Source organism: Pan troglodytes, chromosome 9 (assembly GCF_028858775.2).
Source record: "Pan troglodytes isolate AG18354 chromosome 9, NHGRI_mPanTro3-v2.0_pri, whole genome shotgun sequence".
Taxonomy (NCBI): domain Eukaryota; kingdom Metazoa; phylum Chordata; class Mammalia; order Primates; family Hominidae; genus Pan; species Pan troglodytes.
The window spans coordinates 58539522-58611610 of record NC_072407.2 but is presented as its reverse complement, the minus strand read 5'-3'; the positions used below and the strand labels follow the sequence as shown (position 1 = coordinate 58611610).

The window sequence follows — 72089 nt, the reverse complement described above, 5'->3', positions numbered from 1 at the left end:
TAAAAAAATGGACAAAAGAGGAAACACCACTTAGAAAAAAATAACATTGCATGGCATTTATTCTCATTAAAATATTTTAAAATTATAATTTATGTATGCAAAATATTTACCCAACAATACATTATTAGAATGTGGAATAACCATATACATTTATTTGAGAAATAAAAATTACCAGTACTTTATTTTATAATCATAAAATATTTATTACAGCATATGTTTTAGGTGGCAGTTTAAATAACTTAAACTGTCAACAACCAAAGTTCATCAATCAAGGAATGGCTAAGTACAACGTGATTTGTCTATTTTCCAGAGTTGTATGCTGATATTAAAAATTTTTTAAAAAGAATTTTTATTGGTCAAGAAAAATTCTGCTGATGAATTCTAAAGTAAAAAAAAAATTGAAGGGAACATAATATAGCATGATTTTTAAAAAGCCCTTCTTGTGTGGATGGTATTACAGAATGCTATTAATATTATTTAATTTTAGTTGTGGATTATAGAAAGGGACAGAAATTGTAGAATTTGGGAAGGGAAAATATACAAAACCAAAGAGTTATATTTGTGCATTATAATATAAAATTCTACTATGAGGCCGGGCACAGTTGTTCACACCTGTAATCTCAACACTTTGGGAGGCCAAGGTGGGTGGATTGCCTGAGCTAAGGAGTTCACAACCAGCCTGGGCAACACGGTGAAACTTGGTCTCTACTAAAATACAAAAAATTAGCTGGGCGTGGCGGTGTGCACCTGTAGTCCCAGCTACTCGGGAGGATGAGGCAGGAGAATAGCTTGAACCCGGGAGGCGGAGGTTGCAGTGAGCTGAGATCGCACCACTGCACTCCAGCCTGCGCTACAGAGCGAGACTTAGTCTCAAAAAATAAAAATGTTACAGTGGAAATGTAAAATTGATTCCTAAAAATCAATATGCTTATGAGCAGGATCAGATGTTATCAAAATCAGAAGTAAACAAATTTGATATGATTGGGTAATGCAATTTTGTATTACTGTTATTATGTTCAGTTTATGTTTAGATGAAGTAAAATACATCGTAAGTGAAAGTAGAGGAAAAAATGAAAGAAATGGATCTGGATAAAGACACTTTGGTTCATTTTCTGATTCAATTCCTCACAATTTTTACTTTGAACACTAGATTAAATTGAAACAGACACAATTAGAGAAGTGTATATATTTTTAAAATCGAAAAAAATAGAGGCCCATCGAAACAATGGAAGAATACCAAGATGTAAGGAATTTATTTGCTGAGTGAGAGTACACAATGTAGATGCAGCATTATGGTAGAATACATTCCATGCCACTGTGTAGACAGGCTCATGAAGGAGACAAAGAAGACAGGAATGAAGATGAAACTAACGCTCGAGTGTGTAAGTTTTTTTAATCTGTGTTATTATCTCCATACATTTTTCAAAATTCTATATTGCTACCATTACAGTAGATGACGAGATAACTTATTTATCTTCAGGTTGCCAATTCTAAATCAGCTTATCAGGAAGTTCTCATAAACCAGTGTTTGCAATAGTGCTAGAATCTGTCGAGGAGGATCTAGAATAATCCAATATTTTTCTCATCATTCCTAATCAAAAACCTACTTTATCCCTAAGATATACAATACTAACTTCATCTGATTGAAAAACCTCATTCTGAGATAGCATACTTTATTGTGTTCTTAGCTTTAATGTTTACACAGCCTTTTCTTTCTTTTCTTTTCTTTTTTTTTTTTTTTTTTGAGATGGAGTCAGGCTGTGTCGCCCAGGCTGGAGAGTGCAGTGACGTGATCTCAGCTCACTGCAACCTCCGCCTCCCGGGTTCAAGCAATTCTCCTGTCTCAGTCTCCCGAGTAGCTGGGACTATAGGTGAATGCTACTGTGCCCGGCTAATTTTTGTATTTTCAGTAGAGACGGGGTTTCACCAAGTTGGTCAGGCTAAACAGCCTTTTCATGTTGTGTTATAATCACATATTTACTTACTTTCTTGCTTCCTATCTAGCCTACATGTTCTCCATGGTTCAATCTTATTTACATTTAATACCTAGTGCCTGCTGGGAAATATCTATTACTAATTTTCCGGTTATTTTTACTCTGTTCGAACTATATAAGCTTTTCATTTTAACTCTACAACTCTAAGTTTGACATAATTTGCCTTATTTATAAATAGTAGGGTTCCAGTATGATCTCGAAAATTGCTTAGGACATATATTACCTGAATATAGTATTTATTTATTCCATTGAGGTGGCAAAGAGTACAGGTTGCTCTAAGAGGACATGTTTTGTCCAGAAAAAGAGGAAAATCTAAGCAGATAGAGTATTTCTACTTTTTTATGTTATAATTGGTTTGATAGAGTACTAAACAGATTATTGTACCCAACTATGCAACTGAGTATTAAGATATTAAGTGGGAATTTTGAATCGATTGGTTAAAGTTCTCTTTAGAGCATCTTTTACTTCTTTGTTCCTTAGGCTGTAGATCAACGGATTCAGCATAGGAATCAACAGGGTATAAAACACTGAAGCCATTTTATCAATAGCCAAAGTATGACTGGACTTGGGTTGCAAGTAAATAAATAACAATGTCCCATAGAACACGATCACCACTGTCAGATGAGAGCTACAGGTGGAGAAGGCTTTGTACCTCCCTTCTTTTGAGTTCATTCTGAGAATGGCCACTAGAATAAACATGTAGGATATGAGAACAATTGAGAAGGAGAAGAGCAAATTACAGCCTGAGAAGATCAAAATTATTAATTCTAATTCATTTGTGTCAGAACAGAGTATGGACATCAGAAGGATACAGTCACAGTAAAAATAGCTGATTATGTTTGAGCCACAGAAGGACAGTTTAAATAACTTAATTGTGAGAAATAGTGACACAAACGTGCTATAGAGATAGGGAACAATTACCAGCACCCAAAGTACTTTCTCTGCCATGATGATCACGTACAGAAGAGGTTTACAGATGGCTACGTAGCGATCATAGGCCATTGCTGATAGAATAAAGAGCTCAGAGATTATGAAAATCTCAAAGAATGCTAGCTGAGTGGCACACCAATTGTAAGAAATTGTGTTTTTGTGCACTATGAAGTTTACTAACATCTTCGGGGCAATGACAGTGGAGTAACCAAGATCAGTGATTGACAAATGTCTAAGGAAAAAGTACATGGGGGTGTGTAGCTTGGAGTCCAAGTAGGTCAAGATAACCATGCCCAGATTGCCTATCACTGTGACCAAATATATGATGAGGAAGAGTCCAAACAGTGGAGCCTGCAGCCCAGGGTTGTCTGTAATCCCCATGAGAATAAATTCAGTCACCTTGGTCACTGCCGTGTGATTGTGTTTCACCATATGATTCGTCTTGGTAACTGTGCAAACTAGAAAATCAATATTTATTATATTTGAAACATTATCTTCTAAGAAAATTAACAATTTGATGTATGAGCAATAGAGGTATTTCGTTTATTTCAAATTCTAAATAGAGTCTCCTCTTCCCATCAGGTCAAAACCACACAAAGCTACAGTCACATTCATTAAAACTGTGGTAAAGTGTGAATTAAAAGGGGCAAGATATTTTGAAGTTGTTGTTTTGATGTAGCTACTATGACCTACTTTTTGGACCCAGAGTCATTTTAATTATGTAAAAATAGCTACCACTTTTGTTTCTGCTTACCACAATTTTCAGGTAATTTGTAAAACAAACATCTATACATTAAACTTTACATTTTTGCTGATCATTGAAAGAAGCAAGACAAGATTTTCAAAACTATTGATGGAGTAATGAATAGGGCAGTAGGAAATCTCTGACCATTATATACATGTCAATACTTCTGTCTATAAATTCAACTTGTTTACCAAAAACAAAATTTTATGCCATAATTTGAGAATTTTGTTAATAATATCTTAATCTGCATTTGAACTTTTTGCCTATTGAATTGCTGCTTCTAGTGAGCAATTGGGGGATGTATAATACCCCAATTATACATCCTTCTGCAGGAAAAAAAAAAACCTGGCTGTTCTTACAATTCATGAACATTTAAGAGAGAATCATAAAAAAGGGCTCAGTGGATAGAGAAATACAAATGAATATCAAGAACCTAAAGAAATCCATTGCATGCTAGGCAATTTTGCAAGTGCCTTACACATATTAACTCATATGATCTACACAATAACTTTAGGAAGTAGGCAGTAATATCATCCCCATTTAAAAGAAAAAGAAACTGAGGCACAAAGAGTTGGATAATTTAACAAAGATCTTTCACATTATAAGTTGTAGTGTAAGGATTCAAGTAAAGCCATTCTGCCTTCCGAATATGTTCTCATAAACACTCTTAACACACCACTTCTCCATTAGGGATACCCTTCATTGTTAGGAAGTGAGAATGAGACAGGAAAGACACAAGGTAAATAATGATAAAGATCTTTGTTAAAATAGATGACTGAAGCATGAAGTAATTTGAAAGCTAAGGTAGCATAAATAATGACCAGCCCCGAGTATTGGAGACTGTATAACAGGTCTGTCTGCACATCTGTCCTATTGATGACAGAACAGTATATTGCAAGGGAGGCAACAGTTTTGCAGAGAATGGGACCCTTCAAGATTTTTGGTGACAACCTACTTTAAGGATGTACCCTTAGAAATTTTCTAAGACCAATGTTTCCGCTTACCTCAATGGAGAATCTGCTTTGCTTTCTACTGCTTTAGGCCTCATAGGTGGGTACAGAATGGATTTAAATTTTTTCTCCTCCCTTGAGACTCATTGTGTTGAAATGTTAACCTGACTCAAGGTTAAACAAATTCTACGTAATTACCTGAGGGAAAGTGCCTTGAATATCTGTTGATTATTCTCCGAATGTTCCATTAAGAATAAGTCGTAAATACTTATGCCTTTGTCTAACTGAAAAAATAAATTATGCAATATCACTAAAGACTGGAAATCACAAATGCCATTTTCAGCATTGCATGCAAATATTACATATATAATTCCCAACAAGTCACAAGTAAGTGAAATAATGACTTTCTTGAAAAAAATTATATAATATTTGATAATACATCCATTGACCACATATATTTTGTTGAATATATGATTATAAACTGACATAAAACAATTTCTTATAAACTATATTAAGCTAAGATAATATTTTATTAATTGTATTGTTTATGTCAAGAAATAAGTGGCAAATAATTTCTTCATTTCTTTATGATGTATCATTTATCTCTGGCTGTTTTTAAGAATTTTTCTTTGTTATTGGTTTTCAGAAATTTGACTATAATGCATTTTAGCATAATTTCCTTTCAATTTACCCTACTTGGAATTATTTTAGCTTTTTGTATGTCTAGGATTTTGGTTTTTTTAAAATACATTTAGAAAAAAATTCTGGCCAATATTTTTTACTGTGTATTTTCTGCACTATATAATCTCTTCTATACACTTAGACTTAAAATTAAACATGACTTAAATAATTTGTTATTGTTCTACAAATCACTAAGACTATTTTCATGGTTTTCATTCAGTATATTTTTACTCTGGCTTCATTTTCAGTAGTCTTCATTGTTGACTGTTTAAGTCATCTTTTGTTCAGTTCATAATCTGCCATTGTTCTCACTCAATATATATTTTTCATATCCAATACTGTATATTTATGTCTAGAAGCCCCATATATGTTGTTTCATAAATCTTCACTTTTTTCTCACTATGTTAATGTTTTTGTTAAATCATTTAGTTTACTAAACATATTTATAACAGTTGTCTTAAAGCCCTTGCTTGCTAATTCTATCATTATACCATTTCAATATCTACTTGAATTATCTCCAAGATAGGGCCACATATTCCTGCTTTCTCAAATGTCTAGTATTTGTGATTGGATGCTGAATATTGTGAATTTTGTGTTAATCAGTGCTGTATATTTTTGCATTGTTTTTTGAAAGAATATTAAATGTTTTAAACAAAGATTAGTCAGCAGTATTCGACACTTGTTTTCAAGCCCTCAGAAGCATTTGGAGTAACATTTGTCTCTTGAATCTCTAGTGGGTGCCCAGTTGTTGATCAAGGATGATACGTTCCAGCTTTTTTGTAACTAGAATGTCTTCCTTCTCAGTGTGATACCTATGAATTGTTCAGCTTAAAATTCTTAGGTCATTCTTTGAAAAGCCTTATGGACATTTGATATAGCCATGCATAATTTAGAGTTCAAACACAAACTCAAAGAGAACTTGAAATGGAGGAAAGGATGAAAAATAATAACAAAAATATTACATCTAAGAAAAAAATGGCAATAAGTAGAAAGTATGTCTTCCAACATCTGTAATTACTTTTTTTTTTTAACTTTCAACTTTTATTTTAGATACAGAGATACATGTGCAGGATTGATACATGGGTATATTGCATGATGCTGGGGTTTGGGGTATGGGTCCCTTCACTCACATAAGCAAGCATAGTACTCAATAAGTAGTTTTTCAACAGACACCCTTGTCCCCCTTCTTGTAGTCCACAGTGCCTATCTTTCCTATGTTTATGTTTAAGCTCCCACTTAAAAGTGAGAACACGCAGTATTTTGTTTTCTGATTCTGTTTTAATTATGGCCTCTAGCTGCATCATGTTGTGGCAAAGAACATGATTTTGTTCTTTTTTATGGCTGCATAGTACTCCAGGGTGTATATGTACCTTATTTTCTTTATCCAATCCACCATTGATGGGAACGTATGTTGATTTCATGCCTTTGCTATTGTGAATAGTGTGATGATGAACATACTTGTGCACGTGTCTTTTTGGTGGAATGATTCATTTTCCTTTTGAATGTATAGCTGGTAATGGAATTGCTGGGTCAAATGGTAGCTCTGTTTTAAGTTTTTGGGAAATCTCCAAACTGCTTTCCACAGTGGCTGAACTAATTTACATTCTCATCAGCAGTGTATAAGCATTTTCTTTTCTTGGCAGACTTGCCAGCCTCTGTTTTTTTGTTTTGTTTTGTTTTGTTTTGTTTTTTAGTAATGGCCATTCTTACTGGTGTCAGATGGTATCTTGTTGTGATTTTGATTGGCATTTCTGATGATTAGTAATGATTAGCATTTTTTATCTGTTTGTTGGACACTTGTATGTCTTCTTTTGAAAAGTGCCTGTTCATGTCCTTGGCCCATTTTTTAATGGGGTTGTTTTTTGACTGATGGTTGGTTTAAGTTTTTATAGAGTCTGTATATTAAACCTTCATCAGATGCAGTTTATGAATATTTTCTCCAATTCTGAAGATTGTCTGTTTATACTGTTGATAGTTTATTTTGCTGTGCACAAGCAATTTAGTTTAATTAGGTCTCACTTGTCAAATTTTTGTTTTTGTTGCAATTGCTTTTGCAGACTTATCCAAAAATTAATTTCCAAGGCTGAGGTCAAAAGGTTATTTCCCAGGTTATCTTCCAGGATTTTTATAGTATGAAATTTTACATTTAAATCTTTCATCCCTCTTGAGTTAATTTTTGCGTATGGTGAAAAGGAGTGAGTACAGTTTCAATATTCTGTATATGGTTAGCCAGTTATCCCAGAACTATTTATTGAATAGTGAGTCCTTTCCTCATCTTTTTTTTTTTTTTTTTTTTTTGGTCAGCCTTGTCAAAGATCACATGGTTGTAGTTGTATGGCTTTATTTCTGAGTTTTCTCTTTTGTTCCAGTGATCTGTGTGTGTGACAGTATCATGCTTTTTTAGATTACTGTAGCCTTACATTATAGTTTGAAGTTCAGTTGAGTGATCTTTGTTCTTTTTGCTTAGGATTGCTTTGTGTATTTTGGCTCTTTTTTGACTTCATATGAATTTTAGATTTTTTTTTGAATATTTTGTTCTAATTCTATGAAGAATGATGTTAGTATTTTGATATGAGTAGCATTGAATCCATAAATTACTTTGACAATATGTTCACTTTAACAATATTGATTCTTCCTGTCCATGAGCTTGCAATGTATTTCCATTTCTTTGTGTCGTCTCTGATTCATTTCATGAGTGTTTTGTAGTTATTTTTGTAGAGTTCTTTTACCTCCTTCATTAGCTGATTCCTTGGTATTTCATTTTCTTTTTGGATACTGTAAATGGGATTGTGTTCTTGATTTGACTCTTAGCTTGGACATTTAGGAGGCTTTTGGTGGAAGCTTTAGGGTTTTCTACATACAGAATCATATAATCAGTGAAAAGAGATAGTTTGACTTTTTCTATTTCTACTTTTATGCCTTTTTTTTGTTGGTGTTCTTGCCTGGTTACTCCGGCTAGAACTTCTAGTGCTATGTTAAATTGGTGTGGTTAGAGTGGGCATCCCTGTTTTATTCCAGTTCTCAGGGGAAATGGTTCCAGCTTTTGCTTTTTCAGAATGATGTGGCTGTGGGTTTATCACAGATGGCTTTTATTATTTTCGGGTACATTCCTTCAATGCCTAGTCTGTTGAGGGTTTTTATCCTGAAGGGATATTGGATTTTATAAAAGGCATTTTCTACATATATTGAGATGATTGTATGCTTTTGTTTTTAATTCTGGTTGTGTGTTGAATCATATATATTGATTTGCATGTGTTGAAATAGCCTTGCATCCCAGGAGTAACGCCTACTTGATTATGAGGTTTTAACTTTTTGATATGCTGCTAGATTCAATTTGCTAATATTTTTTGAGGATTTTTGCATCTATACTAATCAAGAATATTGGACTGAAGTTTTCTTTTTTTGCTGTGTCTCTGCCAGGTTTTGGCATCAGGAAGATCCTGCATTCATAGAATGAGTTAAGGAGGAGTCTCTCCTCCTCAATTTTTTGTATTATTTTCAGTTGAATTGGTACCAGATCTTTGTACACCTGGTAGGATTAGGCTGTGAATTCATCTAATCCAGGGCTTTTTTTTTTTTTTTTTTTGGTTGGTAGGTTTTTTTTTTTTATTACTGATTCAGTTTTAGAACTAAAAATTTGTCTAGTCAGGGTTTTAATATAGTCCTAATTCAACCTTGGGATATTGTGTGTTTCCAGGAATTTATTCATTTCATCTAGATTTTCTAATTTGTGTGCATTGAGTTCATAGTTTTCTCTGAGGATGTTTTGTATTTTATGGGAACAATGTAATATCAAATTTTTATCTCTGATCTAGCTAATGGTCTATCAATCTTTTTTAATTTTTCAAAGAATCAACACTTGGTTTAATTGATCTTTTGTGTAAATTTTTGTGTCTCAACTTTGTTCAGTTCTACTCTACATTTTCTCCTGCTAGCTTTGGAGTTGATTTGTTCTGTTTTTTGTTTGTTTGTTTGTTTTTCCCTAGTACTTGTAGGTGCAAAATTAGACTTTTAGTTTGAGATCTTTTAACTTCTTATTGAAGGTATTTAGCACTATAAACTTTCCTCTTAATACTGCTTTAGCTATATCCCAGATATTTTGGTAAGTTGTCTCCCTATTTTCATTACTTGAAAAGCATTTTTAAAATTTATGCCTTAATTTTAATTTTGATGTTAACCTAAGAGTTATTCAGAACAAAATTGTTTAATCGTCATTTTTTTTATTTTGAGGGATGTCCTTGATATTAATTTCTATTTTTATTGCATTGTGGTGTGAAAGTGTGCTTGGTATGATTTTGATTTTTTGAATTTGTAGAGACTTGCTTTATTACTGAACATATGGTCAATGAGAAGAATGTCTATTCTGTGGTTGTTGGGCAGAGTGTTCTGTAGATGTCTATTAGATTTAGTTGGTCAAGTGTCAAGTTTAAGCCCAGAGTTTCTTTGTTAGGTTTCTACCTCAAAGATCTGTCTAATGCCATCAGTGGGAAGTTGAAGTCTCCCACTATTATCTTGTGGCTAAATATTTTCATAGGTCAAGTACAACTTGTTCTATGAATCTCAGTTCTCCAAAGTTGACTGCATATTTGTTTAGGATAGTTAAGTCTTCTTATTGGATTGTATACTTTATCATTATGTAATATCTGTCTCTGTCCTTGTTATTGTTTTAGTCTATTTTATCTGATACAAGAATAGTGACTCCTTCTCTTTTTTTTTTTTTTTTCATTTGCATGGTAGCTCTTTGTCCCTTTACTTTGAGCCTGTGGGTGTTAATACATGTGAGGTAGGTCTCTTAAAAGTAGGAGATGGTTGAGTCTGTCTTTTTATTCAGCTTGCCCATTTACATTTAGTATTAGTATTGAAATGTGAGATTTTAATCTGTCATTGTGCTTTTAGCTGGTAGTTATGTAGACTTGATTGTGTAGTTGTTTTATAGTGTCTGTGGGTTGTATGCTTAAGTGCATTTTTGCTTAAGTGCAATAAGTGTCCTTATTTTGATTCCATGTTTAGGACCTCCTTGAAGACTTTTTGTAAGCCTGGTCTAGTTGAAACAAATTCCCTTGTCTGAGAAAGATTTTATCACTCAATGACTTCTGAAGTTAGTTTGGTGAAATATGAAATCTTGGTTGGAATTTCTTTTTTTGGAGACTGCTGAAAATAGGCGCCAATTTCTTCTGGCCTTTAAGATTTCTGCTGAGAGGTCCGTTGGTAGGCGGATAAGGTTCTCTTTGCATGTTATCTGACCCTTTTCTCCGGCTGCCTTTAAGATTTATTTCCTTTTGCATTGACCTTGGTGAATCTTATGGCTATGAGCCTTTGGGATGGTTTTCTTGTACAGTATCTATCTGGTGCTCTCTGTATTTCTTGAATTTGCATATCAATCTCTCTACTGAGTTTAGGGTAATTTTTGTGGACTATGTCCTCTTATGTATTTTCCAAGTTGCTTATTCCTTCTCCTTCTTTCTCAGGAAAGCTAATAAGTTGTAGATTTGGTTTCTTTATATAATCCTATATTTCTTAGAGGTTTTGTTTATTTTTAAAATTATTTTTCTTTTCTGGGCCGGGTGCAGTGGCTCATGCCTGTAATCCCAGCACTTTGGGAGGCCGAGGCGAGTGGATCACGAGGTCAGGAGATCGAGACCATCCTGGCTAACACAATGAAACCCCGTCTCTACTAAAAATACAAAAAATTAGCCTGGCATGGTGGCAAGCGCCTGTAGTCACAGGTACTCAGGAGGCTGAGGCAGGAGAATGGCATGAACCCGGGAGGCGGAGCTTGCAGTGAGCTGAGATTGTGCCACTGCACTCCAGCCTGGGCGACAGAGCAAGACTCCGTCTCAAAAAAAAATTTATTTTTCTTTTCTTTTCAGACTGAGTTGATTGGAAGAACTGGTTTTTGAGCTCTAAGATGCTTTCCTCAGCTCGATCTATTCTGCTGCTAATACTTCACATTGGTTCTTTCTTAAAATGTCTGTATCACCTCTTGAACCATTTTAATGAATTTCTTGGATTCCTTAGATTGGGTTTTAAATTTCTTCTGAATCCTGATCATCTTTATTGCTACCCAGATTCTGAATTCTATGCATGTCATTTCATTCATTTCTGACTGGTTAAGAAACATTCCTGGAAATCTAGTGGGCTCACTTTAAGGTAAGGGTACACTTTGGCTTTTTGAATTCCTAGAGTTCTTGTGCTAATTCTTTCTCATCTGGGAAGACTGTTGTTCCTTTAATTGTGATGTAAATTGAGTATAGTCGGTTGGCTTTGTTTCTAGATGTTTTCAGAGGGCCAAGGCTCTGTACAGAGTCTTTATTTGTGGCTATATGCTTGCCCTTTGTTTCACAGGAGGGTATAATAGCAAAATATTTTTGGTGTTGTAGTTTGAGCTGCTATCCAGGAGATGATGCTTAGGAGTAATGGCCAGTAGATAAGCTCTGACTCAGCTGCATGGCTTCTTTTGTATTTTCTTGTGTGTGCCTGCTGTGTGGAGGGGAGAGAAGTGACCCCTCTCACCAGCTTCACTCCTGGACCTTAGAGGAGCCCCTTCTGATTATTGGAACCACACCTGCATTTCTTTTGTTAAGTGTTCCAGGCCACAGGACTTCCTTGGGCAGAAGCTTTATTAGGGAGGTAGTCCACCTCCTTTCAAGACCAGCTCTGCAGAAGACACCATGCCAGATTATGAACTTGTGCATCTCAACCCTCTCAGTCCTCTGAGAATGTAGGGTCCTCTCCCAGACAAGTACAAGCCACAGATCTTGGATTGGTGCTCCCAACCTGCATGCCATAGCCCTGGGGCACCAGAACTGGTTCACAGCTTAATTCTCTGTACCTTAGGGATTGGGTTCTGAGTGTGCTAGAGAATCCAAAATGCTCCCACCCCACCAGTTACATACTGAAGTAGAGCAAAACATTCAGGCTGGGCAACAGAGTTTGCACTGTGCATACACTTCTGTGGGGTAGCCAGGCAGGGGCCATGGGAGGGGCTAGAAGGCAGGAAATTTCTGCAGAACAGATAGGCCCCAGTTCCAAGGGGAAGTTGGCTCTGCTTTCTCCGAGCCTAGCAGTCAGCTGGGGATAGAGCTTCCCAAAGGGAGATTTAGAGCCCTAGGGGATGGACACATATGGCCATGTTCCACTGGAGCTCTTCCATGCACAAAGGCCCCCAGCTCCGCTCCAATGAAGCCTTGTCTCTGTCTACTGTCTGGATAGATTCTACTGCCAGCTCAAATGTTCATCATGAGATGGGGTTGCCTGTAGCTAGGATTTCAGAGGTTCACAGTGAGAGTGAGCCATTCCACAGTCCTTTCTCTCATCCATTCCCCAGGAGCTATTTGGTGACTTGGAGCTAGCTCTAGCATTCAAGTATTCCACTCAGGGTTTCCAGCTTCTTTTATCTTCAACCTCAGAGCCTGCATTACTTCTCCATTCACTCTTGGTGTTTTCTCTCTGAAGATCTGTTCATATTATGTTGGTTTACTCATAATTCAGTTTCTCCCAACGGGAGCAGAACTTCTTGGCTTGTCTGATCAATCATTTTGCCCCTCTCCTGACTAATCAGTATCTGTAGTTACTTTAAGTGTAAATGAATTATATTATCCATTTAAGAGGCAGAAATTGTCAGAATTAATTTAATAAAAATCACCCAAATATATGCTTCCTGCAGATTATTCTCATAATTTAAATTGTTGCTTTAGTTTTTGAAAATAATATTGAGAAGATACCTTTTCTAAAAAAAAATTAAAGAAATGAACACATATTTTATTGATGTAGAGTTTAATAAGTGTTTATATGGCAAGGAATATGAGGTTCTATACAATAACTAAAGAAAACATTGAATCAGAAGCAAGAGATGTTGATAAGAACTTCACATTTAATTGAGATATAAAACTTGAAGACTGGTTTGCCTAAAGAAAAGGAAAAACCTATTTGTGTGTGTTATACCCAGTTTTTGCTGTGGAGCCCAAAATAATGTATTTATATGTACTAGAAATATTCATTAGTGACATTTGCCTCTATCATAGCTTCCTAGAACAATATTCCATATTGACCATTAAATTACAAAGTTTTCACTGCTTCATAAAAAAACTATAGAAGGCATTTTTTTTACTCCCTTTGTTCTTTACACTACAGACCAAATGGTAAAGCATGGTAATCACTAAAGAGGAAAACATGGAGGTCATTTTATTATTATCAAAAAAAAAGGAACTGAATTTGAGCTGCAAGTACATAAAGTATAGAAACCCACAGAACACAACCACCACTATCAGACAAGAAACATACGTGAAGAAAGTTTTTTACTGCTCTCTGCAGAATGCATTCAACAAATAGTTAATAGAATCAGCATGGAGGACATTAGGACTACCAGAAGAAATAATATCAAATTAAGTACTGAAAATAGTGTGATCAACATTTCTATTCCTCATGCATTTGAGTCCACCATGGCTAACAAAGAAACATCTTAACAGTAGAAATAACTTATGACATTGGAGCCATAGAAGGTCAATATAATAATCTTTATAGTGACCATCAGAGCTTGAAAGGTACTATAAAGGTATGGAATACCCACCAGCACATGACAAAGTTCCTGAGACATAACATTTTATAGCAGAAGGCTATGGATGTCCACATAGTGGTCATAGGCCATGGCTGATGAGACGAAAAGTTCACTGATAATGAACATAATGAAGAAAGCCATCTGCATGGTACATGCATAACAGGGAATGGCATTTTGAGCCACAACAAAGTTTACCAGTATCTTGGGATAAATGACCATAGAATTACCAAGATGAATAAAATTCAGGTACCTGATTTAAAAAATACACAAGTGTTGTGTAGACCCAAGTCCACATTGTTCAAAATGATTATGCACTCTTTGCTCATCACTGTGAATGTGTAGATGATGAGGAAGACCCAAAAAAGGGGGAGCTGCAGCTCAAGCCGCCTTGTGATTTCCATCAGAATGAATTCAGTAAGCACTGTTAGATTCTTTTGGCCCATTTAGTCCAGTTATCTCTTCCAGGAAGAAACAGAGCAGTTGTTAAAAGATTTTATGTAATGTCATCTAAACAAATTATAACATTTGTAGACAAAAGGTGTTATTCATGATAGGTAATAAACATTATTTCTACATCTGATCCTAAAACTAAAAAAAAAAAACAAGAAAACTTCTATCAAAAGAAGGGACCCATATTAAATACACATATAATTATGAAGTAAGTTAAACTGTAAATATCAATAATGTTTGGAACACATCAATTGAAAAAATTATATAGTTATTAATATGGAAATGTTAGACTTTATTTCACCTACACAGTGGCGTCACAGTTTTTTTTTCTAGTATACTTCCATATTTTCCAAAGAACTCTCATGGAATTGTGATATTATTAAAAAGTGAGATAGAGATAGCATGAAGCTACTGTAGTTTAAATTTTAGTTTCCCTCACTTGCACGTTCTCGGTAGGGATTTAACAATAAACTCACAAGTAATATGTCTTTGTGAAAATTCCCAAAGCAAAGATATATTAACCATGACCAACTAAGACCACTTTCCCTTAATATTCTGACTTCCACTTCATCACACTTTATCTGACAAAACAGTGCATTAGCATATCTGCAGGCATTTTTAGGACCCAGCTAACAAAGGATTGAGTTACTGATACATTGATGTTTAATGGGTATATTTATATGGCTCAAAATCAATGACATTATTAAATAATGCTATCTCTTTTGGTGTAGGAATGATCATTAAGAACACCCTTACCACCAAATGTGCAGAGATTTGTCTGGAATTTCATTAATAAAATAATATTTATAGATTTTATGATTTTTTGACCTTTGGTTTATGACAAAATTTGTATTATTTTTTCTTTTAAATATTTACATACATTTCAACTTAAATGTGTAATTTTATTTTTTAAGAAAAAAGAAAAACTCCCAAACTAATATAAGCTTAATGATTACCAACATGTGCATCTATTCCTACTAAAATATTTGTTTTATGTCAATATAGAGGGATTATGAATATTTAATTTTATAAGTTTTATTTCCTTTAAGATATCACTGTGAAAATAACAGAGTTTAGAGGGCATTGAAAAGCATTGAGCATTTATTACATCACATATAAATTACTGTTTATTCCTAATGTTGCCCCATAGAATACAGATCATTACACTGTGATTTTCAAACATTTCAGTGATAAGTACTGGTCCTCTATTTAATCTAATTAATGTGGGACATGAGCAAAAAAAAGTGGAACAGGTCTGATTAAAGTTAGTAAAATCTGCTTTAGCCTAATCTCTTTGTCTCTCCTCTTCTACCATTCAGTTTCTCTTCAGTGAAAACATGGAACTCTGCAAGCATGAATTTCAATTCGAGCAGTAGTTGCATTTTAAAATATTCAGTCAAATAAAACACAGAATTTAGTTATAACTTCATGGAATGTCAGGTTTAACCCACACAACTATCAAGTAGAACCTTCTGGGAGCCCACCCTAAGGTCCAAACCTATAGCTTAGAGGAGTTAGAGCACTCTCACCTTGTGGAAGTTAGCAGCAACTGATTAGTTTTATGTGTAGATCTTGCTGTTCTGACTCAGGAAGTAAGGACAGGGGAGGAGAGCAAGACTGGAGATTGGTAAGCTGTCTGAAACCATTCTTCCCAGATGAAACTGTTTGTTCTTTCTTCACTGAATTCCATTCTGTCTTTCTGGCTCTTTCCTCCCTTACAAGTAAGAACCGTAAGTCCAGCATTTTTGAAAACATTCTTTTGAACTTACCAGATGTCAGGGTATGCCTTCAAAGGGTTTTATTGTAGAATAGTAGATGCAGTGGACTGAACAAAGGAATTCAGTATTGCAGCCACAGTGTCACTGCTTTGAAATGTTTAAATTTTACCAATAGTCCTTTGTTCGGAGAAAAGCTGAATGTTGAGAGAGAAGCTGAGGCAGGGCTTGCGTGTCTGCTAGACTTGCTGGCTCCTTGCTTCTAGAACTCTTGTTATCTCAAGCAGCCAAATGTTTCTCATTCACTTCATACACTGTTTCCTTTCAATCCCCACATCCTCATCAACTGTTTGTTTGAGCACCAATAAGTAGCATGGCCTCCCAGAGCTTGAAGACTTCGCAGCCTCCACACTTGTGATGGCCCCCTGGTCCCAATTTCTCTCTCAAACTGTCTTTTTCTCATTCCTTTGACTCCGCCGGACTTCATTGCCCCCAAGACCTGATGTTGGGTCTGAGCACCCCAACATTCCTGGTGCCCAATGTGGGGCAACCCTGGTGAAGGAACGCTAGAGCGTGTGAAAGCAGAGGACGCCTCATCAAAGGACACCCGAGGTCGTCTAAAAGAAGTTCGGCGGGAAAGCTGAGCGCTGGGAAGGACCAGGGTAACAATGGGACAAAGTGAATGCAGACATTCTGCTTATTTAAATTTTTTAAAGCATTTATTATGAAGTGGGGGAGTAAAAGTTGGTACTGTTTGTTATCACTTTTTAGTACAGTAAAGCTGTTTTGCCCATGGTTCCCGGAACAGGGGACTATGGAGTTGGATGAATGGGAGAGAATTGGAAGAGATTTTTTCAAAAAGGTGTATAAAGACGGAGCAGTGACAGGTACGGCGGAGGGTGCTGGGTGCTGCTGAGGCGACAATGGCAGAGGGGCCCGAGGAAGCCCAAGGCCGCTCTCCTGGGCACGACGAGGGTGGAGGGGGCCACGAGTCCCTCCCTACCCTGAGAGGCCCTCCTGCCGCCACCGTCCCATGCCCCCATGACGACCCCCAGGCCAAACCCCAAGCCCCTGGCCAGCCCACAGCCCGGGCCTCACGGCTGTGCCTGACAAATCAAGAGCCGCCCCCGTGAGCTCAGGAAGCGCGGGGAGGCTGCTTCCGGCTCCGTGCTGGGCTGCCGAAGTGCCCAAGCCACAGCCCCGCGGGAGAGACCGAGTGCTCCCGGCAAGTGCGCGAGTGGCTGTATCAGTCCTGCTGTGGCTACCTCACCTGGCACCGCTGGCCAGGCCGCCTTCCCGGCTTGCTGCAGCCCCCAGCAGTCCCCGCAGAGCTTCCCTTCGGACAGCGCTGCTGTCCCAGTGGCTGGGCTATTACAACCCCTTCTACTTCCTGAGTCCTGGGCCGCCGGCCCTGACCCGGGTACAGCTGCTGGCATCAGCACCCAGGCTCCAGTAGCTGGCCTGAGACCCCGGGCTTCTCATGTGCAGGCATCAGTCTGGGCCACTCCAGTGACGAAGGTAGGATCAGCAGCCCCTTCGTGAAGCCTGAGTGAGACCGGGCAACAGGCAGGCGGAGAATATGTTATTCCATCCTTGGCCCAGGATGGTGAGTTTCTTTATTCTCTTCTTTGTAAAAGCAACCATTGTCTTAAGCATTATGCACCTCAGTGGGATAAAGGATATCTCTAAGTTTGCTATGCATTATGTAATGGAAAAAATAGATAAAGACACATCAGTGGAAGACTTGCAGAAAATGATGCAGATTATTAATTTGTTTCTATGAGATAATTTGCATCTGGGGAGCAGGTGGAGCTACCCCAGGGAAGTTCCTGGTGGGGCTTCGAGTTGTGACATGTGATACATTAGTGCTTATTGCACTAAGTCGGGTTTTAGTGATTCTTTCCTCAAATGTTAGCATTACAATGTCCACTACATGAGCTTTGATCAAGAATTTTTCAATTGCTTCTTTTTTCCCTGCTTGCATCACACTGCTGTTTCTTCAGCATAATCGATCAGCCTATGATATTGTGGCAGGAACCACTGTGGTAAAAAGAAATGGGGTCAGATGATGCCCCCAAAGCCCTGATTTCCACACGCTATAATGACAAGACTAAATTATGTATCAAGGCCATCAGTATCCCTGGGCTACACTAATTGATGATTTAGAAATTAAAGCAGTCACTCCAGTGTGATGCAGATGACTACTCTGAAAGTATTGATTTTACTTAAATGCCAAAGAACTTGTCCAGAAGAAAAACCTGTTAAATTCAGGTATTAAAATTTTTAGATAAAAAAGGCAAATGATTTATAAACAATGGACAATGTATTCTTAAGATCTAAGGCATTTTCTTAAGATCTAAGAATTTGCTGAAAGCATCTTCAGCTTTGAAATCTCCAAATGAAACTTTAAAATTTATTTTAGTTTATCCCAAAATAATGGAAAATGTCCAGTTGTGTATTGTAAATATCTATGTAACTCATCTTTTAGTTCACACTTCCTGGGGAGCCACCAAAGAAGGTACCCACAGGAGTTAGGGGACCCTTACCCTGAGGAACAGTTGGCCTATTACTTGGAAGGTCTAGTCTAAATTTAAAAGGTGCTACTGTACATATGGGAATAATTGACTCTGATTATACTGGAGAGATTCAATTAGTTATTAGTTCCTCTCCGTGTTCTGCCTCCCCAAGAGAAAGAATTGCTCAGTTGTTGCTGTTACCTTATATAAAACTAGGAAGCAGCACAGTGAAAAGAACAGGAGGCTTTGGTAATAATAATCCAGCAGGAAAGGCTGTGTATTGGGTTAATCAAGTGTCTGACAAAAGACCTATTTGCACAGTAACTGTTAAGGGAAAAGATTTTGAAGGACTAGTAGATACTGGAGCTGATGTTTCTATTATTGCTATAAATCAATGGCCCCAGCACTGGCCTAAGCAAAAGGCATCCACTGGTATTGTTGGAGTAGGAGCTGCCTCAGAAGTTTTTCAAAGTTCCTTGATTTTACCATGTCAAAGGACGAATGGTCAGGAAGGGACAATCCAACCTATCATTACACCTATTCCTATCAATTTATGGGGTAGAGACTTATTGCAACAATGGGATGCTGAAATACCTATTCCTACGGATCAGTATAGTAATCATAGTAGACAAATGATGAAAAACATGGGATATCACCTGGGAAAAGGACTAGGAAAATATAAAAATGGCCAATCAGAACCTTTAGAATCAAAAGGGCAAACAGATCAGACCGAATTGGGGTGTCATTTTTAGGAGCGACCATTGTTGAGCCTCCAGCTCCCAATCCTCTTGTTTGGCTATCAAACCGGTTTGGGTGGAGCAATGGCCACTGAAACAGGAAAAACTGGAGGCTTTAAAAGAACTGGTGCAGGAACAATTGCAAAAGGGACATAGACAGCCTACTTTCTCCCCTTGGAATTCTATTGTATTTTTCATTAAGAAAAAATCAGGGAAATGGAGAATGTTAACAGATTTAAGGGCTGCTAATGCTGTGATTCAACCCATGGGTGTTCTACAACCAGGGCTGCCCTCCCCAGCAATGATACCAAAATAGTGACCTCTCATAGTGATAGATCTAAAGGATTGCTTTTTTAACCATTCCTTTAGCTGCCCAAAATTATGAAAAATTTGCTTTTATTGTTCCCACCATAAATAATGAAGAACCAGTGGACAGCTACCATTGGAAAGTATTACCACAAGGCATGCTAAATAGCCTGACTATTTGTCAAACTTATGTGGGAAAGCTATTAAGCCAGTTAGAAGACAGTTTAAAAAATGTTATATCATCCATTACATGGATGATATTCTGTGTACAGCTGAGACTAGGGAAGAACTGATGTTGTGCTACAAACAGTTATAAAAGACTGTAAATGCGGCAGGGTTAATTATAGCCCCCAATAAAATCAAAACTTCTACTCCCTTTCATTATCTTGGAATGAAGGTAAAGCAAAGTGCTATTAAGCTTCAAAAGGTTCAAATTCAAAAAGATAATTTAGAAACCTTAAATGATTTCAAAAAGTTATTAGGAGACATTAATTGGATTTGTCCAACTTTAGGCATTCCTGCCTATGCTATGTCTCACCTCTTTTTTTACTTTACAAGGTGATTCTAACCTTAACAGTAAACGCTTCATGTCCAAAAAAGCATGGGAGGAACATCAATTAATTGAGGAAAAAATTCAGCAAGATCAACCCACGTCTGCAGCTGAACAACACTTGACAGGACAAAAGGAAAATAAAAAGGCTGGACAAGATGTATGGTAGAGGGATGCACATACAAAGAGCTGGGAAAAAGGAAAGATAATTTTATGGTAAGAGGATTTGCTTGTGTCTCTCCACGTGACAATCAGGTGCCTGTGTGGGTGCCCACCAAACATCTGAAGATCTATCATGAACCACAGCATCTAGTGGACCCACCTGTACAGTGCAAATTGAAGGCTTAAGGATTACTTTTTTGCTATACTGTTGCACAAGAAGGATAAGCCTCGATTTGCTTTTTCTATGCTTTCTGTTAATCAGAAAAAGCCTGCTTCTCATTATCAATGGCAAGTTTTACCCCCATGATAATTAACCAAAGGGCAGAAGCTGAGTTACAAATGCTTCAGCAATGGCATGCCTCCCAGCTACAGCCACAAATGCTTTTGGTTGTGTTTCAGTACATTTACTAACGTGGGGGTGAGGATATGCTTGTGTTTTTGCAGGAGATCAACAAACCATGTAGATGCCCTCAAGATGTGTATGACCATGGAACAGGAGAATAGAAGGACCCATGGATCCCAACCATGGCCTGGGTTCCCCCAGTACGAGCCATGCTGAGAAACTGCTGGAGCACCAGGGTTTTACCTATAGATGCTTAATGGACCAATGCTTTCTGACTGAACTCCTCTCTACCCTGAATACAAGAGACCCTAATAGGTAGGCAGGAGTATGATCACCCCTATTCAGCATGAAGAAGTTACAGAAGACAGACCTTCATCCTTCTGCAACCCCCAGGATTAAGGGTCCTCTTGTAAAAGGGAAAGGGGAGATATGTAGGAAGCATTCAAATCAGAGCAACTCCATTTTGAATAAGGGCTAAGAAAAATGAAGCTGGATCACCAAGTGGCAATTAAGGGCTGCACAGCCTGCAATTGCCTTGCTCAATTTAAAGATGCCACCTTATGCTAATAATGATAGCTGGGGCAGTTTTTACAAAAAAGAAGTGGGGCATGTTGGGAGAAAAGCTGAGTATTGGGAGAGAAGCTGAGGCAGGGCTTGCACTTCTGCTAGACTTGCTGGCTCCTTGCTTCTAGCACTCCCATTATCTCAAGCAGCCATGTGTTTCTCATTCACTTGATACACTGTTTCCTTTCAACCCCCACATCCTCACTACGTGTTTGAGCACCAATATATAGCATGGGCTCCCAGAGCTTGGGGCTTTCGCAGCCTCCACACTCAACAATGGGCCCCTGGTCCCATTTTCTCTCTCAAACTGTCTTTTTCTCATTCCTTTGACTCCACTGGACTTTGTCACCCCCACGACCTGGTGTTGGGTCTGATCACCCCAACGATTCTTCCTGTGTTTAAGTCTGTCTTCATATCCAGTGTCGGTTATCTCCTTTTGAAGAGGTGTGAACTCTTTCACTTTGTACATGATTCTTGCATGGAAAAGAATATCTCTGGTTTCCTTTTAATATTTTAATGTTTATATTTTAAATGTAACAATGTAGGGCTAAACATTAGGACAGAAATAATACAAAAAGTATGCAAATGACTGAGTTTTCTATCTTCAGCACAGTAATATCAGTTAGAAATTTTTTGAGGTTCAGGGTTTTCTCAGTAACTTCATAAGTCTTAAAAGCCATTCTATTTATTTCAGTCTACTAAATGATTCTAATGCCCATTGTTAAAAAAACAAAAACAAAACAAAACCTCTCAAAAACAGAAGAAGCCCAGGAGGAAAAAGAAAGGACTAAAAATATTTTAAGTTTTTGCATTTGGTTTCCTTAAATTAAAATTATTCTTAGTTTGTAAACTATTGCCATAGAAATAGTTATAAAATATTCTTTTAAAAATATCAAATTATATATTAATATAATATTTGTTATTTTTCAAACCTGGATATCATCACCTGTATTTTCCCTAAAAATTCTAACCTTGATGCAGTCTAACAGATGAGCTTACTTATAAATTTTTTAGGTGATTTTAACTTCCTCTTTACTTGAAATATCTAAACATCACGTTCAACTCTCACAAAACAAATAGGTATAGGTCATCTGTTCAATTCATAGGATTTAATGCTCTCTAACACCATATTAGTCCAGAGAACTCCAATTAGCAGAGATGATATGCCAAGGCTTGGAGTTTGCACCCTCTGAAGCCATGGTCTGAGCTGTACCTTGGGCCCTTTTAGCCATGACTAGAATGGCTGGGACATAAGGCACCAAGTCCCTAGGCTTTACACAGCAAGGAGGCCTGGGCCCAACCCAGGAAACCACTTTTTTCTCCTAACGCTCTGGTCCTGTGAAGAGAGGGTCTCCCACAAAGGTCTCTGATACTCTGGAAATATTTTCCCCATTGTCTTGGTGATTAACATTTGACCCCTCATTAATTATGCAAATTTCTTCAGCCTTCTTGAATTTCTCCTCAGAAAGTGGGTTTTTCTTTTCTATCCCATTGTCAGGGTGAAAATTTTCTGAGCTTTTATGCTGTTTCCCTTTTAAAACTGAATGCTTTTAACAGCACCCAAGTCACCTCTTGAATGCTTTACTGCTCAGAAATTTCTTCTGAAGGTACCCTAAATCATTTCCCTCAAGTTCAAAGTTCCACAAATCTCTAAAGCAGGGGCAAAATGCTGCCAGTCTCTTTGCTAAAACATAGCAAGGGTCACCTTTACTCCAGTTCCCAACAAGTACCTCATCTCCATCTGAGACCACCTCAGCCTGGATTTCGTTGTCTATATCATTATCAGCATCTTGATCAAAGCCATTCAACAAATCTCCAGGAAGTTCCAAACCTTCCCACATTTTCCTGTCTTATTCTAAGCCATCCAAACTGTTCCAGCCTCTGCCTGTTATCCAGTTCCAAAGTTGCTCCCACATTTTTGGGTATCTTTGCAGCAGTGCCCCACTCTACTGGAACCAATTTACTGTATTAGTTCCTTTTCATACTGCTGATAAAGACACACTCAAGACTGGGTAATTTATAAAGAAAAAGAGGTTTAATGGGCTTACAGTCCCATGTGGCTGGGGAGGCCTCACAATTATGGTGGAAGACAAAAGGTACATTTTACATAGCAGAAGACAAGAGGGAATACGAACTAAGCAAAAGTGGTTTCCCTTATAAAACCATGAGATCTCAAGAGACTTATTCACTACCATGAGAACAATGTGGGAAACCACCCCCATTATTCAATTGTCTCCCACCAGGTCCCTCCCACAACGTGGGAATTATGAGAGCTACAATTCAAGACGATATTTGGGTTGGGACACAGCCAAACATATCAAGAAATGCTTAGTTAAGATAAAAGAGCCACTAAATGTATGGGAGGTAAACAGAAACATGTTCTGATTTATAGCAATCAGGTTCAGTACTATCTGTGGTTTCAGGCATTTACTGGGAGTCTAGGAAGTTATCTTCTATGGATTAAGTGGACTACTGTACTTGTATTTTTTGAAAGAGTTTTAGAATGATGTGTAATGATTCTGTAAATGTTTGGTAGAATTCAACCATGAAGACATCTGACCCACAGCTTTCCTTGTTGGGAGGTTTTTAATTACCATTTGTATTAGTTTGTTTTCATACTGCTCTAAAGAACCTTACCTGAGATTGGATAATTTATAAAGGAAAGAGGTTAATTGACTCACTGTTCTGCCTGGCTGAGGAGGCCTCAGGAAAACTTACAATTGTGGTAGAAGGCAAAGGAGAAGAAAGGACCTTCTTTACAAGGCAGCAGTGGTTGGGGAGAACTCATTCACTATGAAGAGAACAGCATGGGGGAAACCTTCCCCATGATCCAATCACCTCCTACCAGGTTCCTCCCATGACACATAAGGATTGCAATTCAAGATGAGATTACAGTAGGGACACAGAGCCAAAAGATATCATTCTGCCCTTATCCCTCCCAAAGCTCATGTCCTTTTTAGATTTTAAAACCAATCATGCCTTCCCAACAGTCCCCCGAAGTCTTAACTCATTTCAGCATTAACTGAAAAGTCAACAGTCCAGGGTCTCATCTGAGGCAAAAATCCCTTCTCTCTATGAGCCTGGAAAATCAAAAACAAATTAGTTACTTCCAAGATACAATGAGAGTACAGGAATTGGGTAAATGTCCTCATTCCAAATGGGAAAAATTGGCCAACACAAAGGGGCTACAGGCTCTGTACAAGAATGAAATCCAGTGGGGAAGTCATTAAATCTTAAAGCTCCAAAATAATATACTTTGACTCAATGTCTCATATCCTGGGAATGGCTCCCAAGGCCCTGTGGCTCTGCAGGGTAGGGCCCCTGCAGCTGCTTTCATGGACTGGCATTGAGTGCCTGCAGCTTTTCCAGGTTCTAGGCCCAACACCAGGTGGAAGCCATCAAGGCCTGGGATTTGCCCCCTCAGAAGCAATGGCCTGAGCTGCACCTTGGCACCTTTTAGCCATGGCTGAAGCTGTAGCCACTGGGATTCAGGGCGCCAAGTCCCAAGGATGCACAGAGCAGTGATGGGGCCCTGGGCCTGGCCCAGGAAATGATTTTACCCTCCTAGGCCTCTGGGCCTGTAATGGGAGGGACTGCCATGAAGATCTATAAAATACCCTGGAGACACTTTCCCCATTGTCTGTGCTATTCACATTTGGCTCCTAGTCACTTATGCAAATTTCTGCAGCAGGCTTAACTTTCTCCTCAGAAAATGGGTTTTTCTTTTCTACAGCATGGTCAGGCTGCAAGTTTTCCGAACTCAGGCTCTGCTACCCTTTTAAACATAATTTTTAATTTTAGATCATTTCTTTCTTCATACATATAAACGTACACTTTTACAAAATGTCTGGTCACGTCTTGAACACATTGGTGCTTAGAAATGTCTTCCATCAGATAGACTAAATTATCTCTCTCAAGTTCAAAGTTCTACAGATCTCCAGGGCAGGGGTAAAATGCCACTTGTCTCTTTGCTAAAGCTTAGCAAGAGTGACGTTTGCTCCATTTTCCAATAAGTTTCTCATCTCCATCTGAGACCATCTCAACCTGGACCTCATTGTCCATATCTCCATCAGCATTTTGGTCAAAACCATTCAACAAGTCTCTAGGAAGTTCCAGATTTTCCCACGTCGTCTCATCTTCTTCTGAGCCCTCCAATCCATTCCAACCTCTGCCCATTACTTAGTTCCAAAGTTGCTTCCACTTTTTCAGGTATCCTTATAGCAATCCTCCACTTCTCTCACTACCAATCTTCTGTATTAATCTGTTTTCAAACTACTTTAAAGAATTACCTGAGACTGAGTAATTTAAAAGTAAAGAAGTTAATCGACTCACAGTTTCACATGACTGAGGAAGCCTCAGAAAACTTACAATCATGGTGTTATGTGCATCTGTGTGAAGAGACCACCAAACAGGCTTTGTATGAGCAATAAAGCTTTTTAATCACCTTGGTGCAGGCAGACTGAGTCTGAAAAAGGAGTCAGCAAAGGGTGATAGGGGTAGGGAAGTTTTATAGGATTTGGGTAGGTAGTGGAAAATTACAGTTAAAGGTGGCTGTTCTCTTGTGGGCAGGGGTGGGGGTCACAAGGTGCTCGGTGGGGAGCTCCAGAGACTTATTGTCCAGGAGAAGGAATGTCGCAAGGTTAATTGATTAGTCAGGGTGGGGCAGAAACAAATCACAATGGTGGAATGTCATCAATTAAGTCAGGAACTGGCTATTTTTACTTGTTTTGTGGTTTTTCAGTTGCTTTAGGCCATCTGGATTTATACCTGCAGGTGACAGGGGATATGATGGCTTAGCATGGTCTCAGAGGCCTAACACATGGTAGAAAGCAAAGGAGAAGCAAGCACCTTTTTTTATAAGGCAGCAGAAGAGAGACATTGGGGGCAAGGGAAAGTGCCCCACTTTTATTTAAACCATTATACCTCCTGAGAACTCACTCACTATCATAAAAACAGGATGAAAAAACCACCCCCGTGACCCAATCGCCTCCCACCAGGTTCCTCCCTTGACATGTAGGGATTACAATTCAAGATGAGATTTGGGTGGGGAAACAGAGCCAAACCATATCACTACTTCAATCTCTATATTTGTTGGGTTTTTTCAGGCTCTTTATTTATGTCTGATTTAATATTGGTAGATTGTATTTTGCTAGGAATTTATTCATTTCCTCAATTATTCAATTCATTGGCATATGATTGTTCGTAATAGTCCCTCATCCATTTTATTTCTGAGATATCAGTTGTAATGGCTCCACTTTCACTTATAATTTTATTTTACTCTTCCCTCTTAGTTAGCCAAGCTGAAAGTTTGCCAATTTTATTTTTTCAAAATGCCAACTCTTCTTTTTGTTATTTTTTCTATATTTTTCTATTCTTTACTGTATTTATTTCTGTTCTGATCTTTTTTGTTTCCTTCTGATAATTTTGGGATTGATTTTTTTTTTTATTTTAAATGTTGTTTTCTGGGGCAGAATGTTAGGCAATTTGTTTGAGATCTAAATCTGACCCCCACAGGCCACAAGTACCTGTTATTATTATTTCATATATTATATCATGTGTGCTAGTGTTTTAGCTGGGACTTAAAGAGTATACAAATAGTTTCATCCTCATCAGGGAACTTATAAAGGTAAGATTAACTAAACATGATGTCAACCTATGCTCAAATATGACATACTGGAAAATGGGGAAAACACCATATGCCACTGTGAACGATGTGGTCCTCATTGTTCCAAGATGCATCAATCACATATACTGGAAATTAGAATATAGTTCCTCCTGTTTCATGATGTCTGAAACTTCTCTACCTTGTGGCATGCCTGTTCAGCTCAATAGTGATTTACTCTGTGTCCAGGGAGTCTGAGGATTTGCCAAATTGTCATCGTCCTTCCTCATCTTTTCCTAGGAGGGTCCCTTCCCCTATTAAGAAAACAACCTCAATCTTTCTTTCTCAAAGATGGTTGAACTTATTAGGATAGAAATAAAGAAAATCTGCCTGATTATTTATTTGTCTTCAGCATATTACTGACTACTTAATGCTAATTTCTGCTATCCTCATCCTCTGCAATTTATTACAACTCTACTCAAACTCTACTTTTTGATGGCTTTCTACTTGAGCATAGACACTCTTTCAAAATGTCAAAATGGACTGATAAGTTTACATTTCTGAGTCAATTTTCTTTTTGATTATGTATTTTGTAAATTAATTTTATGTGTCACATAGTTCACTGCTTTCATTTATTTTCTTATTTGAAAATATTTCATTGACAAAAATATATTTTCAAGGTGCACAGTGTGATAATTTTATATATGACTATGTTGTTTAATGATTACTAAAATAACATTAATTAGCACATCTGTTACCACCTATAGTTCACCCTGCATATGTTTGTGCATGTGTTTATATGTGTATGTGTGTGTATGTGTGGTGAAGACATTTGGAATCTGTTCTTCCATCAAATTTCAAGTAAAAAGTTCAGTATTATAAACTACAATCACCATGTGGTACAATGGATCCCCAGCATGTATTCTTCCTGTAATTGACCCCTCTGCTCTTTTTCTCTTCTAATACCAAATCTGCCAAAGTGAGGTTTTGCTCTGTCACATCTCAGGGTAACATCAGTGAAGCATACAAATGACATTAAGAGACAAAATAGGGCTGGGCGCAGTGGCTCATGCCCTTAATCCCGGCACTTTGGGAGGCTGAGGCAGGCCGATCACTTGAGGCTAGGGAGTTCAAGCCCAGGCTGGCTAATGTGGCAAAACCCCGCCTCTTCTAAAAATACAAAATTATCTGGGCATGGTGGCACATGCCTGTAGTCTCAGATACTTGGGAGGCTGAGGCGCAAGAATTGCTTGAACCCAGGAGGCGGAGGTTTCAGTGAGCTGAAATCACGCCACTGCACTCCAGCCTGGGCAACAGAGCCAGACCCTGTCTTAAAAAAATGAGAGAGAGAGAGACAGACAGACAGACAGAGACAGAGACAGAGAAAGAAAGAGAAAGAGAAAGAGAATATAGAGCCAGGCATTGTGGCTCATGCCTGTAAGTCCCAGCACTTTGGGAGGCTGAGGTTGGTGGATCACTTGGAGCTCAGGAGTTTGATACCAGCCTGGGCAACATGGCAAAACCCTGTCTCCATGAAAAATACAAAAATAGGCCGGGCATTGGTGGCTCATGGCTGTAGTCCCAGCTATTTAGGAGGCTGAGGTGAGAGGATTCCTCGAGCTCAGGAATTTGAGGCTGCAATGAGCTATGGTTATGCCACTGCACTCCAACCTGGCCAACAAAGGGAGATTCTATCTCTTAAAACGAACGAACAAAAATACAACAAAACCTGGTTCTAATACTCATTACCTTGGTGATCTCTGACAACTTACTTACTGTATCTAGGCTCTACTTTATCATCCTAAAAATGGAACTTTTAATAGAACCTACCTCAAAGAGCTGTTGTGATGGCTAAATTAATTGAGACATGTAGAATCTCTATAATATAATAGTAAGTGTGAGATATTATTACTACCTGGTAATTTCTATGACCATCTTAAAGATTCATTTTCAGTACAGCAACAATATGGTAATATTTATCCTCACATGACAATGTGCTATGCAATGTTTAATTTATTCCAATGAGATATATTCATTAGTGTTTCTTTGGCTGCACATGGGATTTTATTTTATGATGGTGAACCAAGAAAATATTGTAGACTCTGATACTTTCAATAAATTCTTAGGATTATTAAAAAGAATAAAGGAAATCAAAATACATAAGAAAACATATGGAGTTAAGGAAAGCAACCATGTTTAAAAGGCAAGATAACGATATCATTGCATACAGATCAGACCTCACTTGCATGGTGAAGGTCTGTAACTGTCAAAGGACATCTGTAATAGCCAGCAGATAGATACAGTATGGTGTAGTGCGTTTTATTACTTTTATTTGCTTTGTACAAGTAGAAAAATCAACTGATGCAATCAAACAGTGAAGTAAATGAAAATATAGTGCATTCGATATAGTGCATATTGATAAAAATTATGGATTGTCAACTCAGTGAGAGACTACAAAGTTAATTCATCATAGAATGGTCCCCCTCCTCAAAGATGTAAAAACAACTGGAACACAAATTTTAACCACAGTTTATTACTTTTTTTTAGATAAATAATGGGAAAATCTGTGAAAAAGGCAGTTATTAAGCAAGAACAACTAGAGAGAAAGAATAAACCTGAGAATTTCTATGGATGTCTTCTAAACTTAAGCATAATTGATATATCTACTCATGTAAACAGAATGGGCTAACTGAAACAAAATCAGGTGCTAATCAGAATTTACCGATTATTAAGCTACAAAGTATGTTCAGTTAACAGACTTCTATGTGGAAATAAAAACATTGATAAGGAAATAGTAGGATCCTAATATTCGGAATAGTAATTATTCAAGCACATCTGTAAGACTTAAAATCATCACATATCATCTAAACAACCAGTATTAAATGCAATGTCAAAATATACAAGCAAAAAGTATGAAGGCTAAAACAGAAGGAAAATGCTTATATACACAAAAACACACAAACAGAAACATACAGAAGCACACACACTGTAAATTTTATTCCAGTAGCAGATAAAAAACACTGGAATCCTCGTAACTCCCTTCTGTAATGACCACTGTTTCCTACTGCCACCCAGCATACTAGCTTTCCTTGTCTCCCTTTTTCCTTTGTCTATATCCATCGTGCACATTCTACTGTTATATAAAATGGACTTATTGTGAATACAATTCATCTATCCATCAAGGAAGGCAAAGATTTCTACTGTTTTGTTTATTAATCTATGTATAGCAATTAGAAGAGCCTATCATGTATGAGACATATGTAAATATATGTTGAATCAATTATGCTTGTTATGTCTTCTGGAAGTATGCAGAGCAAAAATTCATGCCCATAACCTAATTTATAGGAATCATATTGTACAAAATTTAAACAAAAATATTACACAAGTTATTCCATGTCCTTCGTAGGGCATATTTTACATCTTTGTTTCGTAAACTATAGATCAAGGGATTCAACATGGGGATAACCAGGGTGTAAAATATGGAAGCCACTTTATCAGTGTCAAAGGAATGACTGGACTTGGGCTGCACGTACATGAAAAGCAAAGTCCCATAGAACACTATGACCACTGTCAGGTGGGCTCCACAGGTAGAAAAAGCCTTTTGTCTGCCAGCAGAATTCATCCTGAGAATGGCTACAAGGATGAGCAGGTAAGATAAAAGAACTATCAGAAGAGATGAAATCAAATCAATAGCTGCAAAGATCAGAATTATCAATTCAATTTCATGTGTATTTGAACAAAGCAAAGGTAACAAAGGGAGACTGTCACAGTAGAAATGACTAATGACATTGTAGCCACAGAAGGATAAAGTAAAAATCTTTATGGTGACTAGAAGAGAAATGAATGTACAATAGAGGTAAGGGATTGCTACCAGCACCTGACATACCCTTCGTGACATGATTACTGTGTATAGCAGAGGGTTACAGATGGCCACATAGCGGTCGTAGGACATGGCTGAGAGAATAAAAAGTTCACTACCAATGAACACAAGAAAGAAAGCTAGCTGTGTTGCACAAAAATAATAAGAAATTATATTCTTATCCACAACAAAATTTACTAACATTTTGGGTCCCACAGTTGTTGAATAACCAAGATCCATGAAAGCCAGATGTCTGAGAAAAAAGTACATAGGGGTTTGCAACCTGGAGTCCAACTTGGTGAGGACAATCATGCCCAAATTGCCCATCACTGAGATCACATAGATCATGAGGAACAATGCAAATAATGGTGCCTGCAGCTCAGCGATATCTGTGATTCCCGTAAGAATGAATTCATTCACCGTTGTTAGATTGTGTTGTTCCATCCAGGTTCATCAGAAAACCTATTCTGATAGAGACATCGGCATTGTCAATAGCTTTCCTCTATCATCACCTGAGAAATTTTTTAGTATGCAAAGCTAACAGAAGATATACCTAAATTTCACAATTTGCGACATTTGAAAACATACCTCTCACAAATAAAAACATGTTTAAATAATTCAAGAAAGAGATAAGGCAGATCAGCAGTTTTCAGTTGCTTTTGATTTTACTCACCCAAAAACATTTTCTAATGTCTAGAGACATTTTATTTATCACAATTTGGAGGTGGGCCACTGTTGCATCTAAAGGTTAGAAGCCAGTAAGCTGCTAAACATTCCACTATAATCAATACTCAGCCCATCGCAATATCCAGCCCCAAATATCAATAGTGCTAAGGTTGAGAAACTCTGATGAGATACATGAATAGACAGATGATAGATAGATAGTTAATGGGTAGATAGATAGATTATGGATGAACAGATAGAATCATATGAGAGAGAGAGAAAGAGATACAGACAGATATTCATGTCTGTATAGATATATAAAGAAAAATTTTAAAGTTAAAAACATTGTTAATACCGTGGATATCTGATATATGAACAATTATTGTACTATGTTTTTAGAGCTTGGTCATATTTATAGATTACTATTGTGACATAATACAATTTTAGTTATATAAAAAATTTCTGTCACAGATTCCAAAAATGCATAAAACCACCTGCTTCAAAACATCATCCTGTGAATACCCTTATCTCTTCGGGTGGTACAGCTGAGACTTTAACAGAGTTGACAGATATTAGGCATATGAGTAAGAGCACCATAACAGATGACAGTGGCAATTATTTGTATTTACAAAGCAAAAAATATCAGGAAATATATGGATATAGATATATTCTACACGATATCTTAATTTATGTCATATTTGAAAGGTTATTTTAGGCAAATAGTGTAAGTTATCTAAAACTGTTTGTTCTGATATCCAGAATCAACATGTCATTGCAGAATTGTTGGGAAGGATGACTGAAGATTAAGTGATTCAATGTGTCTTTGCTGCCTAGAAGTAGTTCTAAAACATCAAGTACATTGTGAGTTTTCTTCTTCTTGTTATTTGTTTTAATTGTGACAATGCCTTACTTGAAAGAGGTTTTTTTTACATGTGTACACATACATTATTCTGACTGTGAATTAACTTCTTTGTTAGGACCATAATGATGCCTAGGGGAGTCACAGGTCAAGTAGGATGTAATACTTGCAACTTAGGGCAGTTCTTCTCCCCTCCCCCAATTCATGACTAAACTTGGGTAATTGGTATGCTATTGTTTTGGATTACTTATCTATTTTTCACAACGAATTTAATAACATTTTAAATAAATTGTTTTTATATAAACTTTATTAAAACTTTAATCTTCCCATAGTTTTATTCTCAATATAATTGAGAAATGCTAACTTGAATGTGAACGTTAAGTTTGTTTTATCATACAAAATCTTAGGGGAGTTTGAGGAAATCTGAACAAATTGGGAGAAAATGTGGTCCTTCATATTGGTTTTGTATAATGAAAATTAGTAAAAGCTACTTTTTGGGTAAAAGGATACTGTAGATTAAAGAAATGATTAAAAGTCACCTTGTTACACAATAACATAGAGACAAAATAAATACACTAAACATGAGATATACGTGGATTTCTGGCTGTGATTTAAAACTTTTCTGAACATGCAAGCCACAGAAACTAGGAAATATGGTATAGCACATAATACAAATTAACATATGTATAATCGAATAAATATATATCTAAATATCCCCCAATAACCCACAGATTTAAAATATAGTAGAGCAGGAGATGGAGGGCATGATAACCTAAGATAATCATTATTAGTTAAAAAAATCGTAAGCCCCAATGTTTTTTGAAAAAAGAAAAGAAAGAAAATAGTGTTTACAATGAAAATTATAGTGACGGCAATCTCAGAGTGAGCTATGAAAAAATAAAGACAAGCAATTGTGTTACATTAAATATAAAGATGATTACATATTATTTGAACTTAATTTTTTAAATAAAATTATGACCTCCTCCTATCCTACCCTGACTCAATGAACACACCTTTCTCATATTAGATATATGGTAATGTGTGGCAGTAGATGGAAAAGTTAGATAAATATCTTTAGTAAATAAGATGATGAGCAGCATAAATCCTGTATTTTGTTTGCTTGTTTTGTACAGTTTGGCAATTTAGAAAGGCAAATAATATCATGGATAAGTACCTGTTTTCTTGTTAGGTAAGGAAATATAAATGAGGTTCCTTTCACCATCTTTGGAGTTCTGTGGAAAGAACCAGATTGCTTTTTTCATATTTTGCTGTCTTTGTTGAATATCAATTGCATTTTTTAAAGCTACAATCTTTGAGAAAATAATATCTGCTTTTGTCAACTCTTAGTGGAAATTGAAGTACTTTCTGAAAATTGTATTGTTCCCTAAAACTGGGTACTTAACAGTCTCCTAATTTTATTTTCTTATATTTAAAATTTTTTTTTCTGGGCCTATAATTACCCAAAAAGCCTCATAATTTTTAATAATGCTTTTCACATTCGAATGTAAGGTAGAAACCCCCTTTTGACTCACCAAGAAGTGAGAAAACAATCATATCTACACATTTATTTGAACAATCATTGAGTGTTAAATTATTGTTAAGGGGTCTGAGAGCCTAGAGCATCTAAATAACAAGTATTTGGAAGGACATGAACATCACTGACCAAATAGTTGCAGTTTCTCCATTCTTTCATTAAAAATATATTTATCTCCTTGTCGTTGTGCTTTATTTTCTCCAAGTTTTGGCCTCAATTAGAGAAAAATATTTTATGTAAAATGAATACTTTAGAAACAATATCATGATAATGTTTCAAAGATGCTTATAGCATTCAGTCTGTGAAACCATGTAAAATACTTAAAAAGTATATGAAAAATGGAGCACTGTTATTTCTGCTTAGGCATTATTGAGTAACAGAAATCCCAGAGAAATGAATCAGAAATTGTCACACTTTACTATGGTTATGTCATCAAATTAAAGTGGCACTTTTCCAATGTCATTGAAGCATTGTAGATATCTGTAACATATGACACCACAAGAAACATTCTTACTTTTTTTTTTTACCTGTAAGGAAGCCTCTGTCTTGACTCCTCCATGTGTCTCTCACATGGCACAGTGAGAACAATTTATGCATTTTTTAATCTTTTGAGACTCTCCCTGAGGAGATGGCAGACAATTTATTGATAATTCCTAAAGCATTTGAGAGCATAACAAAATGTTTGAGGCTGTCCATTAGTTGTAGAAGACAGTTTGTATTCACTAGTGTATCAGAGTTCTCCAGAAAAACAGTACTAAGAAGAGATAGTTAGACGAGAGATGATAGATAGATAGATGATAGATAGATAGATAGATAGATAGATAGATAGATAATAGAGATTTATTATGAATTGTTTTATGCAATTATGTAGGCTGAGGATTCCTGTGATTTGCTGTCTGCAAACTTCAAGAAAGCTGATGGTATAGATTCAGTTCAAACTTGAAATATTGGGAGCCAGGGGAGCCAAGGGTGTACATCATAGTCTGAATTCGAAGGCTCTGGAATCTGGGATGTCAATGTCTGATGGCAGGAAGCGAAGGATGTCCTAGCTTAAGCAGGGAGTGAACTCACCCTTCCTCTGTCTTTTTGTTTTATTCAAGGCCTCAATTGATTACACTGATACCCACTTATATTGGTGAGGATGATAGTTACTGTGTCTAACAATCGTAGTCTCTTCCAGGAGCATCCTCACAGGCACACCCAGAAATAATGTTTGCCAGCTATCTGGGCATCATATAGCCTAGTTAAGTCAACACTTTAATCATCATTACTCCACCCCTTGTCAGCTTGGCAAACATAAGCGTGTACTTAAACCATACTTAGTCTCTCTAAACATAGACAATTACAAGGTCATAGTTTTGCTGTACATGACACAACTATCCTGCATATAAATAAAAACTCACTAATCCTTTATTCTGAACAGGACATATATTCTTTGAGTGATACAGACTCTTCTCCTGATTTTCTCAGAGTAAAATTCTACAGTGTAAAACTAACAATATTTAAATATTGGTGTAAAGTCCATATATCTTATTTATATAATAAGGTAATAAAAATGGAATAAAGCATCTTAATAAATACACAGACATATTTATAATAAAATTAGGATGGAATTCTCATTACAATTACAGTCCTCATTTCTGAACTGGCCGCATGATTATAGCCAGAATTTATAACTGTCTTCTTCTTCTTTCCATACTGTATTCCTTTTGTCTTTAGCAAGCAACGTAGTTGGCCATGGTTCTTTTTTCCTTGTGAAGTGGCCCAAACCTTTATTCCTGAAGAATGTGGGCCAGTAGTAGTTCTGGCTAGTTTGGGCTATTACAGTTTTCCATATATTATTATTACAGTTTTTCTTATTAATAAGAGATGTCCTAAGGAATGTCCCATATTCCAGGCTTATTCTTCCTTGTATTGTGAAGTAATAGCCCAATTTCCCCTGGAAAGTCAGGATCAAGTATGATAACTTCCTGTTTTGTCTATTGATTCAGTTGCATGAGGAGCTCAAAATGGCTGGGTAAGAGTCTTAACTTCCAATTCAATAGAATTATTGCTATTTTTCTAGGTGGAAGCATTCATTCCTCTGTGACTAAGACCTGTAGTTCAGTAAAGCTTAAAGTCAATGGAGCAGGAAGCAGAAATTTTGACAGTGGGTCACTAGGGTTAATAGTGAGTGGTGTCTTGAATGTTAAATGATGAGTTAATGGGTGCAACACACCAACATGGCACATGTATACCTATGTAACTAACCTGCACGTTGTGCACATGTACCCTAAAACTTAAAGTATAATAACAAAAATTAAAAAATTAAGAAAAATAGTGAGTGGTGTCACTCACACTTCCATCTCTTCATTCCTAGGCTCCTAGATCCAGTCTATGGCAAAAAACAGCACAATATACTGGAGACTAATTCAAAGCATGTATAGCTTTCTTGCAAACTTTTCCCCAGCTATTCAAGTTATTGCCATCTAGCTGAATTGTAATTAAAATTTCAAAGCCAGTTTCTTTGGGATGTTGGGCAGCATGGTGAGTATGACTAGTGAATTCCATGATCATGGACACATTGCTGCACTTCTTTATCTGTTAAGTGAGTTTCTTGATTATATATAATGCCATGTGGAATATCATGATGGTACATAAGGCATTCTATAACTTGGAAGGTAGTTTTGGCAGAATTGCTTGCAAAGAAGGATAATCTGTATTCAGAGTAAGTATATATTGCACTAAGAACAAAATGCTGCTCTTAAATGTTGGAAAAACTCCAATGTAACCAAACTCCTGCCAGGCAGCTGGCTATTCCCATTGGGTAATGGTGCCATATTAGTGGCTCTGTGTTGTTCTCTGCTGCTGGAAGATTGGACACTCAGCAGTGACTATGGCCAGGTTGGCCCTCATGAGTGGAAGTCCATGTTGCTGTGAGACCACACATAACCTATGTCCCTGCCACCATGTCCACTTTCTTTGTGAGCCCATTGGGTGATGACAGGGTGCCTGAGGAAAGAGGCTGGCTAGTATCCACAGAACGTGTCATACTATTAACTTGAATATTATAATCCTCCTCTGCTGAGGTCACCATTTGGTGAGCATTGACATAGGACACAAATATCTTCACATTTTTTGCTCATTCAGAGAGTTATGGTCATACTTCTTCCCTAAATTTCTTTGTCATTAATTTTTCAATCATGTCCTCTCCACGTTTTTTACTATCTAGCCACACCACTTGCCACAGCCCCTGAATCCATATGTAATCATAATTATCGCATGTCTGTTCTCTCATGATCACCTTCTAAGCAAAGTGCATGACCAGGTGCACCACTCAAAGTTGTGCACAGTGAGAGTATTTCCCTTTACTTCTGTCCATCAGGAACTTCCCAGAAAAGGCTTGTAGTGCTACAGTTGCCCACTTTTAGGGTGGTGTCTGCATATGATGCAGAACTATCTTTAAATGGGACTGGAGTCTTTTCTTCCTCTGTCAACTGACCATAAGGCACTCTCTATGAGGCCATGGGTGGAGATTGTGAGACAGAAGATAGTGTAGGAGGAGTGGGGACCATGTGCATCAGGCTACTTCTTCCTGTAACTTACTTGTGCCTCAGGGCCTGTTCAGTCTTGAACATTATATACAGCAGTCCCTTGGATATCTATTTTTTGCTTTCTGTGGTTTCAGTTACCTGCATTCAACTGTGTTCCAAAAATGTTAAAGAGAATTTCCAGAAAACAACTCATAAGTTGTAAATCACATATCATTCAAAATAGCATAATAAATTCTCACACTTTTTCACTCTATCTTACCTAGGGCATGAATCATATTTTGTCCAGTTATCCACAGTGTATACTTTCCTTGTCTGTTCCACTTAGTAGCCATCTTGGTTATCAGATGACTGTCACAGTATTGCAGTAACTGTGTTACATAACCGTTATTTTACTTAATGATGTCTCGTACTGCAAGAGTCAAGATGCTGGCAATTCAGATATGTCAAAGAGAAGGCATAAAGTGCTTCCTTTCTTTCAGTGTAAAGATGAAAGAAAAAAAAATCCTATGCAGAGGTTGCTAAGAGCTGCAGTGAGAACAAATCTATTTGTAAAATTATGAAGAAGGGAAAATGGACTGTGTATGTCCAACTTTATGGTTGAGTGAGTCAGAAATCATGCAGTTTATGATGTGTCAAGATAGTCAAGACTTCAGTTTCTAAGGCCTAATAGCAGGCCAAGAAGTGTGTTTTTTTTTTTAATTTACTTGTTTGTTACCTATTTTTTACACTTGCTTAAATTTGCATTTGTACCACAGAGGACTCTTGATTAAAATATTGTATCTATAGTGCAGGCTCACAGAAAAAAATATTGTATATACACGGCAGGTGGTATATACACAGTGGTTTCCTCAAAAAGGTGACAGAGTGGAGATGGTTTACAACGATGTCCTATTACTTTAAGAATTTTACATGGAATAAAATAATGCACAAAGGAGAGGTGTTGCTTTTTTACTCATTTATGTTGTTCCTTTTTATTTCATCAGGGATAAAATTATTTAATTTTAAATTTTTTATTCTTCAAATAAAAAATGGATATAATTACCCCTACTATGTACCTATAAAAATAAAAAATAAAAATAGTACTTAGAACACAGTAAATTTATTAGTATTAATAAATTATCTTAATATTTATTTTATTGTGACTTACCATCAGGTCTCTGTTTACAAATTATTTAGATTTTGGATTTTTTCTTTATTACATATTGCGGCATTTCATTTTTTATTCTGTTTAACCCTCAACTAAATTTTTCTTTTCTTTCTTGACAAAAACTCAATGTTTTATTAATATGTGTCCTATATTATTAATGTGATCCTGTGAACACATACAATTTGTGTATGTGTGTGTATTTACTATGCATATATGTTATTGTTATAATTTCATTGCTGTATTTGTCACTTTTTATTTGTGATGTATCAATATTGTAACATTTGTGTTTCTTTCTGCATTATATACCTGCATTATATCATATATAATTATATAACTATGATACATGTCTGATAATTTTACCTTGTTTATTTTTTGTCCAGAGCAAGCCTATCCATAAAAACCAGCAACTTCCATGTTAAAGGCAGGGGTAGGGGGTAATTGGATTTGGAGTAAATGGTAGAAAATCCATGCACAGTAGTGAACGCAACTCTTTTAACCTCAGGTTATGGTTATAGTTGGGGTAAGTAGCAGCAGGGAGGACTAGCCAGAAATTTAAAGTTCCTGGAAAGGAGATGCCAACTGAGGGATTTGATAAAAACTTCAATATCCTACACACTACCAGCTGTCTGACAACCTAAATACCCACATAATGGAGACTTGAGAGTACTCAACAGGAAAGTAAATGCTGGGGTATACTTGAACACTAATACAGTTTAATGTGCTCCCCAAATCAGGCACATGTCAGCAGCAGAGGGTGCAAGCCTTATGAAATAAAAATTTTTAGAACAACTTTGACCACTAACCTAGAAGACAAACAGGTAACTCTTAGAAAGTCAAGCTAAAAGTTAATAATGCAAAGGAAATACTGAGCAGATAAATTAGTGGCCAAATTCTGCATATTAATTCAAACAAGGTATTTTATAACAAAGAAACAAAAACACACACAGCAACAGAGAATCATAGAGGGAAAAAAATAAATAAAATCAAATTTTAGAGGTGCTAAAATATATTACAAAATTTCCAGTTCTCAGTACAAATCTGAGTCATTAAAAACAGAAAGAGGAAATAATGACCTATACTTGGATATGATTGATAGGTAGTCTATAAGCACCGCCTGTGACTGGACATAGATGTTGGATTTAGCCGACTCATATTTCAAAGAAACCATAACTAGTATTTCAAAGAATTGGAAAAATGTTTATAGTACTTGAGAAAATAAATCCACAAAAAATGAACATCAATAAAGAATTTGAATCCATTAAAAATAGATTTGAGAGTTGAGTATGGAAGTAATATATTAAGAAAATTTATCCTTATGATTCAGTGTATAATATGCAATTGGTAGAGGTTCATAAAATACAGATACTCAGGTGTCAAACCTAGAGACTGAAACCATGCCTGACTTGAGGCTCTGCAAAAGGAGAAAGTGAAGCCTTCGGCAGAACTGTAAGCTGCCTGAGCATTTGTTTTAGTCCATTTTTGCTTCTATAACAGAACACCTAAGAGTGGACAATTTATAAAGAACAAAAGTTTGTTTTTTGACAGTTCTACGAGTTAGAATTTTCAGAAAAAAAGTACTGTAGAAAATGATTGACTTACCAAAGGAGAAAATCAAAAAAGCATTTTTTTTTTTTCTGAAAGAATCAAATAGAAAATCTGGAGTTAAAAAACAGAATAACTGAAATGAAAAATTTACTTGTTAGATGCAACAGAAGATTGAGAGGCAAAATGAAGAATCAACCAACTTAAAAAGAGGTAAATAGACAATATCCATTCTAAATAAAATAGAAGAAAGGTCACCAAAAAATCACGACATCCTTGGACACTTGCAGTGCTACTATTATGTTTATCAATAGAGTCAGTTGGAGTAGCAGCAAAAGTTAAGGAGAAAAGAATAAAAATATTTCAAAAACTCCTGCAATTAGAGAAATATCAGTGATATGCAGATATAGGAGACTAAACCAAACAAATTTGATAAACACAAAAGATTCTCACAGAGACATATAATAGTCAACTTTTTGGTAGCAAAAGAGGTAAACAGGGTATTTAAAATATCAACATAGAGGGGGAGCCTAGATGGTCGAGTGGACACAGCCAGAAATAACATTTCCCAGTTCCTGAGACATTGGGAAGACTGGCACACTCTGAATGGATCTTCAGAGAGAAGGCATTGAAAGTAGACAAAGAGAAGGTGCAGACACTGGGCTAAAGGGGTAGAAAGCCAAGAACCCTACACAGGCCTGTCGAGCACTGGGACCCACTCCTGGACCCCACTCACTCCTGGCGAATGGGTGAGTCAAACAGACAAAGAATAACCTGCTTTATCCATGGGCCTCCAGAATCCTAGTTGCAGGAGAACCAATGATCCCCCATGGACACTTGAGCTGGCAGGAATTGCTGCTTAGAAAAGTAATGGGGGCAGGACTCCAGATTTTACAGAGCACAGAGGGTTTGCTGCAGGAACAGCTTCAGTGGAGCATGGCCAGGGATACCCATTCCCCAAGGATCACCAAGCTCCTCTAGGAGGCTTTAGCCTTTAGGAGACTTACAGACCTGGACAGAACAGGGTGATCTTGTCTGTGTGATGGGGACAGTCTCATCTGAGTGCCCCCCTGTCTCCCAGCCTTTCCTGTGGCTCCAGCCTGGCTGTCCCTACTAGCAGCACAGCCTCCAATATCCAATCAGAGTGCTTTCCGGGGGCCCTCATCATAGCTGCTCTGCTGGTAGGCCACACATAACTAATGAAGAGGTCTAGCAGACTGGACCAAGCCAACATGAGCAGCCCATACACAACCATCCCCTGCTGTTTTGCTAACACCCGCCCCCCGCATGGAAGTCCCACCACAACTTGACTAGCATGTGCATATGGGCGGATCTGTCTCCCCTCCTCTGATAGCGCATATGTGCACACGTACCCCACCATCGTACTTCCAGCATGAGAATACCCCACTGTCCTACCCAACCCTGGTGGCATGCTGCCCCCACTGAGGCACTGGCAGCCATGTTATCACTACGGTAGCCAGTGAAAGTGTGTGTACAGACACTGGAACCATCTCCCCAACCTGCACTAAGCCACTGCCACCACCAATGCCACCAACACAAATGTGTGCATAGATGCCAGTGAATCCATCACTACCCTTCCAATGCATGGGCACCACACCATTACACTGCAGCTGCTGGTACACACATGTGAGCATGGATCACAAGCCACCACCTTTACAAAGTGCTTTGGCTGGCACCCCTCATCACAGTATTGGGGCCAGTGGACTGGAAACACCTTGACCCCTTCAGCACAGCAGGTTTCTAACCTAAAGGAGTCAGAGAACAAAGTCAGTGGCACAATACAAACCCTCACAATTAGAGCACACAGCCTAGGAGTGATGAGCTGAGCTCATCTTCCAGAGTCAAAGCCAGTTGACTGAACTCATAAGAAAATCAAACATCCCAGGGTATCAAAGATGATTAAGAAGAAAACAAAAGTCCAAAGGACAGTAACTTCAAAGATTAAAGGAACATCAGGCCACATAGGTGAAAAAGAACAGGAAAAGAACTCTGGCAACTCAAAAAGCCAGAATGGGCCGGGCACAGTGGCTTACATCTGTAATTCTAGCACTTTGGGAGGCTGAGGCAGGTGGATCACCTGAGGCCAGGAGTTTGAGACCAGCATGGCAAATATGGAGAAACCTCATCTAGACTAAAACTACAAAAATTAGCTAGGCATGGTGGCAGGGGCCTGTAATCCCAGCTACTCGGAAGGTTGAGGAAGGAGAATCACTTGAACCTGGGAGACAAGGTTTCAGTGAGCTGAAATTGTGCCATTGCACGCCAGCTTGGGTAACAGAGGGAGATTCTGTCTCAAAAAAAAAAAAAAAAAAAAAAAAAAAAAGAGTGTCTTCTTACCTCCAAATGACCACACTAGTTTCCCAGCAATGGTTCTTAATCAGGAAGAAATGACTGAAATGTCACTCATAGAATTCAGAATATGGATAGGAATGAAGATCATTGAGATTCTGGAGAAAGCCCAAACTCAATCCAAGGCATCTAGGTAATATAATAAAACAATACAGGAGATTAAAGAGGAAATAGCCATTTTAAGAAAGAAGCAAATGTGTCTGATAGAGCTGAAAAACTCACTTCAAGAATTTTATAATACAAATATTAACATGGAATCAACCAAGCTGAGGAAAGAATCTCAGAGCTCAAAAAATGGATCTCCAAAATAACTCCATCAGACAAAATAAATAATAAAGAAGAATGAACAAAGCCTTTGAGAAATATGGGATTATGTAAAGTGAGCAAACGTACGGCTCATTGGTGTCCCTGAAAGAGAGGTAGAGAAAGCAAGCAACTTGGAATACATATTCGAGGATGTTACCTGAGAAAATATCACCAATGTCACTAAAGAGGTCAATATTTAAATTCAGGAAATGCAGAGAACTCATGCTAGATATTATGCAAAACAACCATCCTTGAGACACATAGTCAATTCTCCAAAGTTGACATGGAAGAAAAGAATATTAAAGGAAGCTAGAGAGAAGGGGCAGGCCACCTACAGTGGGAACCCCATAAGGCTAAAGGCAGACCTTTCAGCAGAAACTATACAAGCCAGAAGAGATTGGGGGCCTCTTTTTAATGTTCTTAAAGAAAAGAAACTCCATCCAAGAATTTCATATTCAGCCAAATTGGGCTTCATAAGCAAAAGACAAGGATCTTCTCAGATGAGCAAATGTTAAGAGAATTTATTACCACCTGCCATTCTTACAAGAAGTTCTCGAGGGAGTGTTAAACACAGACATGAAAGACTGTTACTGGCCACCACAAAAACACACTTAAGTACATAGACCATGTAAAGCAACTATACAATCAAATCTGCGTAATAACCAGATAACAGCATGATAATGGGACACATTAAATTTTCACATATCAATATTAACCTCCAATGTAAATGAACTAAATAACCCAATTAGAAGGCATAGAGTGGCAAGTTGGATAAAGAAGCAAGACCTAACTGTATGCTGTGCTTAGGAGACCTATCTCTCGTGCAATGACACCCATAGGTTCAAAGTAAAGGGATGGAGAAAAATCTACCAAGCAAATGGAAAACAAAACAAAACAAAATTGCTATTCTAATTTCAGACCAAAGACTGTAAACCAACAACCATTAAAAAAAGACAAAGAAGGGCATTATGTGGTCCTTTAGGGAGTTCTAAATATGGGTTCAGTTCAACAAGAAGACTTAACTATTCTAAATATATATGTACTCAATGCAGGAGCATCCAGATACATAAAACATGTTCTTAGAGACCTACAAAGAGAATTAGATAACCCTACAATAATAGTGGGAGAGTCCAACACTTCACTAACAATATTACATCACTGAGGCATAAAACTAATAAAGAGATTTGGAACATGAACTAGATACTTGGCCAAATGGACCTAACAGGCATCTACAGAATGCTCCACTCCAACAAAATAGAATATATCTTATCATCTGCATACGGCACATACTCCTAAATTGACCACAAAATTTGCCGTAAAAACAACTCTAAGCAAATGAAAAAAAACTGAAATTATAGCAGGCATACTCTTGGACCACTGCACAATACAAATTGAAATCAATACTAAGAAGATCACTCAAACCATATAATTACATGGAAATTAAATAATCTGCGCCTGTTTGAATTCTGGGCAAACAATGAAATTAAGGGAGAAGTCAAGAAATTCATTAAAACTAATGAGAACAAAGATACAACATATCAGAATATCTGGGAAACAGCTAAAGTACTGTTAAGAGGAAAGTTTCTTGTTCTAAACACGCAAATCAAAAAGTTAGAAATATCTCAAATTAAAAATCTAACATCACACTTTGAAGAACTAGAAAAACAAAAGCAAACCAACCTCAAAACTAACAGAAGACAAATAATAACCAAAATCAGGTCTAAACTGAATTAAATTGAGATGTGAAAAGCCATACAGAAGATCAACAAATCCAGAAGTTAGTTATTTAAAAGAATGGATAAGATAGTTCACCAGATAGACTAACACAGAAAAAAAAGAGAAGATTTAAATAAACACAATCGAAATGACAAAGTGGACATTGGCAATGACCCCACGGAAACACAAAAAACTTTCAGAGACTATTAGTCATCTAATATGCACACAAACTAGAAAACCTAGAAAAAATTGATAAATTCCTGGAAACACACAACCTCTCAAGATTGACACAGGAAGAAATTGAAATCCAGAAGAGACCAGTAATGAGTTCAGGAATTGAATCAGTAATAAAAAATCTGGAAAAGCCCAGGAACAGACAAACTCACGGCTAAATTCTGCCAGACATATAAAGAAGAACTGGTACCATTTCTACTGAAATCATTCCATAAATAAGTAAATAAATAAATAAATAAATAGGAGAAACTTCTTTCTAGCTCATTTTATGAGATCAGCATTATTCTGATCTCAAAACCTGGCAGAGATACACACACACACAAATTTTAGGCCAATAGCTTTGATGAAAGTAGACGAAAAATTCTCAATACTGGCAAACTGGATCCAGCAGCACATCAAAGTGCTAATTCACCATGATTGAGTAGATTTTATCCCTAAAAAGCAACATGGTTCAACATATGCAAATAAGTAAATGTGATTCATCACATAGACAAAAATTTTTAAAAAAACATAATCATCTCAATAGATCCAGAAAAGACTTTTGATGAATTCAGCATCGCTTCATGTTAAAAAATCCTCAACAAACTAAGCATTGAAGGAACACACCTCAGAATAATAAGCCATCGATGAAAATCTCACACCAGCATCATACTGAATGGATAAAAACTGGAAGCATTCACCCTGAGAACTGGAAGTGGACAAGGATGCCCACTCTCGTTACTCCTATTCAACTAGTACTGGAAGTCCTAGCCAGAGAAATCAGGGCAGAGAAAGAAATGACAGAGATCCAAATGGGAAGAAAGGAAGTCAAAGTATCTATGTTTGCAGATGATATAATTTTATACCTAGAATATTCCATAGTCTCCACCCAAAAACTCCTAGATTTGATAAACAACTTCAGCAAAGTTTCAGGGTACAAAACAAATTTACAATAATTGTGGTATTTCTATACATCAACAACGTCCAAACTGAGATTTTATGATGAAGATGCCAAGAGCAACAAAAACAAAAATTGACAAATGTGGCCTAATTAAACTGAAGAGCTCTTCACAGCAAAGGAAACTTTCAGCAGAGTAACCAGACAACCTGCAACAGAATGGGAGAAAATATTTACAAACTATGCAACCAACAAAGGTCAATATCCAGAGTCTATAAGGAACTTAAATACATTTTGAAGCAAAAACCAAATAACCCAATTATAAAGTGGTCAAAAGACATAACCAGGCACTTTTCAAAGAAGACATACACATGGCTAACAAACATATAAAAAACGCTCAACATCAGTCATCATTAGAGAAATGCAAATCAAAACCACAAGAAGATACCATCTCACACCAGTTAGCATGGCTATTATTTAAAAGTCAATAATTAACAAATTTCAGTGAGATTGTGGAGGAAAAGGAATGCTTATACACTTCTTGTAGCAAAGTGAATTAGTGCAGCCATTGTTGAAAGGAGTTTGGCGATTTCTGAAAAAAACTTTAAATACTCCCCATTCAACTCAGCAATCCCACTATTGAGTATATGCCCAAAGGGATATAAATCTTTCTACCATAAAGGCATATGTGTGCATATATATATTCACTGCACCACTATTTACAATAGCAAAGACATGGAATCAACCTAAATGCCCATCAATGCTAGACTGCATAAAGAAAATGTGGTACATACACACCATGAAATACTACACAGCCATAAAAAAGAATGATATTATGTCCTTTGCAGCAATATGGATGGAGCTAGAGGGTGTTATCCAAAGTAAATTATTACAGGCATAGAAAACCAAATACCGCATGGTCTCACTTATAAGTGGAAGCTAAACCCTGAGTACATGTGGACAGAAAGAAGGGAAAAACAGACACAGGCATACTTGAGAGTGGAGGGTGGAAGAAGGGTGAGGAATGAAAATGTAGCAATCAGGTGCTATACTTATTACCTGGGTGACAAAACAATCTGTACACAACCCCAGTGGCATGCAATTTATCTATACAGCAAACCTGCACATACACCTCTTAACCTAAAATAAAAGTTAAAAACTATAAAAATAGGCCAGGTGTAGTGGCTCATGCCTGTAATCCCAGCACTTTGGGAGGCCGAGGCTGGCGGATCAGCAGGTCAAGAGAGCGACACCATCCTGGCTAACCTGGTGAAACCCCGTCTCTACTAAAAATACAAAAATTAGCCAGTCGTGATGGCTGGCGCCTGTAATCCCAGCTACCCAGGAGGCTGAGGCAGGAGAATTGCTGGAACCTGGGAGGCAGAGGGTGCAGTGAGCCGAGATAGCGCCACTGTACTCCAGCCTGGGTGACATAGCAAGACTCCATCTCAAAAAACAAAAAACATGTTAAAACTATGATTAATGGAGATACCCAACAGTAGAGAAAATAGTTTAATAAATGGGGTTGTATAAATAGAATAGATTATTATAAAGTCACTCGTATTACCAACATAGGATAGGTATTTATTAAATACCTATCATATCCTCAACATAATTCAAAGTGCTTCATATATAATATTTAATTGAATATTCAAAAACACATGAGGCAGGTGCTAGTATTGTCACTTTGCAAACATGGACACTGACGATATGAGAGCTTAAGAAATTTTCACATGGTCACAAAGTAATTATATGACGTTTCTAGATACAAATTCAGAATTATGGTTTCCAAATATAAAGATTTTTTACCATAGCATAAAGTCTTTACTTGAAAAGTTATAATGGCAAAATGTTGAGAATGTAAAAGTACTCAAAATATGTGTGAATCCTTATTAAAGGGAAAATATATAAGTACACATATAATAGTATCATATTGTTCAGATCCTGTTTTCTAAATGCCGTAGTCTCATAAAAGCAAGACTCCTTGGAGCAGTGGTTAATTTTAGAGCTGAGTCCAGGAAAATACAAGATGACCTGGAGCACTTTGTGCTGCTAGAGTGTAAGTAAAAATAAAACAACAGTGACAAAAAGAATTTTGAAAGACAGGGACATGTTCAAAGAGCAAAGAGCCCAGGAGCCAATTTGGTGGTGATTCTATTAGCAAAGCTAGAACGATTTGAACAACAGAATAAATGATGTCAGTATGAGATAATAACATAAAGAGTAAAATAATTATGAGTGCATATTGATTTAAATAGAAGGCTGAATAAATAAACATATAGGGGAGAAATAACAACTCTTCCTTACAGAATAATTCCAATATATAGAAAGAGTAAGGAAAATAGTAAATTTTACCAAAATTATACAGTAATAATTGTTACAAGCAACAAACATTGATGAATAGTAAAAAGTAGTCATGAAATATTTACATAGTCTAAATTAGCTTTCCCCCAATAAATATTTAATAAATACAAAGATAGAATTATACTTCTACAGTAAAAAAAAGTCCAGCACACACTACTTTAAATGATCAAGTTTAATATCACTAATAATATCACCTATCAACACATATACCCTGTGATAAAATGGAAAATGGTATACAGATTGCCTCTCTGGAACTATTCCCAATTATGAAAAACCTCAATTTAATCAGTAGAAAACATCAGGCAAGTTTTAATTGAAGGATAGCCTATAAAATGCTTGACAGGTACTAAAAAAGTATCACAGTCATGAAAGAAAAGAAAAGAATATTGAACAGGAACAGACTCCGATAGACTAAGGAGACATGACACTAACCACAACCTGGCATCCTGGATTGGATCCTGGAAGAGAAAATAGGACTTCAGTGGAAAACTTGGTGAAATTTAGTAAGTCTGTAGTTTAGCTAATACTATTTTATCACCATACATTTCTTAAGTATTAATATTCACCCTATGATTAAGTTAACATTAGTAAAGCTAAAATAGTTAATGAAAAGTTAAAAAGATTCGATTGACAGAAATCAAAATAGATGTGCAGGAAGATGTAAATTCAGTTAATCAAGTAGTTATTAAATGTCTATTTGTCCTGTAACATGGTCAACAATAGCCCCTATAGCAATTGTGTATTTGTGAACACTATACATATTAGTTCACCAAATATCGGAATATTAAATAGCTGAGACAAAATTTGAATCTTGAAAGAGACAATTAACTCTAGGTAGTGTGAAAGGAGAAATGATATCATTTTCATAGTTGTAGTCCCACAAAAAGCATAGTGCCTGCCGTCTAATAGCTGTTTAATCAATTTGTGTTGAACAAATAAGTAAGAGTAGATGAAAAGTTAATATTGAAGGGGTACAGCCCAATTCTTTCAAAGTATTATTTTATCAAATTGCACACTTAGTGGGGGAAAAATTACTGTAGTCTCTCCTTATCCTCAAAGAATCTACAACCCCAGTGGATACCTGAAATTTCAGATACTACCAAACTTGATATATACTTTTTTCTATACATACATACTTGTGATAAAGATTAATTTGTAAATTAGACACAGTAAAAGATTAACAATAACCACTAATAAAATGGAACCATTATAACAATACTCAGAAATGCACAATTTAAAAACCTCTAATTTGTCTATTCCTGGAATTTTCCATTTAACATTTTTAGACTCATTGACCAAGGGTAACTGAAACAACAGAAAGTAAAACCACAAAAAATGGGGGACTACTGTATACCATTTATTTTGTCCTAATATCTGATAATATTATCAGTGAGTGATAAGGCACATCTATAATAGATTTTATTACTTTTTTAAAACCTCTAATGTGACAGGTAATATTAGAGATGGTTTCTGTTGCTAGGAAAAATGTATTTTCTTTTCCCCATGAAAATATCTGTCTTGTTTCATTATGTAACAGTAAGAAGAGATTTGTTAAAGGATGCAAAATTACAGCTTGAGAAGAGGAATGTGTTCTATTGTTCTGTACTACCGTACAATGACTACGGTTAACAATATCATATTATGTAGGTTCAAACAGCTAGATGGAGGATATTGAATATTCCCAACACAAAGAAATGATGAATGTTTGAGATGATAGATATGTATAACCTGGTCACTACACATTATGTTTTGGAACACCACTATGTACTCCATAAATATAAACAGTTATTACTTGTCAATTAAAAGTAAGCCCCCCTTTAAAAACAAGAAATAAGGAGAATGTAACAATCACAGCAGAAAATAATTTAATTAGACAAGTCTGAGAGATCCTTCCAAGCTAGTGTTTGCCCAAGTATAATCCATGTAATGTGGGGCATTTTAAAAAATTTAATTTTATGGGTCAATACCAAACCTAATAAACCAGAATCTGTATAGTAGTGTAGGCTAGGAAGCTGCTCTGAAACAAACAAACAAAAATAAATGATAATAATATGAATACAATTGTGAGAAATATTGTATTTACTCATAAATTGATCATTAAATGGAAAGCATGAGTTTGATTTGTACCTTAGGTTTCTTGTTCATTTTCTTAGATGGCATACTTATTATCAGCCAATGATATTATGTATATACCATTAAGCACAATTAAAAATAACTGCCTGAGTTGAAAGTAAACACATCTATGATTGTTGACATGGATGGTAATGTAATTTCAACACATATTAACAGTATTAAGTCAATGAGTAGGAAAGCTTACTTCTGTTGCATAAGAGGGTTATCTGGGAAACAGTGGTTATCTGAGATACCCTAACATCATATGTCACCTTTATTTTCATAAAGATTTAACTTTTCATAAATGTTTCATGTATACGTCTACCAATAACATGTAAATAACATGATTTTTAAAGCTACATCAATTGAATTTTTAAATAATATCTGCTGTTATTTAACTGAATACACAAAAATAAAGATTATACATTTCCAAAGACTTCTATTGGAGACATACCCCAGACAAATTAAGAAGAGATCCTCGAGTACAATTAAGATAGGAATCTCAAGAGATTAAAGATGATAATTGTCTAACCTCTTTATTAGGTGAGTTTAAGTGTTTGAGGAAGAGTTGCAGGTATAAGAATACTGCTTAACGTATGAGATTTCAGAAGAAAATATTTTGTCATGGGATTGCTTTAGAAATACGCTAAGATCAAAACTAATTCTAAATAAGAATCTAGACTTGAACAAAAAATATAAACTTTCAATTCTCAAGAATGCACACAAAAACAAGTTAACAAGTTAATTTGGCTCTTATTTCTATCCTATCAATGGAAGATAATATATATAATACCCAGCATTATCATCAAAACCACCAATATTTTTCATCAACATCATAATATCTAGGGTCCATTATATAGGAAATAGAGCTCTGTGCTAAATAACTACAGTAACAACAACAACAGATCCAAGTCATTATGTTGACAATTCATGGGATTCAGAATTATAGATGAGGCAAATATAACAAACCTGAAAATAAATGGAAGATAACTGAAAAAAAGGATGTTTCGTTTGGATAATTGAATCCCAGGCATATCTAATTTTATTACCTTTTTTTCCCCTAAAATTTGCATGTCTGCCAGCCTGTGATTATTATTTGCATGTTTCTCACATTGAGAAACTTTTTATTTTTTAATGTCTGCATCTTCCATCAGGCTTTAAGAAAAATGCCCTTCATGACGAGCAAGACATTTGGTCTCACCTCACCCAAAGACAGAAAGAATACATGATAGGAGAAAAAAGTATAAGAAGTTTTAGCATTAACATGTCAAGTGAGCGGGATGCGTCTAGTTTTGTCTTTTCTATTTTTTTCTTAACAAAATCTAAAAAGCTTTACAGAGTCCAAGGAAATATTAGCTATGTCCACCTAAGATTTTATTAAGCTCCTAAAATAATCCTGTGAAGTAGTTAGATGTTAAGAAAATAAGACTGCAACAAAAAGGAATTCTTAAGTTCACAAATTGTAGAACTTCCTTTTCTAAATGGGTTTTTTATTTTTTCTAAGAGTATCATATAATTAATTTCATTAGATAAATTGCTGAGTATCATACAATTAATTTCATTAGATAAATCACCAATTAATTTCATTAAATTGCTATATTTGTTAGCTAAAATTAATTTCATTAGATAAATTACTGTATTCATTAGATAAAATTAATTTCATTAGATAAATTGGAATATTCATTAGATACAGTTATTTTCATTAAATTGCAAGACCCGATGTTGGACTGGGGCAGAGAACGGTACATCTCAGGAGGAATCTTTCATCCTAGACATCCTTCCAGACACATGTTTTTTAGTCCAAAAAATTGTGAACTTTGTTTTAATTAATGTCTGTCAGTTTGTAAAAAATAAAAAAATTATGCATAAATCCCTAACTTGAAATCACTAAATTTTCCTTTCCATTTGTAACTCTTTCATAGTTGGAGTCTGAGTCAAATTTGATTATAGGGCCTTTAGATTTGAATCCTTCTCTAACTTTCCTTATTGTTATTCAGCAGGTAAGTCAAAGGCCTGAGTTGATATAAACAGCTGGCAACAATTTCACTGAGGTGACTGTCTTCGTCCTCTCTGGATATGCAAATCACCCTGAATTACAAGTCAGTCTTTTCTTGATGTTTCTCATCATTTATCTATTCACTATTTTGGGAAACCTGGGACTGATCATGTTAATCAGAATGGATTCTCAGCTTCACACCCCTATGTACTTTTTCCTCAGCAATTTAGCATTCATTGACATATTTCACTCCTCTTCCGTAACACCTAAGACATTGGCGAATTTCCAATCCAATCAGAGATCCATCTCCTTTGTTGGCTGCTTTGTTCAAATGTACTTTTTTGTTGGATTGGTGTGTACTGAGTGTTTCCTGCTGGGATCAATGGTCTATGATTGCTATGTAGCAATCTGGAATCCCTCATTCAGTAGTCATTTCTTAGAAAGTGTGCAACTGGCTGGGAGTAATGTCATACACAATAGGTTTCACAAATTCTCTGGTATCTGTCTGTGTGATAAGTGGTTTTGTTCTGTGATTCCAGCATCAATTTTTTTTTCTGTGACACCACAGCTCTTTTAGCACTGTCCTGTGTAGATGCATTCAGCACAGAAATGGTGAGCTTTGCCTTAGCTGGATTCACTCTTCTTAGCTCTCTCTTTATCATCACAGTCACTTATATCGCCATCATCTCAGCCATCCTGAAGAACCAGTCGGCAGCAGGATGGCAGAAGGCCTTCTCCACCTGCGCATTCCACCTTATGGGTTAACTATCTTCTATGGGTCCCTGATTTTCACCTATTTGCAACCGGTTAAAACATCATCCCTGATCCACGCACAGTTGGCATTTGTATTCTATATGACTGTCATTCCCATGTTGAATCCACTCATCTAGAGTCTGAGGAACAACGATGTAAAAAATGCTCTTTGAGAGTCATACATAGAAAACTTTTTCCATGACAAATTTATGTATGTTATAATTAAAACAAACGTGGATGGCTTCAGTAATTCAATTATGCCAACAACTAGGAAAATAGCAGAGTAACATCAAAAAGCATAACACAAACTAAATGAGAACTTAGAGACTTGCAGTTTGTAAGTTTAATTATTATTTCATTATATGGACCACTAACACCCTGTATTTGGAGGTCAATTCAGAATATAAATTATTCAGACATAGATATGTACAAGGAAATAAGAGGCATCTGAACATTCATATGTGAGTATGCCATCTCACTGAAACAGGTTCAAAATTATTACATTGAGAACATGCAATTTTTGTCATTCTGTGCCTGGCTTATATCACGTAACTGCATTGTTTGTATTAGACTGGTGCAAAAGTAATGGCAGTTTTTGTTATTAAAACAAAACAAGACAAACATAAAACAAACGGCAAAAACCGCCATTACTTTTGCACCAACATAATAACTCAATGGATAAAGGCTTAGAAGAAGGATAAACCATTTTCCAAGATGTGCTTATTTCACATTGCGTGCCTGTATCAGATCATCGCATGTACCCCATAAATATACACATTTACTATGGACCCATAAAAAACTAAAAAATGTTTTAAAAACTAAAAAAAAAAAAATTAAATTGACAATATAATTTGACATTCTGTTTTCTCAGCTATTGGCAACTTGAGAGTAGAAAAATGGAAGATGAAGGAATAAGAACAGTTACATTTTACTAAAAATATTAAATGACAGCTGATCACCTGAAAGCAAAGAGTACAGAACTAAACAAACAAACAAAAAATAAAAATAACAAAGCAAATATTAGCCACAATGAAAAATGAAAGATTGAAATAATTTCAGTGCAATCACTAATGGAACAACAGATACCAGGCAGTATAGAGAAATCTCTTGATACTATGGAGTCATTTGCCCCTTACAGATGAGTTCTTCATCATATATGTATGAACACAATTTTAGATTACACAGAAAAGTGCTCTGTTTATGGCATATATTTTCTATTAAAAAAGGAGAGTTTAATTTATCATTAACTATAGATGTCTCATTAGTGGTAGCATAATTCCTAGAATATTTTGGATATATACAGTGACTCTTGCATCTCCAAATCAAACGGAAACACTTTGTTAATTCTATAGCATTAAAGGAAGAAAATGTGTGTGTATTGTTCATGTGTGTGGGGTGGGAGAGGTGGTGCTTTCCTTGAAAAGAGACTTAAACCTGATTTAATGAACTCTCCCAGGTGTTGTCAGAAGATAACCATTGAAAAAGTTTTATCAGTACCGGCCTGGCCAACATTGTGAAAACCAGTCTCTACCAAAAATATATAAAAAGTAGCCAGATGTGGTGGCACACACCTGTAGTCCTAGCTATTAGGGAGGCTGAAGCAGAAGAATCGCTTGAACCCAGAGGCAGAGGCTGCAGTGAGCCAAGATCATACCACTGCACTTCAGTCTGGGCAATAGAGTGACACTCCATCTCTAAAAATAAATAAATAAAAATCAATCAATATTTGTAAGATAAAAATAATTTTAACTCAAAATTTTAAAAAATTAGAATTATAATTTTATTAAGATTTTAATAACTTAATGACTAAGCATAACTGAGGTTAATCTTAGTCAAATAAGAAATAAAAAAATTAACTTTACACTATTTTCATAATATGCTACAATAGGAATAATTCAGATCACTATATATAAGTGAAAAGTGACACCCAGATGAATAATGCAAATATTAAATGCTGGTATTATTAAACAGGTAACCATAAGAAAATACTTTTACTAGGTATTTTCAATACCTAGCCAAAGTATGCAACCTGATAAAGTAGGGGAAATAAAATAGTAAAACACAAATAACTAAAATAACTAATGAATAAGCAAGTTAGTAAGTTTTTGAACAAAATTTATCAAAAAAAGGTCAATTTTTTTTATTGAGTCAAAGATGAAAGACAAAGAAAACAATAGTAAACATAATCCAGAAGAGAGAGAGAGAGATTGAGAGAGAGAGAATAGAAGGGGCATAAGTAACATGGTGTAAAACATAATGACTTAAGGCCAGGCACAGTGGTTCACACCTGTAATCCCAGAACTTTGAGAGGCCAAGGCAGGAACAGCGCTTGAGCCCAGGAGTTCGGGACAAGCCTTTGCAACTTAGGGAGACCCTGTCTCTACAAAAATTAAGCCCAGCCTGGTAGCGAGCACCTGTAGTCCCAGATACTTGGGAGGCTGAGGCAGGAGCATCGCTTGAGCCCAGGAGGTGGACGTTGCAATGAGTCAAGATAGCACAACTGCACTCCAGCCTGGGCAACAAAGCGAGACTCTGTCTCTAAATAAATAAATAACAACAAAAATAAAATATAATTACCTAGAGCATTACACTATATATCATTTAAATTGAGAGATTTAAAATCTCTGATCAGAATTAGGCTTTTGCCATTACATAGTAAATGGTAAAATAATTTTCTTGCCATTATAAACAACTCTGAACCTGAACAAAATAGTTTTTAACGTTAGAAAAAAACATGAGCAAGAAAACCCCTTGTTCATGGCAACTTTGCAATCACCAAGTCTATTGAGGTGGCCTTGACGTAAAAAGTCACTTTTTGCCTCTTATTTGGCTTAAACCCTAATGATACCTATTGTCAAAGGGTGTGATTCTGGCTTTTTAATCTCCACATTAGCCTATCTCAGGATCACTAAATTTCTGATGAACAGAATTGCTCTTCCAAAAACTCATCAAATGTACAATAAATACATACAAAAGTAGCTGCTTTATACATACCAACAAATTATCTCCTGAAATTCTAGATTACAGGCATGCTTCCTTCTAGACTCACTTTTAAATTTACATGAAAATTGATTTTATTATCATGACTTAACAGAAAACCACATTAATATTTTACCCTGATTCACACTGTATTTTCTTCCAGGCTCTTCCTTTGCTTCCCCATCTTGGGCAAATAGTTCTCTGTACAATAGTTCAGCTCAATTTTTATATACTTTTAACCCATATTTAAGAAAAAATTTGACCTGATTATATATGGAGGAAGTAAGTTTTAAGCAACTAAATTCATTATAAAATGTTTATTGGTCTCAGGGCTGATTTTGTCTTTCTGCTCTCACTTTTATTTCATAAAAATTTAAAAAGTACATGAAAATAGCAAAACATATTGCACAAATATTTCATGTAGATGAATTAGGTGACACTGCCAAACCAGAATAAATCACCTGCATCACTTTTTTGGTAATGCTTCAAAATGTCTATTTATCAGCTGGTAAACAGTTAGTTAACTTAGTAAGTTTTCCCCGGGGCATTAGCCAAAACCTGAACCATAGAATTGTAGGGTTTATAAAAGGTTAATATAACATAGTTCATGGCATAGCAAAAAATTTTGGTTATCAAATGATGAAAATACATTGAATATATAGTATTATTATGCAACCTATACATACATGTACATATAGGAATTAAGTGCACAAAAGAAAATAATTAGTAAAATTTATACTGTTTACAAAATGTTAACAGTTTAGAATTATTTTCATTTTCTTTTTTGAATTTTGTTATATTCTGATTCTTTTCTTTTCTTTTTTTTTTTTTTGAGACAGAGTATTGCTCTTTTGCTCAGGCCGGACTGCAGTGGCACCGTCTCGGCTCACTGCAAGCTCTGCCTCCTGGGTTCACGCCATTCTCCTGCCTCAGCCTCCCGAGTAGCTGGGAATACAGGCGCCCACCACCGTGCCCAACTAATTTTTTGTATTTTTAGTAGAGACGGGGTTTCACCGTATTAGCCAGGATGGTCTCGATCTACTGACCTCGTGATCCGCCCGCCTTGGCCTCCCAAAGTGCTGGGATTACAGGCGTGAGCCTCCGCGCCCGGCCGATTCTTTTCTAATTAACATGTTTACTTCTATGATAGTATCATACATTTAAATATACAAAATTTTAATTGAAAAAAATGTGTTATTCCATCTTTGATGGTGTCAGTCAGAGAATAATTAAGTATTTTTCTGGAAATGGCTTCTCCACCATCCCAGTAAAATATTGAAAACATCACAAGAAAAGACCAATCCATAATTTCCTTCATTTGTGTGGCTTGTAAAGTAAAAAGGAAAACCTTTGCTCAAAATCTATCATGGCTGTTTTATTCCTTGCACCTTTATCCTTGGAAACATACCAAGCAATTCTTCATTGGTAATTGGTCCACAGCGACTACCAAAAGGTGCATTATCATCAGCCCCTCATATATGAGGTACTCTGGAATTATCAGAGCGAGAGGTAAAGAATAATCTACCTATAGTCACAGAGATTCCCAGTGTTCTTTTGACACACAACTTCCTGGTAATCTTTCCATTTGACCAGGACCTAAACGAAATTTCTAGGTTGGTTTTTTGACACAGAATAAAACAAAATGAATGCACAAAAATGTAAAAACAACTTATCTCAAGGAAAACAAATATTATATCAGAGAAAATTTTATCTCCTTAAATGCTTTTCATATTTTATTTATAAGAAAAATTGAGGTTGACAAATTTCTAGACAGATAATATGAGAAGAAAGCGTTTTCACCAACTTTGGCTCAGACACGGTAAGTATTATTCTCAAAATTGGAAGATTTTATTTCAGATGAAATTAATTCAGGACTTTATCATAAGAATATACATATACATGTCATCTAGTCCTTACCCTGAGTAATGTCCGGGTTTGTGAAAAGAGATATGTAGAGTTGATGGAATCAGAGTCTACAAGCAAAGTACATATTTTGATCGTATAATTTTTGGAAGAAATTTGATTTTGATTGGTTAAGTTACTAAAACATCATATTTTTATAAATTAATACTTATATATGGTCTATAATTTTAATGTATCCTGCTAAAATCCTTAAGGGTGAAATTTATTTAAAATTACCATTAAATAATATTAGAAACAAAGGGGCAGTAAATAATCTATTAAAAACTGTTTCCTCTCATTGTTTATTACATGTTTAGCTCTTTCTCAAGTTTTCTGAAATTATTTATAAACAGGAGTATAGTATTATAAGCCTTCTCTCTGAAGTCAACATATGTTGGCAGAATCAGTGTCAACATTTAATTGTTCTGACTTTGGATAAGTTACTCAAACCTTCCATACTCTTTTTTTCTCATCTAAAATATGTGGATAATAGTAGTATCTATGGCCTGGTATTTTCTTGTGGATTAAATGTATTAATAAAGGAAGGCATTCAGAACAAGGTCAGGTTCATTCTAATTATGCAATATGTTACATTTTTTATATCACATCTAAATGTTAATTTACACTTTTATCTACATTGGCAATTTAATTCCGTTTTAAGGTCACATTCTATAAATGTATTAGCAATTTATAGAAACACTAAATGAATTAAATCTAGGTTATTGTATAATCAGAAACCTTTTGAAGTCATTCCTGTTAAGTATCAACTTTGATTTCTCAGCAGTTTAAAGCAATTGAACATCATGGGTAGAAGAAATAACACAAATGTGCCTGACTTCATCCTTACGGGACCGTCAGATTCTGAAGAGGTCCAGATGGCCCTCTTTATGCTATTTCTCCTGATATACCTAATTACTATGCTGGGGAATGTGGGGATGATATTGATAATCCGCCTGGACCTCCAGCTTCACACTCCCATGTATTTTTTCCTTACTCACTTGTCATTTATTGACCTCAGTTACTCAACTGTCATCACACCTAAAACCTTACCGAACTTACTGACTTCCAACTATATTTCCTTCATGGGCTGCTTTGCCCAGATGTTCTTTTTTGTCTTCTTGGGAGCTGCTGAATGTTTTCTTCTCTCATCAATGGCCTATGATCGCTATGTAGCTATCTGCAGTCCTCTACGTTACCCAGTTATTATGTCCAAAAGGCTGTGTCGCGCTCTTGTCACTGGGCCCTATGTGATTAGCTTTATCAACTCCTTTGTCAATGTGGTTTGGATGAGCAGACTGCATTTCTGCGACTCAAATGTAGTTCGTCACTTTTTCTGCGACACGTCTCCAATTTTAGTTCTGTCCTGCACGGACACATAACGACATTGAAATCATTATATACATTTTAGCTGGTTCCACCCTGATGGTGTCCCTTATCACAATATCTGCATCCTATGTGTCCATTCTCTCTACCATCCTGAAAATTAATTCCACTTCAGGAAAGCAGAAAGCTTTGTCTACTTGTGCCTCTCATCTCTTGGGAGTCACCATCTTTTATGGAACTATGATTTTTACTTATTTAAAAGCAAGAAAGTCTTATTCTTTGGGAAGGGATCAAGTGGCTTCTGTTTTTTATACTATTGTGATTCCCATGCTGAATCCACTCATTTATAGTCTTAGAAACAAAGAAGTTAAAAATGCTCTCATTAGAGTCATGCAGAGAAGACAGGACTCCAGGTAATTAAAATAGCAGGAATGCTGAACATTTAAACTCATCTTTTCTTTCTTTTCTATTTGGTATTTCCTTGGTCTCCCTATAAAAACAATTGAATCCTTCATGTTTGCATTTTTGTTGTGCTAACCTTTGCTTGACTAAACATGATCTTGAACATTTCAAGGTGTATGTTTTCAGAAATCCAGATTGCAATTAGAAATCATAATATGTGTTGACCGGGCACGGTGGCTCATGCCTATAATCCCAGCACCCTGGGAGGCCGAGGTGGGTGGATCACATGAGGTCAGAAGTTCAAGACCAGCCTAGCCATGATGAAATGCCGTCTGTCGTAAAAATACAAAAAATTAGCTGGGTGTGGTGGTGCATGCCTGTAATCCCAGCTACTTGGGAGGCTGAGGTAGGAGAATCACTTCAATCTGGGAGGCAGAGGTTGCAGTGAGCCGAGATCGTGCCATTGGACTCCAGCCTGGGCAACAAGAGCGAAACTCCGTCTCAAAACAAAACAGAACAAAACAAAACAAAACAAAAAATAATAATATGTGTGTCATATTTACAGTCTAAATATATGTTTTTAGAAGCAACTGACGTGGAAAATAAGAAAATATTGTTATCCTTTAAAATTATATTACACAAATTCCTATGCATACTTCAGTTGTAGGTAAATTTATTATGGAAAACAACGATTTGGGGCACAATGATAACAGTCTCAGAAGCTATTTCATTTATTATATGGGGAAGAATTATAGCAGAGTCTTTATGAGTACTATTTTGAAATAAAGTTTTCCAAGAGTTAGATTCTAAATATGCTACATTTTCAGCTATACAACCCAGAATATGTTACCTAAAATTTAAAACTCTCTTTCCTTAAGGCACAAGATAAATAATAACTCCAAATTTGATCAGAGAGTAGTTGTAAAGTATTTAAGGTGACAATAATCAATGCTGCCTATTCTCATTAGAAGACTTGCATTCCAGCGCAATGCCTTTTGTGAAGGATATTCACTTGTGTTTTACAAATTACTTTTGGTTAATTTAATTTACAGACACACAAGCAACTAAAAAGGAAAAAAAAGATAATATCAGTAGTTCACAATTTGGACTTTAGGAAATAAAATATTTTGATAAAATTAAGTTATAATAAAATAGCATATATTGTTAGAGAAAATTCGAAAAATATTATAAAATATTAAGGAAAATAGAAACCCTCAAAATATTGAGTTTTGGCTGTTTTGCTTATGGCATAGCCATTCTTTTCTTTCTTTATTTTTCTAATAAACTTGTTTTCAGTTTAAGAAAAACAAATATCGAGTTTTGTGCATGTTCTTCTAGATCAATAGTTTTGAATATGTGCATGTGTATAACATATATAAACTATCACTTTCTGTGTACTGATTTTCAGCTTTCTGTATCCATTTACAAGTTTAACATTGGATAATCTCTTTGTCATTGACAACTATAATATAAATTTTTTCTTGGTACATGGGCAAAATCAAGACTCATTTCACAATGTTTTGGACTTGAAATATTAACTCACCACATTAAAAATCTACATGTAGTGATATCTCTTTTGTGTGCTAAACATTTGAAAACTTGACTTCTGTAAAGTGTCAAACTGTTTCTTTGTTAAAATTCTGTGTTTTTAAAAATCATTGCCTTGCTCCTGATGTCTACAAATTTGTTTTAGTTTTAAAAATAAATCCTTGAATTAAATGCTTTATTCATTGATTTTTACATTTCTTAATAGAGAAAAGTTGTAAAGCAAAGAATTGACGATGAATTCAGATGTTGTGACATCTCATAAACTTTAGTCAGGTAGAGTGATAAAATGTCTTTTATTTTTAAATTTTTCTTTTACATGTTCTGGAATCACAGTATTGTTTTTCTGTGCTATTTAAAGGTTATTTTAGAAGCTATTTTCCATTTTCCAAGTATTTGATTTTTTATTTAAATTTTTGTAACAGTTACTAGATTGTTTTCATTCAAGCAATTGTTTTTTACCTTTTGAAATTTGTTTTCTTTGTAAAATTGTCCTCTGTTTTTTAAGTGCTTTATGAATGTTTAAAATAGAATGTAACCTCCATTTTGAGTTAATATTTTAATATTTTTTCAGTAATTCAAACTGTCAACTAATTTATTCAGATCTTTTAAATATATATTATTTCCTCTACTTTCTTAATTTATTTCAAAACTTTGCCTTATCAAATACTAATGCTATATAAAATTATTATGATCTAATTTTTGCTTTGATATCCATGTTGTCCAGAATATATATTTATAGTTTCCCCTATTTGTTTTCGTTTGCAATTAGAAACAAGTATGTAGTAGGGATTTATTGTTTAATAATATGTTTTTTGGCTCATTCTCATCTTATAAATGCATGATATAATTTCATGTATTTATAGGCTCTTTCCATTTTTCTAGTCATTTTTATAAGCTATGGTTTTATGTTGCTTTCATTTATGTCTACTTCTATGATTTAGAAAATGGATCCTGTCAATTTGAGTTACAAAGATGGCCAACAGAATCTATCACTTTGTAGACAACACTTATGCTGAGAAATTGCTTAAATTCTATTTTAATTAGGACTACCTTGTCCTCTTCATTGTATAAGCTAAAATGTATTCACATAATGTTATAGAAAAGTATACAATAATCTATGTGCAATATGAAAGATTTAGACTGTTCACATTTGACCTATACTTTCGCTATTATAGTGATGTAAACTATATTTTATGTAAGATATTGTCTAATTTAAGGCATAGTCCTCTGATTCATAGTGTCATGCCAAAATGCCATATAACATAAATACAAAAAAACCCTGTAATTCAGCATAGCAAAATATGAACAGCTATTTTTTCTTTCAAATAATGATGGCTAGATGAAAATAGTAATAATATAGTTTTTTCTGAGCACTGTTCAGACAATATTCAATGGGCTTTACATATATAATTAACATACTTTATCATTATAATTTAACTGCCAGGTCAGTACTAACAATATCTAAATTTTAATCACACATTAATGGAAAACCACCCTTTACTTGTTCAAGCAAAGGTTTAAGAATTATATTGAAGTAATGTGATTATATGCATTGTCTTCCTGCATCAAATTACCTCATATACTCTATAAATATGTATCTATTATGTACTCACAAAAAAAGTCAAATTAAGAATTTTTAAAAAATAAATAAAACACAGAGGAGCTCCAGAACTGGGTAAATATAGGCTTTAGCTTAAGCTGAAACAGAGCATTCAAGCCAGCAATGGGTGGGTCTGGGGCCTTTACTTGGCTTGAAGTGAGGACAGTGCCCTCCTCTCCTGAGGACACATTTGGACACTCAGCTCATATTATTATGTAATTCTTGTCACCTTTCAATAACTTTTCTTACAAGCCTAACTATTTCTTTCAACTCTATGTGGCCAGGAGAGGCTTCCTGTAACTGTTTCAGATATAGACACACATCTTAGGGAGAACTGTCTGCGAGTGACGGCTTTCTCAGCCACAAGTAAGAGAGGTGGAGAAATCCTTTTAAATTCTGGGCATTCGATCAAATATTCAGAAAAGGACACTTTGCCCTTTGAAAGTTGCACAATAAGCAGAAGTGCAGCCTGGGAAGCAAATGGACTTCTGATTATTTAAACTGAAGTTCTAGAGAGGACGGGATAGTCAGTGGTTCCAGCAACTTCTATGGGGGAATTTCAGGCTAATGCAGAAAACAAATGCAAAGGAATATCAAAGTAGTCCTGGTAACATCAGAATCCTATTGATACACTCACATCTCGGAAAGTGTTTGTCTCAGACTTTTGCAATTATTATTTGCAAACTGTGTTTGCAGTTTGAATGGTTTTCATCAATTAGTAAGAATCTATACCCATGTCCTTGTAAGTGTTTGCTTTTCTTTTGTATCATCAGCTCATAGACATTTAATGCAATACCAAGAAAACATGCTCTCTCCCCCCCGAAAAAAAAAGAAGTATCTTGGAATTTTATTTTTATTAAATACACTTTACTTCCATTCCATTAGTATATTAAAGTTCTTCTAAATATGGAATACATTTGGTGTCTGAACACATTTTTTGCTACCATCCTGGCCCGGATAACTGTCTTTTTAGTTTCAGAATTATTGCTGTAGTGTGGTAGCATGCATGTAATTTTATTCTTATTCCTCTTGAGTTGAATCTCTATGTAGGAGCCAGAGTTATACTGTTAAATAGTAGGTTGGATTATATCATTTCTCTTCACAAACCCTATACAGTATTTCCTCACACTAAAAATAAAAACCAAGAACTTTATAAGTGTTCATTGGTTGAAAATGATGTCCTCAATTCTTGAATCTATGAACTCATTTCTTATTATTCCACCTGTCACACTTACTTTGTCTCTATTCCATTATCTCCCAGCTCTTCTCTGTAAATAGTATTACTAACACTGCCTGAAGTTTTCTGTTTTCTCTTCTTCCTGAAACTTCCTTCCCAGTGATAACTGCATGATTTTTAAAAATTTTTTTATTTCCACACATTTTTTGGGGAACAGGTGGTATTTGGTTACATGAGCAAGCTTTTTAGTGGTGTTTTGTGAGATTTTGGTGCACCCATCTCCAGAAGAGTATACACTGAACACAATTTGTAGTCTTTTATCCCTTACCCCCCTCTTACCCTCTCCCTCAAGTCCCCAAAGTCCATTGTGTCATTCTTATGCCTTTGCATCTGCATAGCTTAGCTCCCACTTATGAGTGAGAACATACAATGTTTGATTTTCCATTCCTGAGTTACTTCACTTAGAATAATAGTCTCCAGTTCCATCCAGATTGTTGTTAAAGCCATTAATTCATTCCTTTTTATGGCTGAGTAGTATTCCATCATATATCCATATATATGGAATATATATACGTAGAGCAATATTTTATCCACTCATTGGTTGATGGGCATTTTGGATTCTTTTCTTAACAAAAAAAAATCCCTTACACCCTATTAAAGGCTGGTTATTTATATATAATAGAGGTTTTTATTTAATTTATATATTTTAATTATATAATAAATTTAATTAATTTATTATAAATAAATAGAGGTTATTAAAAGGGATATGCTGCTGATAAACATTCTCTAGGGCTGTTGATAGAGGAGAGTGTGATTTTGGCAGTACTAGCTAAATCTCAGATGTATAGGTACAGTCCTATTTACAGAAAAAGCACTCAATAAAGGAAAGAACAGTTTATCAGATGACAGGATGATGCTGGGAAGAGAATTTGTATTTAATCAGGATACAGGCTTTTCTGATGTTTAAAAAAAAAAAAGGATTCAGAAACAGAGAGACCCAACAACAACAAAGTATCCTTAAATATAACCTGCAGAGTGTTCTTTGTTTTATTCTTATTACTCTTGACCTGACTAGACTTTGTGGGGAGCTGTTTTTCACAAGACAATCTTAGGACACAGGTTCTTCTATGTTGTTGCTCTATTATCTCCCTGATGTCTTCTTCTATGTTGTTGAAGAGAGTTAATCTAGTATTTTGCCCACATTCTAGTCTGAGAGAAAGGTGAGATTTTTTGACACTAGGAAGGCAATTCCAAACGTTGTGTTCATATGGATGGTTTTTAGAACATATTCAATTTATTAAGTTGACATAGGACTACCCTGGTTACCCATTTATTCTGATGTAAGCTTCTTTACAGAATTGTATTTTTCATTTAATTGTCAATTTTATTAGCAAAATGTTGTTTATAATGTTCTTATTTTCCTTTTCGTATTTGTGGGGACCAGAGTAAAATACCTTATTTCATTCCTGATATTGGTTATATTTATCTTCTGTCTTCTTGGTGTTGACCCTGGATTATAAAAACATGTTTTATGTATTATAGTTTACCTAAAATAATCTATATCTCAGCTTTTCACATAAGACCTTTAGAGTAGTATAAAGTCAGATCTCTCCCATTCATTTTGCTATATTTGTCATAAATTTTACATTTACCAAAATGTTTAAAGAAGAACTAATACCAATCCTACTTAACTATTCCAAAAACTAGAGGATGGGTACTTCCAAACTCATTCTACAAGTCCAGTATACCAAAACCAGACAGACCCATTGAAACAAACAAACAAACAAACAAAAAAGAAGCTATAGGTCAAATCCCTGATGAACATCAATACAATACAAAAATTCTCAACAAAATACTAGCAAAACATTTCAACAACGGTTTAAAAATGTCATTGATTATGTTGAAGTGGGAATTATCCCAGGGATGCAAGTATTTTTTGATATACACAAATCAATCAAAGTGATACGTGATATCGACAGAATGAAGGACCAAAAACATGAACATTTCAATTGATACTGAAAAAGGATTTGATAAAATTCAACATCCCTTCATGACAAAAACCCTCCAAGAACTGAGTATAAGAGGAACATAACTCTACATAATAAAAGCCATGTATGTCAGACCCACAACTAGTAACATACTGAATGGCAAAAAAAACTGAATGCCTTTCCTCTAAGATCTAGAACACGACAAGAATGCCCATGTTCAACATTATTATTTGAAATAGTACCGGAAGTCCTAACTGGAGAAATCAGACAATAGAAAGAAATAAAGAGGTTTTAAATTGAAAAGAAAGGAGTCAAATTATTCTTATTTGCAGACGATATGACCTTATATTTGAAAAAACCTAGAGACTCCACCAGAAAACTAATTAAAAAGCTGATAACAAATTCAATAAAGTTGCAGGATACAAAATCAACATAAAAAATTAGTAGCATTTTGAGGACTAAGCTCTAATTGTTTTATCTTGTCCACATTCTTATCTAAATGATCTCAGTAGTCATGTCCTAGAAACCATAGATTTTCAGCAGATGGGTTTTATTTAACCCTATGTATCATAACTTACTTTCCAACCTGACTCTGGCATAACATTATGAAACAGGGAAGAAAATCAAAATATTTTACCCCAAAACATGTGTCTTTCCCATATCTTGAAAGGCCCTGTAAAGCTGTCCTTAAAGGAATATTTGCATCTGTAAAGAATCTCTATTAACATAGATATATGTTTTTTCTTCCAGGCCCTCCCAATCCTAATGAGATAAATTAAAAGTCTAGCACCTTTTAAAGATCTAAATAGGAAACATTTGTCATCTATTTTCTCTAAGGGCAGACACTATAAGACTTCAAAAGAACCTTGGTCTCCATAATCTTTTATCTTAATCTGAACATTTCCTTTCTATGGATTCCAGATCTTTAGACAAACTCAACGAATTGTCACCCAGAAAAGGTTTAAATTTACCTATAGCCTGGAACCCGCTGCCTCCCACTGTTTGACTTGTCCCACCATTTTGGACCAAACCAATGTATTTCTTAAAAGTATTTGATTGATGTTTCATGCCTCCCTAAACTGTATAAAAACCAAGCTGTGCCTTGACCACCTTGGGCACGTGTTGTCAGGACCTCATGGGGGCTGTGTCATGGGCAATGGCCACCCATATTTGGCCCTGAATAAATCTCTTCAAATATTTTACGGAGTTTGGCTCTTTCTTTTGACCATTTCTATACACTGCAAACTGAAAATATCGATGACAGGTCTCAGTCAATTTAGAAAGTTTATTTTGCCAAGGTTCAGGATACCCCTGTGACACAGACTCAGGAGGTCCTTATGACATATGCCCAATGTGGTCAGGGTAAAACTTGTTTTACACATTTTACGGATACAATACATCAATCATATTTTTACATTGGTTCAATGTGGAAAAGTGGAACAACTTGAAGAAGGGGAAGGTCATAGATAGATTTAAAGATATTCTGATTGGCAATTGTCTAAAACAGTTATTATCAATAGAAAGGAATTTCTGGGTTAAGATAAGGAGTTGTGGAGACCAAGGTTTTATCATGTAGATGAAGCCTCCAGGTAGCAGGTTTAGAACAGATTGTAAATGTTACTTATCAGACCTACAGTCTGTGTTGATGTTAATACTGGAGGAGTATAGTGAGGCACATAGGACCCTCACTTACAGTCATGGCCTGATCCAGTCTTTGAGGTTAATTTTAGAGTGCCCTGGCCTAGGAGGGAGTCTATTCAGATGGTTGTGGGGTGAGGAAGGGGATTTGAATTTCATTTTTGGATTACAATGTCAGTAACAATCAATTCAAAAGTAAAAATAAAAAGTCTGCAATATCTACAAATAAAGTTAAATACTTAGGAATTAACTTAACCAAAGAAGTGAAAGAGCTGTACCATACAAACTATAAAACATAAATGAAAGAAATTGAGGAGGACACATGATAAAAGAAAAACTTCAGCCAAATTAAATTTAAAGGAATTTTGTTAAGCAAAGAATGATTAGCAAATTGGTCAGTCACCGGAGCCAGAGTAGGCTTAGAGATTCCAGTGCAGCCACATGGTGGAAGATTTATGGACAGAAAAAAAAATGACATACAGAAAACAAAAGTGAGGTACAGAGATAGCTGAATTGGTTACACCTTGGTGTTTGCCATATTTGAACATGGTTCAAACAATTGGCTCCTTTTGATTGGCCAAAACTTGGTGATTGGCACAAGTGTAGGTTCAGTCTGTTTACACCTCCACTTGTTCTAGTTTGTGGTGTACAAAGAAACCTTTTGGCCAAAGTTAAAATATGTAATGAGGTAGCTTTAGGCTAAACTTGATTTAATAATTTCTCTCTTTGGTCATCTCTCAATTTTTAAAGGTGGACAAAAAATTTAGTAATTGATGTCAGTTTCACCATTATAAAGGTACTTATTTGGGCTTGAAAGCCACTGGGAAATAGCAGAACAGTAGGTTTTGTAAGATGGGAACAGGGACTTCAGGTTATTTATTCATTTTTTTGAAAGGGTTAGAGTAGAGGGTACCTCCTTATGCTGGAACATCCTTTTTACAGGAGAGAAAACAAAACCTGGTGTGTTCTAGGATCTAAGTGTATCCTTAAAGTCTTAGCTTAATTATGTCACATTTAGCATGAGTGACTCCACTTTGGTTTAGTCTGGTCTGTTGGGGCCTAGTGCATGAGCTCAGTCCAAAACAATGACCACCCATAATTTTGTTTAAAAAGTTTCCACTTTTGTTCAGGTTCTCAGGTGAGAGTGTGACAAACACTTAGGGCCTAAGCACCACTCTCAGTTACCATCATTTTGGGTTTCCAGTCTCATCATGTCTTTCATAAGTTACGGTGCCCATATGGTCTCACATTTCTTTCAGGTCTTGTCTTTCCAGTTGAAGAGACACCATTTGACATTCTAAGGATGGCTCCATCCTTAGAACATTTAAACATTTAAAATTTTTAAGATAATACAGTGCACCAGGGAAACTACTATTATCAGGAGGATAATACCAAGAGTTTGGAGTACGCTCCTTACCCAGGGTCCCCCTAAACCAAACCACCTAAAATCAAAAAGATAAAAGAATGAGCTAAAAAGTCTACTCACTTTACTAAGCAGTCTCTTTGTTAATCCCCTCTATAAGACCTGATATGATATATTTCTCCATAGGCCACAAGTGCCAGCAGCTACACAGATACTTCTCTGTTTAGCCAGTAAGTAATGTAGAGCAATTCTATTATTTAGCATAACTTTTACAAGAGAATTTAAAGTCTGTTGTATATTCATCACCTATACAATAGAATCTGCTATAGAGCCTATCATGAGGGATACATTCCTAATCATTGCGTCTTTTACTTAAAACCATGGAAAAAGAGGACCTAACAAATGATGCCATTCTAGTAAAGGGCCTACTTTTAATGTTCTCTTTAACCTATGAGGTAGGTTAAAAGGAGTGAACCAATGTTCTGTTTCTGACTGATTATGAGGCAACATATGTACCATTAAAATTTCTCATCTACCTTTGGCCTTCATTTTCCATCTGTCAAGGTATTAGGTTATCCATGTATAAGGCTGGCTTCAAAATCCTTTACAAATAAAAGTATACCCCATGAATGCACACAACATACTCCCATTTCACTTCTATTGTTCATAGAGACTTAAGCAAGGGAAAAAAAGATTCAAAGATAAGAGTCTCATGATAGTAGAGAAATCTTCATCTGCGATCTTGGGAAAAAGCTGTTCACATCAAGGATGCTATCTTCTTCTGTGGAGAAACATCCCTGGTTACCTTTACCTTAAGGGTTCCAAAGGGAAGTGTACAATTTCACTTGTGTGGACGGACCCTTCTGAGTTGTGAGATTTTGAACCCAAGATTCAAGGTATTGAAGTTTTGCTACAGTGTGGATGACAAGGGCAGTATTTCTCTGTTGTTCTCAAAAGATCCAGTCTTTGGGTTCTAGATTGTAAAGGGGTTTATTGTCCTCAGTCAGCAAACTATAAAAAAGCTTTCTTTACCTGGTGAACATATACTGTAGCATAATAATCTACTGTTATAACATCAGCCCTCTTGTATGAGAAAACTTTTATACAACCAAAACCCATGCATTGAAAATGACAATTGTATGAAGTCCCTCTATAAATGTTTGAATGATCCATCAGGTAGTGAAATGTACCTGAAGCTTTGATTGTTTTCCTAGGAATATGGGTTTGACAAACCAAACATTGGTCATAAACTATTTCAGCAATTTAGAAGTCACCACACCAATATATATTTAATTTGGATCATTTTATCTTTTGCATGATGAGTCACAGAATGCAGAAGTCTTAACAACAAAGCTTTAGGGACTCAGGAAGGACAAGGTGGCTGTCCTGGTTCTCCACAAGTCCAGGCTTAACATTGAACTTGTGTCCTCTTGAATATCAGTTGTTTCTCCAATTTAGGTGCATAGCACTGATAACTGATGGGTTATCATAGGTAAATTGACTCAGACCATGGAGTTCATTCAAACTGTATATCTAAACAATTTTAGTAATGGCTGATGTAGCATAAAAATCTGGCAAAGTGTTTTCTTGCTATTCAATTATTCTTTGTTCTACTTGGGTTAGCAGTTTTATAAACCAGTCAGTCCTTTCACTAAAGTTGAGGAAATTCTCACCCAGTCCAAATGATATGATTCTAAAGTTATCAGAAAGCTGTATTTATTCGAGAGTGAGTGGTTTTCAGGGTCCTTTCTATCCTTTCATGAACCTCCTAAAAGATACCATATTCTAGGATTTTGTGTGCTTGTGAGGTTTTCAGAAACTGCATCAGAATTAAACAATTAATCATGGAAATGACTTTAAATAGTCATAGTAACAGACAACTGACAAAAAAATTTGGTTACCTCTGTGTTCTACAATAGCTTAAATAATAACCATAATTTTGACTGATAGCCTACACTAAGACATATTCAAATTTTAGAAATTTCATCCATCAATGCATGCAAAATTCCATTGGTTTGATTTGGAAGGGTGGGACAACTTGAAGCAGGAGGTGGGGAGGGGTGGGACTTCCAGGTGAGTGGTAGATTTGAGTAGATTCTGATTGGCAATTGGTTGAAAGAGTTGTTTTCTGTAGAAAGAAATGTCTGGATTAAGATAAGGGGTTGTGCAGACCAAGGTTTTATCATGCAGATGAAGCCTCCAAGTAGCAAGTTTAGAATAGATTGTAAATGTTTCTCATGAGACTTACGGTCTGTGTTGATGCTAGCACTGGAGGATTATAATGAGGCACATCAGATCCTACTTCCAGTCATGGCCTAATCTGGTCTTTCACATTAAATTTTAGAGTCCCCTGTCCGAGGAGGGAGTCCATTCAGATGGTTGTGGGGAAGGGTGGGGGGCAGGGGTTTGAATTTTATCTTTGGTTTACGATGGAAATAGCAATCAATCTGAAAAAGAAATTTAAAAATCTACAATATCCATAAATAAAGTCAAATACCTACGAATAACCAAAGAAGTGAAAGATCTGTACCATAAAAACTATAAAATGTTGATGAAAGAAATTGAGTAGGACACATAAAATGGAAAGATATTCCATGTTCATGAACTGGTAAAATCAATATTGTTAAAATGCCTGGGCTACCAAAAGCAATCTATAGATTCAATGCAATTCCTATCAAAATACAAATACATTCTTTACAAAAATAAATAAGAATCTTAAAATTTATATGAAAACACAAAAGACCCAGAATAGCCAAAGCTATCATAAGCAAAGAGAAAAAAAAATGGAGAAATAACATTGTAGGGTCCAGCCCCACAGGGTTGGTGGGTTTTCTCCTTGTGTGCAGAGACGAGAGAGCATAGAAATAAAGACACAAGACAAAGAGATAAAAGAAAAGACAGCTGGGCCTGGGGGACCACTACCACCAAGACACTGAGACTGGTAGTGGCCCTGAATGTCTGGCTGCGCTGTTACTTATTGGATACAAAGTAAAAGGGGCAGGGTAAAGAGTGTGAGTCATCTCTAATGGTAGGTAAGGTCATGTGGGTTACGTGTCCACTGGACAGGGGGCCCTTCCCTGCCTGGCAGCCAAGGCAGAGAGAGAGAGGGAGAGAGAGAGACAGCTTGCACCATTATTTCTGCATATCAGAGACTTTTAGTACTTTCACTAATTTTGCTACTGTTATCTAAAAGGCAGAGCCAGGTGTACAGGGTGGAACATGAAGGCGGACTAGGAGCGTGACCACTGAAGCACAGCATCACAGGGAGACGGTTAGGCCTCCGGATAACTGTGGGCGGGCCTGACTAATGTCAGGCCCTCCACAAGAGGTGGAGGAGTAGAGTCTTCTCTAAACTCCACCGGGGAAAGGGAGAATCCCTTTCCTGGTCAGCTAAGTAGCGGGTGTTTTTCCTTGACACTGAGGCTACCTCTAGACCATGGTCAGCATGGCAACGGGCGTCTTCCCAGACGCTGGCATTACCGCTAGACCAAGGAGACCTCTG

General features: G+C 36.1%; 3 protein-coding genes and 2 pseudogenes across 3 annotated transcripts; 3 read left to right on the top strand and 2 right to left on the bottom strand.

Annotated features, from left to right (window-relative positions):
- Nucleotides 1-2405: 2405 nt before the first annotated feature.
- OR8K1 (olfactory receptor family 8 subfamily K member 1) lies at nt 2406-3363 on the bottom strand. Its single transcript, XM_001157720.4, has one exon. It carries the CDS (start codon nt 3354-3356, stop codon nt 2406-2408), a length of 951 nt encoding a protein of 316 aa, XP_001157720.2. The 5' UTR covers nt 3357-3363.
- A 13582-nt stretch (nt 3364-16945) lies between these two features.
- On the top strand, nt 16946-18091 carry LOC466558 (protein FAM8A1-like; annotated as a pseudogene).
- Nucleotides 18092-28772: 10681 nt separating this feature from the next.
- On the bottom strand, nt 28773-34268 carry LOC466557 (olfactory receptor 8K3). The gene is made up of 3 exons (XM_054661733.2): nt 34245-34268; nt 33358-33415; nt 28773-31128 (listed from the first exon to the last, which is right to left on the bottom strand). Exon 3 carries the CDS (start codon nt 31103-31105, stop codon nt 30167-30169), a length of 939 nt encoding a protein of 312 aa, XP_054517708.1. The 5' UTR covers nt 31106-31128; nt 33358-33415; nt 34245-34268; the 3' UTR covers nt 28773-30166.
- Nucleotides 34269-48227: 13959 nt separating this feature from the next.
- Nucleotides 48228-52869, top strand: LOC107967290 (olfactory receptor 8I2-like; annotated as a pseudogene).
- Nucleotides 52870-58351: 5482 nt separating this feature from the next.
- Nucleotides 58352-59288, top strand: LOC466555 (olfactory receptor 8H1). The gene is given in 2 exon segments (XM_009440400.5): nt 58352-58924; nt 58926-59288. Coding segments are annotated over 2 exon segments (936 nt in total).
- The last annotated feature ends 12801 nt before the right edge of the window (nt 59289-72089 follow it).

Bases quoted from the DNA above. Each gene is read 5' to 3' on its own strand.
- OR8K1 (XM_001157720.4), bottom strand. From the start codon at position 3,356: ATGGTGAAACACAATCACACGGCAGTGACCAAGGTGACTGAATTTATT.
- LOC466557 (XM_054661733.2), bottom strand. From the start codon at position 31,105: ATGGAACAACACAATCTAACAACGGTGAATGAATTCATTCTTACGGGA.